Consider the following 72,089-nt stretch of genomic DNA (forward strand, 5'->3'; position numbering starts at 1 on the left):
CCTTTAAATGCAACAAACAGAAAATGAATAAAAAATTTACCTTATCACAAATTTGTATCAAGGAAGCTCTCAGAAAAATATTAACTTTTCAGAGACAAAGGGCAAAGGCAAAAAATTACTGTTAATATTCTACTTAAATATACTGTATCACCATATCAAATTCCTTGCAGTAACAATTTTCTTGTTTTACTTTCTTAAAAAGAACAAAATTGTATAATTAACATGCTTATTCAAATCAAGAGACAATGCTACTATAGTAATTCTTATTATGCAAAAACAAATCCTAACCTCAAAAGCCACACACACCTAGAACAACAAACAATTTACATTGCATACAATATATTATGAATTGCAATATTATACATGCAAACATACCTCAGCTATATTATTTATATCCTCTTCATTTGCTAGTTCATGAGAGTCATCTGCCTCGAGACAATCTTCAGGGATCAACAACTGCTTCAAGCCTGAGCCACGGAGTCGTGCAATGGCTACAACGTCACTTCCACCATATCCATAACCTAAACAAGTTATCATATAAGTTATCATATTGTAAAAATATGTAGCCTACTGTAACAATCCTAGAGCTAGGGACAGAAATGTGAACATCACTAAAACATGAACCAAATCTCCCAAATACAAATATTCTTACATACAAGAGTTTTTACATTCTTGTAAAGCCACTAGTACGCGTAGCGTTTCGGGCAATTCTTCCTAAAATTGCACAGAACATAGGGTTTATGGGAAAGAAAAAGTGTAGAGGAAGTGTTGTTGAAGTAGTAAAGTTTGGGTACAGGGGGTACAGTATTGCTGTTTAATCCCTTTTTTTTTTTGTGTATGCATAATTCAGCCCATAGTATTAATCATATGTTTAAAGTTGAGCGAGAGTCAGGGTAAATTAGGCTTCTTATGTCATATTTGTAGCATACCTGTCGATGATTTCGAGGATCGACGTCCTCACAGGCCACCTGGTTGTGGTCTAGTCAACCAGGCTACTCAAAGTGGCTGCTTGCAGCCTGAATTATGAGATCAGGAATCCCTTGAAGGGTCTTTTTAAAAGAGCATTGTGTATATGAAGCCCACAGTGGTTAAATAGTTTAAATAAAATTTATACACAATTCAGTAAAGTTGGATATCAAAATTGTTTCCTTAGGGAGGCTTTTCAAGTTTTTATAATAAATTACTCTCAGACAATTACTACTAGGCAAAAACAGATCATTCCTAAGAAATGCTCAGTTGAACCACAGTTTAATCACAGTACACATCTTTAACAATAGAAGAAAAACTATTCTCGGTAACCTAAATGAAGTAGGTAATGAAATAATCAATGTGAATCTGAAATAAATCAATGTTTAGTGTGCACGTTAACTAAATCCCACTTCCATAAACTGCAACAAAGATTACTTCATCAGACAACAAGGACTAGATTATTGAACATAAGACATCTATCAGATATGGTCACCAAAGTTCAGCATAATATAAGCACACAAGAAACCGATCATCAAATTTAACGAGAAATTTCTTCAATACAGGCGTAATTTTTCCTTGTAACTATAACTACAAAAGGAAAATAATATAAACAACTCTAGTACAGTAACCATAATTGTAAAATTTTCCCTATACAGTACTAAATTTCGTGAGCAACTATGCCGCAATAAAATTTTAACAATGCTTATCCTTCCTCTCAAGTGGCCTGACAAGGTATCATATATAAGCACCTTCCATTGTTACAAGACGGACAGAAGAAAAAACAATGGCCTGATGGCATTATGTGTCAACAGAAAATACATCAAAATGCACTGAAAAATATGCATAGAAAAATGCAAGATTTTGCATGTGGGGCATAACCCATGCCACATTAATAACATTACTGTGCTGTGGGTTGTGGCATCATTTTCTACCAAATTAATAACATTACCATGCAGAAGATTAATGAAGAAAAGAACCATGGAGTCAAAATCCACCATTCACTGAATGTTGCACAAAAGGTAGGAGCACCTGTTTAAAAAAAAATAACTAATCAAACCCTAGGAATAATCAAACATTCCTTTGACTCTTAGGAAAAAAAGGTGGTGATTCAACTATATAAATCTTTGGTGCACCCCACTTGGATTATTGTATCTTAGGATAGAGACCTCATCTTCAGAAGGACGCAACTGCTTCGGAAAAGTACAACACCAGGCAACAAAAATCATTCCAGAACCAAGTCAACTCTTGTACCAGGAACAATTGAGGGCCTCAGGGCTAACATTGCAAACCAGGCATGACAGGGCAGATCTCATCAAAACTCTTAAAACGCAGAGCAATTTGGAGGATGTTGATACAGACGTCATCTTCAAAAGGTCAGATGTAACACAAACAAGGAGCAACAGTTTCAAGCTCAACAAGTCACAATGTAGAACTGAAAACAGGCAAAGCCACAACACTGCTATTATTATCATCATAATCCTGATCAGTAAATCATGAAGAATCATTTTCCACAAGGACACGAGGTTCTGTGTCATGACGTAGGTGCACTAAACCACAGCTATGTGCCATGAGCATTGCAACCAGCATTGGGTTTACTGTTATCTGAACCTTGTATATAATCTTAATTATATAGTTAGAATTTTCTATGGCAATTATCACTAAATAATCACAGTTACGGTACTTTTTATTTTAGCATTATTAAGCGATACTGTTAGCATGAGCTGCTCGTCAGCGCTGCGAGCTGTTGCTGCATGCACTAATCATGATCACACTATCAGTACTGAAGCTCTCACACGATTTTTGAGAGATGCCCAGATGACCTTGATTTTTTCCCCCAAAATGGCGTCTGTTTACTGGAGGTATGAGGAAGCAGATGCGAGCTCCATGTACCTGCAGAAGTTTTAAATCTTATGCGGTACTTAAAAACTTCCCTGACTCGGACACACAGCTTTAAGATAATTAGCAAGAACATCTCTGGTTGTGTTGGGCACTTGAAGGGTCATTCTACAACAACCACGGGTGCCAAGCAGTCCAATATCTCATTACGGTGGATGAGACTGACATTAGAAATGTTTGAATATACTGTCATAGGAAGTGTTATGAAAATGCAATGAAGCTTACCGAACAGTGAGAGATGTTCTAGATGTTTACATTTCCAGGCCAACATGACCAGTGGGTCTGGGGATTCCTGATCTTCATCACGACCTTCAGTGAGCATTCCCCAACCACTGTGATCCAATGAGTCAACTAATGTCAAGTGATGCAGTGTTTCACTATACCAATTGCTCATTAGGCGGAGTGCTGCTACATTTATCTAAAAGTAAAATAGTATACAAGCTTTAAATAATGGCATTGCTCACCACCACTTGGGATTCACCGTAGTCGCAAATATTCACAAACAATACGACATGTATGTATTTGTATATACAGTACTGTACTGTATTTTAACAAACTCAAATGAAAATAATGTATTTTTACTATACACTATTGCTTGAATGTTTTTACAATCTCCAAAAATATTTTGGATTTGGTCCTAAATTTAATAAAAACTAATAGTGAATATCCAATACTTCAAGATGATTAGAGGAAAAAAAAATTGTCCAAATTGCAATTATCCAAAACATATCCTGTTTTTAAGTTTTTAAATGGTACTTGGGACTACTGAATAATTTTTCTTCAGTTAACCTGAACATTGATAATTTGGGTACCAATATAGTTTTGGATAACTGGAACTCCACATAACTGGAAGCATTTTCAATTGTTGTTATGTTACTTACTGATTAAAGTTATTCCTGATTAAAGTTTTTATTGGATGGAAAGAGCAGATTTTTCCAATTAAAAAAGCAATGCAAAATATGAAACAAGAATATTAATTTTTACCTGCTTTTTTTTACCTCGATGGAAATGAAAAACTCCAGAAAGTGCCACAGTAAAACGAATTATAATTATTATTCACTATAGTACTGTAAATATTATTAATAAAGAGCAGTACAGAAGAGAATAATAAACTATACTTACCCATTCACAAAAGAAAGCTCTGAAGTGTGTAAGGGGCATGGAGGGATGTAGTAGACCAGACCCTAACTGTTCCACTCCATCATACGAGTGCATCAAGTTTATCACCAAGGAACACTGAGGACTGCAAATAAAAAAAAAAAAAGATACAAAAAAAATTAAGTAATGTGCACATTATAATAAAATTGGTATACATTATGTCCTTAATTTATATGGGGGATGTATTGTTTAAGAAAAGCTGCATGAAAATCAGAAACTTAAAATAGAACTGTAAAGTAAGTATAACATGTGATTTTATGGCAATTACTTTGTGACGAACCAATGATTTGGATTTTACCACAAACCCCAAAGGAATTTTATAGCAATCAGAATTTCAGAATGAAAATTTGGTGGTTGGATTTGGTCCATTGTTTAGAGGGATCCATTATTTAGGGGTCCAAATGTTGGAGGTGCCACAGAACAAACAAAAACATTCTTTCCCTCATTACAATCTTTTACACCCAGTCTTGTCCCTTACCATATTCCCTTGCATCGTTCAATCTCAGTCACCACTTTATTACGTCTATAATTATTGAAACACCAAAATTATCACACAGACTTTGCACAGACTCATAAAACTTCAGCAAAATTTTTACATTCTGCATAATGATTAGTATAAATTCATTTTTCACATCACCAGCATTATAATGGTAAGTCATAATGGCAAGTCTGCGTGTGGCTCACTTTTTCTCACTAAAATTGTCTAACGACACTTTTTTTTCCCTATGTTGTAATACTTGTCTGAAGCGAGACATCACATTGTCATTAAAAAGGTTAACACAATGACCTGCTACAGCTAGATTTAGGCGAGCCTTTTTCAACAAAAGGTTTAGGTTGAACTTTACCACCGACTTTCTTGGGACCCATGGTATAGTATAATAAGTATAATAAGAACTTTTATGTTAAAAAAAAAAAGCACAAAAGCAGGCAAACAATGAAATCCTTTAAAGAATTCAAGCACGGCCGCGGTCATCATTACTCAGGATAGACTGTAAACAAACAGAGTGCCTTGTCCCGCGCCCTCAGCACCATGTGCTCATTCGACCCATACACGTACGAACAGACGTCACCTTCCAAGTAAACAGTCATACACCAATTCAATTTTTACAATGAATTTGACATATCAAAAAATTCATACTCGAGGGCAGTAGTCAACTGAGATTCCACTGTACAATACAAAATAAATCATAAATTTATCTCACATTAACATGTGACATTACAATACTCACTGTTGTTGTTTGAAGCGATACCACATGTATTCAGTAGTACCACGGTGGGTTTGATCAATTCCATGGACATGGAGAATTAATCGTCTTATTGGAGAGTTGTAGGGCGAGGACAACACACTAAGCAGACGGTCACTCATATAGTCATAATCTAAAGTTAAAACCTGAAGTAAAAAAATATTTAAGCAATGCAGGTCAGCTAATAATAGAAACAAATGTAAATATGAAATTATAATTTGACCCATATTAAAAAAATATATCAATAACTAAATATACACTAGTGTATTATGCATTAACTTAGAATTAGTTTATTTTATTACACAGTACTTTTTGAAAATGTGGAGCGTTCATTTGTGGAAAAATATATACATTGTCATTCTCCGTTTATCACTTTTCTGGGGTGGTGGGGGGAGGGGGAGATCAACTGTATTATCTGTACATTCACTGCATCATTCACACACTATAGCAATGCAATTAACAAAAAGACTAGTTCATTTCAACAGCATTCAGTCATTACAACATGCATACCATTCACAGCAGCATTTCAGTGCTTCACAAGACATGGTATACAATGTTCATCATGAGTGGTTGTATACAGCAAATGTTCCTTCCCATTCTTGTGGACAATAATTCCATTAAAACTCATTACCAATTTAAATTAACACACCTGCAAGTTAGTAAAGGCAGTAAAATTGTCTGGAGTGATGTCAAGCAGAGCATAAGAATTTGGGTCATACTTGACTGAGGCCAAACCAAGGGTCGAGATGGAAGTTGACTGGTGGTGGGCCAGCAATGGAAGAAATATATCTGCTTGATCAGTCAAGTCTTGGATGCAGCCTAGAGTAAGGGTACGCAGATTTCGACTATTGCTGATGATGCTCTGCAATGATTCCTGGGCACTAAAAAGAGAATAATTTGACTAAAAATTATAACTAGTCAATAGAAATTTTAATTTCCTTGTTTAAATGCTCATAATACACAAGTGATACAGAAATGTTTAAATTATTAATGACAATTATAAATCACAATTCCAATGCAAAATCCATACTAAAAGATAGTTTAATCACAGGTGCTCAATAAAGTTATCAATGGTCCTCTATGCCAAACATATCTCGTAGTACAACCATATTTAAGATATATTCTCAACACAATTCTATCTCTTAAAGTTTTAAGAAATATTCTTAAAAAAACAATTACATTATTTATATTATATTTATTATTTATATTTATTACAATTACAATTCATTACCATACACAAGAGGTACGAAATTGTCAACCCATCCTCCTGTTTAGATAGTACCTATTGCGACGTTTAGCAATTGTCATAATTCGTACGTTATCTTATCTTTTAGATAGTAGTATACTGACTAGTATGGCATTCTTTTAAAATAAATGAAGCTAAAACACAAACTTAAATATTCCTAGGCCTAGTATAGCACACACACACGTACTATATTAGGCCTTGGATATTGTGTATTAGGCCAAGGGAGGTTAGGATAGGTTAATTTTATGTCAAAGCAACACAAGCAAAAAATAGTTTTCCAGTTTGTCCAACCAAATTATTCAGATTTCTACATTCTAATTTTGTTGTATGTTGGTACATATACTATGGTCCTCATCATTACTCTAAGTACAGTACTACCAAAACAGGAGGATGGGCTGAGATTTTTAGACATACCACTGAAATTTAAAAGTAGAATATGCAAGTCCTACATGTTTATATAAAACTGATTATATTTAAAAAAGATTAATGCTGCAACAAATATCATTCACTACCTCTCAATGAACTGATACGATGATCTTGAACAAGGTAGACATCGAGTACGAGTTGCAGTGTTCTTATTATTATTGTTGTTGTTGTTGTGACGGAGGTAGTATGGGCGATCATGACCCTTTATGAATGTATGGCAATGGCTTGGTAGTAAAATTAGCTCCTCCACCTGGAAATTAAGACAATACTGTATTAAAAACTAATACTACAGTAATCTGAAATGAATTAAAAAAAAAAAGTCAGTCACTCCTGATCAACACTGTAGACTGTGTATTTGGAGGTTAGATTATGTTACTAAGATTATTTAAAATTCGGAGAGGTGGAACTGGGGCAACTTAACCTGAAAACCATAGCACACCATGAGCCAAAATCAAAATAGTAGTGCTCCATTGAACTGTGACCAACGTATCCACACAACTTGAATATGGTTAGAAATCATTACCAAAAGATTTATGCTATCAAATTTTTCCTGTGACACTACTACTTATTTTTTTTTTCCAAGTTTGGTTTACTTTTGAACTTGTTCAGAACAGCACCATGTTGAATTTGGTTGATTACATGGATACTATGCTAAGCATAGCATCAAATGCTATAATCATTACTTATTTTGATGCAGCATATGTAATTTTCTGTTGCATGAAAGACAAACAATATGGAGGTGGTAAATGTGCCACAAATGCACTCTGCCACATATAACTTAAGCTTAATTACACTTAAACCTAACAATTAATCCTTACCTAGCAAGTAATTATCAAAGAAGGCACCAAAGTCGGGGAAGGCCATGTAGCTAATAACTAAACCTTAAAGAGTGCACCAGCCTCAAAACAAACATTTGCTTGGGACACCATTCAATACACTTGTCTAGTTTTCTAAAGTAGTTTCATTTGCACACCAGTTGAATTTAGTGTGTTTACCTGTGCTTCAAACATTACATACACTGAACAATGAATACAGCCAAACCACTAGGAAATTTAACAAATTCAGTGCTTATGTGTTGCTTTCAAACCCAGACAGTTTAAGTGCAAAATTACAGTTCCACAATGACAAAAAAAAATCCATATACTGAGGAGGAAAATACTTTAATGAATCTGAAAATTTAAGGTCAGAGACTACTCGTCACTGAAATGGCTACAGTACTAACCTGTGGGTTTCTGGTGAGCTTCAGAAGAACATGGTCTGCTTCAACCAGGCAATTGGTGTTGACAGTTTCCAGATGGAGGATACAAGACCGTAGTTTCCTGACGCCCCAAGAGGCCACAAAGCGAGATCTCTCCAGCCCACTCCAATCACAAGATTTAAACACCAACTCTATTCTTCGCCAAAAACTTGGGTGAAAAAGGGCAGAACGCCATGCCTTACAGGTAGAACATGCACTAATTCTATCAGACAGCGGAAGATAAGAAAGAATTTCGATTAAAATTACACTAGGCAGCAGATTCCAGTGCCATTGTGTCTGTGTCGACATGTTTACTAACTATCGCGACGCTGCCACATCTGACAATGACAGATAATGAACTTTTTCAACGCAGTTTTACTTCTGTGTACCATAACAATATTTGTTAGTGTTATAAAGAACACAACTAAATCCTTTTCTCTCTTCAGTGTTTAATTGTGAGCATTTTTAATATTTGTCTGGTTTTACACAAAATAGAACTTAATTTGATCGCGCAGGCCAGATGATGCCTGGGGCGCTGGATCTGTCACTGACTAAATACTGTTGCGCAGTTAAAAATGTTAGAAATCAATCACCGTTTAATACACGCTATAATATGTACCAAGATTGCTTATATTGGAAGTTGCTTTGACATCAAAATATATGACCGATTTAGCTACCATGGCCAGTACTGGCAAGTGGGTGCTCGACCCGCTCCCTTAAAAAAAAATTGCAGACAAAGGATGCCAGGTTGCTTTATATTTAAATATGAATTACTTTTTTTTTGTTTTTAATTTATGTATAAATAAAGCATGAGCAAATCGTCTATATTATGCTGGTTTATACTGAACAGTTACTAATTACCACGACCTGCTATTATTCAGGTATATATATATACCTGAATTTAGGTAACCTTAAGGGTCACAATATCACATTATATGTGGCCTCAACAGGGACAGAATAGTTACTTAAACGCATAGTTAATAAAGCTATTTATACGGTTTGACCAAAAAAAGAATCACGTTTTGTATTACTGAATTAGTCCAAATGATAAGTTTTTATTTAGTTCATTTATTATGCACCCCATACCAATCCTGTGGCAGTAGTGGAAAAAGAGTAGTAGTCTATATTATATATATATATATATATATATATATATATATATATATATATATATATATATATATATATATATATATATATATATATATATATATATATATATATATATATATATATATATATATATATATATATATATATATATATATATATATATATATATATATATATATATATATTATATAAGTTCTCAACCTTTCTCTCAGCGACTCACAGTGGAAACAGGCCTCCCTTCCTGTCAGACTCGGGGGCCTCGGTGCAACACAAATTGTTGTACAAGCGTTCCTGTCCTCTTCACTGGTGTCTGACAACCTGGTGAAGGAAATCCTACTTGAGTACCTAGGTCAACAGGCAGGGGTACATGATCCCAGCTTTACAGACTGCACCACCAAATGGGTATATATATTATATATATATATATATATATATATATATATATATATAAATATAAATAAATATATATATATATAATATATATATATATATATATATATATATATATATATATATATATTTATATTTTATTATATTTTTATATTTATATTATATTTTTATATATATATATATATATATATATATATATATATATATATATATATATATATATATATATATAACGTAACTTATGTAAGTGATTATACAACTAATATACGCTATCTTAGGCCTAACACATATAAATATATAAAACAATTTTCACCAATACCACTGTGAAATATTTTCAAAATGACCGCCATACACACCAGCCAATCAGACGCTCCGCTGGTGCTGATATGTAGTATAACTCCGCCCACACCTGAGACAAACATTCCAGATAAAATGAGGGTAAACTTAGGTGTCGAAAACAAAATATATTACCTTATAATATTTAAATTTAATGAATACACCTTTTCGTTTGACTGATAGTAGCTTATTGCCTATTAAATATACATAATCTCAAAGCAAAAGAAGGTAATCTATTACTAATTAAAAATATATCAGCAATATTGGACTGTGAACGAACATTCTCAAGCATTCTAGCGATACCAGTTCGTTCAGGAACCCGCAACAGTGTGTATAACTTCGTAGGCTCTCACCGGCTAGCTTCAGTTGTAAGCGAGAGAGAGTACGTGCAAGACGAGAGAGGTATAGCCCAAACAGTTGCCCATACGTGTTTCATCTCGACTTGTTGATTCCCACATAGGAAGCAACCATGGGCAAGGATTATTACAAGATCCTTGGGATCTCCAAGGGTGCCTCCGATGAAGATATCAAGAAAGCCTACAGAAAAATGGCACTTAAGTACCACCCGGACAAAAACAAGTCTTCTGATGCAGAGGAGAAATTTAAATCTGTAGCAGAAGCTTATGAGGTTCTGAGTGATAAGAAGAAGCGGGACATATACGATCAGTACGGCGAGGAAGGCCTTAAGGGAGGAATACCTGGCGGTGGTGGTGGTGGTGACGGCACTCACTTCACATACACCTTCTCCGGCGACCCGCGAGCAACCTTCCAACAGTTTTTCGGAACCAATGATCCATTCGCCAATTTCTTCAATATGGGTGTGGATGGTCACGGTCCACATGGTGTCTTTGAAGAAATGGATGTTGAAGACGACCCATTCATCACTATGATGGGTGGTGGCCCCCATCGCATGGGTGGTGGCACACGACGAGCATTTAGCTTTAACCCTCACGATGCAACTAGGCCACAAGGAGGCAAGACTCGTAACCAGGACCCAGCTGTGACCAGGGACCTGTACGTCACGTTAGAGGAAGTTGCGAAGGGCGTTACCAAGAAGATGAAAATTACTCGCAATGTCGCAGCAAGTGACGGACGAACAACCCGGCGAGAAGAGAAGATTTTGACAATCGACGTGAAACCTGGTTGGAAGGAAGGCACGAAGATCACCTTCGAGCGCGAGGGCGACCAGTCACCTGGTAAAATTCCTGCAGATATTATCTTCGTCATCAGAGATAAGCCACATCAGCACTTCAAGCGTGACGGTGCCAACCTTCAGTACACGGCAAAACTGACTCTACGCGACGCTTTGTGTGGTACTCGGGTGGCTGTGCCCACCCTGGACGGTCAGAGGGTCACCTTAAACTTCAGCAGCGAGGTGGTGCGACCACAGACCACAAAACGTCTGCAAGGATATGGCTTACCCTACCCTAAGGACCCGACCCGGAAAGGCGACATTATCGTCCATTTTGACATTCAGTTCCCATCCTCTCTGACGGAAAGTGCCAAGGAAATTCTCTCTGAAGTTCTTCCATTGTAAGTTTATTCTGACAGTAAACATTATGCGTGCAAGGATTATCATATCAGCATGTACTGTGACCTAATATTACCGACAGGACCATAAAACAAAGGATATCAATCTAGCAAACAGCTCCTGAATATGAGGAGCGTGAAGGAAATGGAGATTTATTATTTGATATACCTCTATTTTTTTGTGTTTCACAAGGTGAAGTTTCTCGTGAGAATCGCCTAGCTTGCCTTGTGCCTTTTACACAGAACACTGATTTACATTCTAAATACTAGACGTTCTTGTAACTCGATTGTATTTCTTTATAAAAGTGGAAATCGTCAAGCGAGGTGATGTGTAAGCCATGTTAGCCAGCTGGGGCGGGCGGCGATACCTGTGAGATGATGTCACCTGCTGGAGATAGCAGGCGCCTTCAGCTGGTGGACGTGATGTCATGTGCAAGAGGCGCACAACCAAGCGCCCCCCATCCCACCTCCCAAGTTTATTTGGTTCCATTTATTTATTGTATATAGTTTAGATTTACACGTTGTGCTTCAACGTCATTAGTTGTTGCATTGCTATAGCTCTTGTACCAAGAGTGATCAAACAGGCATAAATCTGAGTAGTAGTGTTTGCTTTGCTAGTTTTCATTTAGTTTCATCCATTCATGTTGCAGAAATCTTTTGTTCCATTTGTAAATAATCGTTGTATAAGAATGAATCGAACTTGTTTTGTACAAAAGGAAATTACTTAACATATGACACCAAAGAATCGCTTATATCACTTGTTGGTGTAAGTAAAATAAAGCTATATTTTATATTTATGATTTTTGTATCAATCCTTCATTCAATAGTAATGATCGTCAAATAGTTTATCTAAAAATGTGTTTTTAATTTGTATAGCTCTAAATTGGGGAAACAATCATACTGATACAAGACTACGGAGGAAACTAATGTTTATCATGACTAACCCATTGGAAAATAGTGTATATTGAATGTGTATAGGCTATCTTGGACATTGGTTTAATGTCTCTTAGTAAAAAGTTCGAAATTGATTAAAAAGCTACACATTTCAAATCTTTAATAAATATGCAGTTAGGATGTGGCTTCACCAACTTAAAAGGTAAATAGAGGACAGGCCGTCCACATTCCACATGAATAGGTCACTGGTGTCTTGCCAAGTGTAGGTTGTAGTGCTCTGGCAACTATATTGAAAGTATGTTGATATACCACTGCAAAACACCTTGGAAACACCAATATGAATTGATTTGCAGAAAAAGGACAGTCGTTTGGATAAAACACTTAAACGGAAGCCTTGTAGATTGCTAGCTACGTGGGTGAACCCCACCCTCTGCCTCACCATATATGGCAACACTTCTGTTGCCAACTATTGGATTCGTCGTAAATGCCAGACGGTAATAAAAGGTTAATTGCTTAACTTGGATATAAATGTTTTGACAAATTGAAACTTCTTGAAAAGCAATGCTTTTAAATGCGAAAGTTGAATAATAGTCTGAATTATTATGCTAGCGTGTTTTTGCTAGACTATTTCTATTCTAGCCTACGAATTGGGGATTATACCTAAATGTCCAAACATCATCATTCTGCAACTCTTTGGGCACAATTTCTAAGTGACGTTTAGTTCGGCGACGATCATAGATATCTGCTAATTCAACGTTGACGTTAGTTCGGCGTTGAACCAACGCCATTCTTGTATACGGTGCCCCATGCAGAGTTCCAACTTATTCAGAATGATTGGCTAGAAGCAATTCTGACAGTTGGATTGATTGCAATAAACATTTGAACTTGTCATTCTTTAGCGTAATGTATTGTGATTTACAGCGCGCACATAAACTCCCTCCGAAATCTCAGGAAGCACATAAAGAAAGGAAAGGTGCAACGGCATGCTGCCATTGCACCTTTAACAGTTTCTTTGTGCTTCTGGAACTAAAAAAACAAGATTTACGAGGAGAGACTAGAGGCGTTAACATGCCAAAACTAGAATATAGAAGAAAAAGGGGTGATATGATCACCACTTACAAAATGCTAACGGGGATCGGCCAAATAGACAGAAGAATTCCTGAAACATTTAACATAAATAATACGAAGAGGACACAGGTTTAAACTAAGGAAACAAAGGTGCCGAAAAAATATTAGAAAGTTTTCTTTTGCAGAGTAGTAGATGGCTGGAAGAAGCTAAGTGAGAAGGTGGTGGAAGCCAAAATTGTCAGTAGTTTCAAAACGTTATACAATACACAGTACTCGGAAGACTGGACACCACGAGCGTAGCTCTCATCCTTTAACTTCACTTGGATAATTACACACAACTGCCTCCCCTGAAGCCCACATCAAAATATCAGCAGCGGCATATCCGTGGCTGACAAACATAAGAACTGCTTTTAGAAACGTATAAGGAATCATTCAAAACTTTGTATACTTCATATGTCAAACCAATCCTTGAGTACTGAGACTCCAGCGTAGAGTCCATATTAAGTTGGGAGGTAAAAGCTACGAGGAAATAATACTGGAATTAAACCTCACGACACTGGGAGATAAGAATTGGGGAAGACACGATTACCACCAATAAAATGATTTGAGGAATTGACAGGGTAGATAGACAAACTATTTAGCACATAAACAAGAGGACACGGGGGAACACTTTGTACCCAAATGAGCCACAGGGACACTAGAAAGATTTGTTTGTTTTCAGTGTCAGTAGTTAACAAATTGGATGCACACTACCGCCCGCAAAATGGGTATGGGGTGCATAATAAATGAACTAAACCAACTTTGAAGTGATGTGGTGGAGGCAGACTTCATACTCAGTTTCAAATGTAAATATGATAGGCTCAGGAACGCACACCAGTTGAGGAGCGGGACCAAAAAGCTGAAGCTCAACCCTCCCCCCCCGTAAGCACAACTAGGTGAGTACACACACACATATATGTATATGATTAACTTTGCCGCTCAATAGAGCTTATAGTCCTTGACCATGCAGTGTTTCATTCAACAGCTCGTCGGCAGTTCTTGCCGTTCTCACGAACGTTCCCAACGTCAAGAAACTGTCGCAAAAAAAGTGCCCTAACCTAACCAGTTATAGAACCTACGAACACAAAACGGGACATGTCACTTTCGTGGGTCGCAAACATTTTCTTGTACATAATTTTGTGGCACGTCAAAATGCGACGGGCAAAAAAGCGAACGGGTTATATTCTACAAATATATACACGTAATCTTCATATAAATTTCATAATCTTCAGGAAATCTTGTACGAAGTTCATTATTACTCAAGATATTGCATGTCTTACGTAATCTCCTATTTTAAACAGCATGGCATACAGTACGAAGAATACTTTGGTACATCTTGTTTAAATCAGAGTTCAGCACTTACGACACAACTAATATTTTTTGTTATTCTCATGCGCCAAAGGGGAAATCGGGTGGCGTGAGCTGTGCTTGCAGAGGTTGGGTATCACCTCTTGAGATTTTTCATATCTACCCTTGAAGCTGTTGATGGAATCTGCATCTTTGTTGAGGAGAGACGCCCAAGATGACCGCTTACACTTATAAGCGGTCATCTCACGGTGTGACTTTCTCAAGTTTCACTCGTCCCTGACCCCATGAGGCTAGACAATACTTGCAAGTGATCGTGTTGGCTCATCCCGGCCAGCTTTGGTGATGATTCTTCCACCACAATCATATTTCCGGTCTCTTGCTGTACTGAGTGCAGACGCAGCAAACATTATATATATTTCATTACCATCAAAGTCTATCAAATTGCGTCCATTTTTTGGTCATACGGGCACAAGAGCGAAAAGCCACGTAATTTTAAGAGGACGGGTTGCAAAATCTTACATTCAAAAGCAAAATCTGAAAATAAAAAGCAAACCAATAATATTGGCTTATTGTACATAAATTATTTAATTACTGTATTATCATGTTCTGTCTCTTTTTCTATTTTAACAAGACGAACCGTCATGAGAGCTATTTTCTCAGGCAAAAATATTCTCCTTTATACAAATATGAAGATAATTTGTTTAGTTTTCGAAACAAAAATAATTTGAATGTATTGACTATGTCAACACACGTTTTAATGCCGGTTTCTTTACATCATGATGGTTTGGCCTTTATATATTTTAGCATGATGCTCAAGTTCCTGACATCAGCATTAATGATATATGTACTTGATTAATCTAATAATATACCGTGTGTCTGACACCAGAGTACAGCACAACTGCGTCTCGTTTACGGTAGTGGAGATTTCTTGGCTTTGTCTCCAAGATATTATTAACCATGATGGAAGTAGCAAATACCGTAAACATGATGACGCGAGCAAGCACCCCAACAGTGTATCTGCTCTATACGGTAGTCAGCTCAATCGGGTCACAACCGAAAGGTCTCGAGTTCGATTCCAGGACAGGACGGAATGTTTGGTTATGTATCCTTACACCCGACGTCTCTGTTCGCCTTGCAGGCGATACTTACACAGAAGTATCTGTGAGTTAGGTGACTGTTGTGGATTGCATTCTGGGATGTTTGTTGTTAGCCTTGGGGGAAGGGAGGGCCAGTCCTGCTCCAAGATTTTCTCAAGCATAATAAGCTTTTTGTCCCCAATAACGTGAAACCAAGTTGTTATAATGGCTGATTATTTGGAGTATAGTTTATGACTGATTATTTGGAGTATAGTTTATGACTGATTATTTGGAGTATAGTTTATGACTGATTATTTGGAGTATAGTTTATGACTGATTATTTGGAGTATAGTTTATGACTGATTATTTGGAGTATAGTTTATGACTGATTATTTGGAGTATAGTTTATATCCAGGAACTCTTCTGTTATCGGATTTCCTATTTTTACATCCTATGTTGAAGTCCACAACACTGTACACATTAATTACTGTTTTCACCCAGGTTTCCACAACGTTGATTATTAATTTTTTTATTACCTTTAGTCACATCTGTTTAATTTAACCTAACCGAACCATGGATAGAGAGTAGATAATAACACTAATTATATAGTCATTCTGAATCCATTACCCTGAGCGGATTTCCTACCTGAGAACAGGTTGAGTTCCTGTGCGGTCGAGTTTGTGTTCTCTGCCGTATGAATAACTGAATTAGACACAGTGATGGCCCATGCTGTGATTTCTGCTTAAATCTTCTTCGAGCTTGTCACTGACTCAAGCCGAAATCGACAAGCTGATGACTGAAGCTCGTCGACTGACGGGATGCAGGTTCTATTACACAAAATATTGGGGTGTGTGAAATAAGATTGATGAACTTGGAGCGCTGTGTGTGTGTACGGAGTAGGGTGACTTTTAAGAAACCTTTTAGCTGAATATAATATTAGGGGCTACAAACTTTTCCACGTAGAACCTAAAAGTGGTGGAGTAATAACGATATTTGTGAGGGAGGACCTGAAATGTAGCATTAAGCTGGATATAAAGACCGAGGACCACATTGAAACAATTTAAGGTTTCTTGGGTTTAGAAATAGCCTAAGCTATTCTATCCCTTTGAGATGTATTTTTTTCTTGTCTCAATAAACATACTTGAACTCGAATTTAAGGTTACTTTAGGTTAAGGTTTGGTTAGGTTTCATTGTAAGCTTTAACATGCTGATATGCCTCCTTCTCGGGCTGCATTTGTGTGTCAGGGAAGACCAGGTGTTGACGTTGAATCACAAGTGTAGATGACAGGTGCATCCTGTGAACACCTGCACAGTCCCAACCACCTCACCAGTGTACAGTATCTGTGTATCTGTATAGTATCTCTACAGTATCTGTGTATCTACAGTATCTGTATAGTACCTGTACAGTATCTGTACAGTATCTGTATAGTACCTGTACAGTATCTGTACAGTATCTGTGTAGTATCTGTATAGTATCTGTACAGTATCTGTACAGTATCTGTGTAGTATCTGTATAGTATCTGTACAGTATCTGTGTCTGTACAGTATCTGTGTATCTGTGTATCTACAGTATCTGTATCTGTACAGTATATGTTTCTTTCTTATATATAATATATATCTAGTACCTTTTGAGCCTTCAACATGAGAGATGCCGGTGGCCTTAATATTATGTATAAGTGCCTACAGGGCTCTCGACATGGCTTCAATTCGCGGAGAACCAGAAATTGGCAACTACAACTCAAGGCGCTTTGCCAGTTATTTATATTCTCATATTTGCTGTTCCATTCTCAATACCATCAATCCATAATGGTTCAGATTTGGAGCACGTCTTTTCAACAAATTGTTAACTGACCATATAAAGTCATATGTATGCTATGCGTATTAGTGACTTTGCAAGAATGTATCACCAACTTATGTACTCTCACAATCCATTGTACCTTCTTGAATACAAATAATTACTGTTTGAAGAACGTCGTTATATGATGCATTTCGGTGAAGCTCTGAACATCTCCGGAGGTAGAAGGGAAGTGAACACAAATGAAATAAACAAATGCTACAGTAGGTGAGGTCTGAGCTGGGTACTGTTACTATCTGGGTCGTGGTGATGGTCGGTTGTACCTATGTACTGTAATGTATGTGTAACCTGGTTGTTGACAGTCAGATGAGAATGTTTGATATGTAGCGCTTCGTCTAATATTCTGCTGCCGCTGTATCTGTCGATTATTTCAGTGTTGTTAGTCAGGATGTCTCTAGTGATGGTCGGGTTGTGTGTAGAAATGTGATCATTGATCTATCAAACATCATATCGTTTGTACAAGAAAAGGGAAGAAGAAGAAACATTTAAATGAAGGGAAAAAGAGCACGTACATATCTCGACACGCCCTGATCTACAAGAAAAGAGAGATTGAAAGGAAGAATTGCAAGGAGTTGAAGAAAAAGCAGATTAAGGATCGAAGACGAAAATAAAAATAGAGCAAAAATAATAATATAGTAAAAAATAAGGAGAGGGGTATCTTATCGACACGCGTATAAACCAAGTCCACAACTAAGACACTGACCTCAATATGTAACAGTTTAAGATTTATTAATGGAGATTCAGCCAACACGCACTTATGGCACTCCACCGACACTTGATCTGCCTCCACTCCACCACCACCTTGGCCTGCCTCCACTCCACCACCACCTTGGCCTGTCTCCACTCCACCACCACCTTGGCCTGTCTCCACTCCACCACCACCTTGGCCTGCCTCCATTCCACCACTTTGTGTGTGTGTTCTAGTGTGTTATTATGAGCAAGTGAGAGCGTGTGACGGCGTTTCAAGAACACTCGCTCCTTAGACGGAGAATCGAGCCGTGGTGCTTTACCTTTAAATTTCACAAGTAGAGAGTTTAGCGTCCTTGCACGACCACTTTGCGTCAGTGTCAAGCGCCCAGCAAATAATCCTACAAAATCACTACAAAGCAAAATATTTTCGTGCCTAAAATTGTTTTAAAATAAAAAAGAATTAAGCGACAACATGCCTTAAATTAGTTGTTGCCTGTATAGGAAGTTATTAAGACTGGATGAAGTGATGTGCAAGCGACGAGGAACTAGAGGCAGGTGGTAGGGAAGGGTCAACACAGCCTTGTATGGAGGACGGCCCTCAGGTCCACTGACTGGTATCTGACTCATGCTGCCTAAGTCTTCCTTACTTCTCGCTACCCCCCCTCCCCACTTACTCCTGAACCTGCAAGGGACCTTCCCCTTTCACTACCTTGTAAAGAAGCGTCATTCACTCGCTCTCCTAGCGGGGATCATCTTCATCAGGCACAAAGCGACCCGTTCGCTCTCTATACGAGAACATTAGTATATATTGGTAGCAATCTTTCCTTTCCTCACTAAACACTGTCCTCATCACTGTAACCATCTTCATTACCGGGTATCCCATTATATAGAAAATATTATGTTAGATGAATCTTAGTAAGGATTGAGTATTGTATTTTGCGAGTTTGGAAAGTGATATGAGGATAAGCACTTTCGATAGGACATAGGAAAAAAAACGGTTCCCAAAGACATGGATAATCGGAGATTGAACGCCGACCTGCATAAAGCGAGGCGTTCTACAAACTTGTAAGGCAAGTTTGTCTTACAACGTTTATCTAAACTACACATATATGGCAGGAGAGTTTGAGAAAGTTGTCAGGGTGGGCAGGTAGCCTAGCCTACCAGTTACCTAATATGGTCAGTAACCACAAGGTAACACTATAATAATTCTTGCAGGGGTTTTCTCAAGTATTTATGTATCGTTTTATGAGCTAGAGCATTGAATACTTTATTGTTCATTAAACGCTAAGTGATCCTAGGTAACAACAAGAATTATGAGGGAATTTATGATAGTTAAATGCATCGTCATGGTGCTGTGGCCTTCTGCGTGTTTTGCTGTGTAGGAACCCATGGCGCTGTCTTCCTGTTCCCTCACACACACACACAGTAACCCAGATTTCCCTTTAACTCAAGTAATCACAAGTACCTTCACACACGACATTTATACACAGGAGGGTAGAAATAACCTAAGCTACTCTATCCCTTTCAGATCTGTATTTTATTGTCTCAATAAACGTAATTGAACTTGAATTATACACGGATATCGATCACTAGACCATGGTTGTATAGTGGCTTCGTGCTCGGCTCATAATCTGGGATCCCGAGTTCGATTCCCGGGCGGGACAGTAAATAGGCACCCGGGAACTAGGTCTCTGTTGTGGGTTTACATCTTGTGAGGGTCAGTAGTTCGACCTTGGGGGACTTTGACATAAGCCTAAAGTATATAAATATACAGGCATCCTGTCCCCGACAAAACAAATTATTAGATTAAATTATTTATGGGAGGGCTGGGAGAGGATGGAGGCCCGGGGTGATAGTGATCTAGGCTGAGAATCGATTTTAATTACAGCTCAAGTAACTTGAAACAAATATTTAATTATCGGCGAATTTAATTAATAAAACTAATAAATACTGATGAATATGTTTATTGAAAAGAAGTAATTTCGTAATAAACTTTAAAAAAATAAATGAAAAGTCTCCTTACGATTTTCATAATTAGACAAAGGGTTAGGTTTGGAGAGCAGCAAACAATAACTGATCACTATTCATAAATATTTGTATAATTGTGCGTGTGTTCTTTCCTTCCAACCGTCGGTAACCTATTGCACTGCGATGACTCCCATTTGTTTTTGCAATATCTGCTTTAAAACTACGGATGGAGAAAGCTCTTTCCCCTTCAAATTCGTTTCACTTGTTAACTGCCCTTATACTGAAGTGTTTCTTTATCCCTGTTTGGCTCAACAACGTGTAAAGCTTTCATTCATGCTCTCTCGTTAGCATGAGTATGTTTACTATGTTACTAATGTTTACTAAGAATCAGTTTACTATGGGTCATACTCAAATTGTGGGCTTAACCTATCTATTTCGCCCATATTCCTGAGTACTGTAAATATCTAGATCATATTCCTCTTTCTTCCAGTGTCTTAGGTTCAGCTCCCGCAGTCTATCCTCCCTTAAAATATGTATTGTTCATTTGGCCTTTTAACTTTTATTGCCATTCCCATGACCTTTACTGTGTCTAGGTTAAAGTTCAATAACTATTTGTCCGGCCATGATACCGTTTGCAGATTCCTTTCGCTCCGATTCACATTAACAACCGTATTAACCTAGTTGTGCTTGCGGGGGATAAGCTCTGGCTCTTTGGGCCCGCCTGTCAATCAACTGATTTTTCACACACACCCACACACAGAAGGCAGCCCGTAGCAGCTGTCTAACTCCCAGGTACCTATTTCCTGCTAGATGAACAGGACTCCACTCCTGGGGGTGGAGGCCTGGTCGAGGACCGGGCCGCGGGGACACTAAAACGCCCCGAAATCATCTCAAGATAACAACCTCAAGATAGTGCCATAAAAATTATTGTCTGTTTAAATGTGACACTAATAACTTTTGTTTATCCTAAATGACCCATGTTAGTTCTTAAGACTTACTTTACCGCACGAAGATAATTCATTAACCTTTAATTCTTTACTAATGATTTCATTCTAGAAAGTACGGCTGGTGGTGTAAGGGGGGGGGGGGGAGAGGATAGAAGGGGGAGCTCACACTGGCGCAATAGATTGATCTAGACAGCCTGTTGCCATGTCGTCAGCGGCCCTTCCTCCCTCCTCCAGCCATGCTTTCTCGAATAACAGTAGTAAAAAAACTCAATCCTAATGAAAAATTCCCTTCGTATGGTAGAGAGTATGCTGCTAACAAAGAACACGGGTCATACAGAACGACCAATTTTCTTTACTCTTTTCTACTATAACGGATAATGATATTGTTAGCAACTGAATACCATATCTTATTTTGTCAATACCTCTAAGAATACAGTATATCGTAGTCATGTCAAGGGAAAGAGTGCCTATGACGACGCGGCAACAGGGAGTCTAGATCAATCCGACGGTAAACATCAGGCCTCTCACCCTCCCCCCCCCCCCCCCCCGGCTTGGTCCAGACGGTGTCGTGTGGCCGGCAACACAGTAATTAATTACCTAAGTGTAGTTACAGGATGAGAGCTACGCTCGTGGTGTCCCGTCTTCCCAGCACTCTTTGTCATATAACGCTTAGAAACTACTGACGGTCTTGGCCTCCACCACCTCCAACACAGTGTTCCAGGCCCTGTGTTGCGTCACACTCACCTTGACCTCACACTTCTGTGGTCTTCTTTATATGTAATTACCTATTTCTGATGTTACACTTATCAACCTTGGTGTTGTAGGCCTAGCGTTCATCATTGCATGTTTATTGTACATACTATAAACAATTTTTAGTCTTTATTTGTGAGGGAAGATCGATCCAACTGAGGTAAATCAATATAGGTACCACCAGGATCACAAAACAAAGTTAGGTTTACCATTAGAGCAGTAAGACCGTTATTGGCGCAATTTATATCAAAAAATTATGATTAGAAGAAAATTAGAAGTAGAACTAATATAAACTAATCATACCATAAAGTTAAAGAAATATGCACACTCAGCATTGTATATCAACAGATTTTGGGGCTATCCCGGACAAAATTAGCGCCAGACAGACAGCTCATACAACATAGCTCTGACTTCAATAGGATTTAAAACGTCGGTCAGTATTTCATCTTTGTGACTAATCTCTTCATAATTCCAAATAATCAGATGGGGGTCTCCCTGCTTTCTCGTTGCTTTATTCTTGATTATATACATCACTCATTCTTAAGCTGTATTTCCTAACAATAAAGCTTGTATCTGACATTAATAAACAGTCAGGATCTTAACAATAAATAGTACAGCAATAAAATAATACTGCACTCGTGTACAATAATATTTAACCTGTAAATTGTAAACGTTTAACAGAAACAAAACAAGCAGGAGTGAACAGTAGGCGGGCGCGCCGGCACCATTCATCACTGTCAACAAAAATTCCCCGCCTCAACAAAATTTATCTGCTCAAGTAAAACTCTTACTGCTTAAATAATAACCATCACTTGAATATCCAACAAAGCAAAACTTTTAAAACGCTTCATTGTTTTATTATTAAATCACGGTAAACCTTATTAATCTCATTTATTTTGCTTAATTATTAAAAACAAATAAGTTGTACTTTTTTCCCGCCAGCCTATGCCAAATGCTCGAGGGTTGGGAATCAATGGTCTAGAATTCTAGATTATTTTAAAGCGCCAGTTGCGTTATTCAGCCGGATCTTACATGTTTACTTGATGGGAAGTCCTCAATGACCTTCCCACGGGTGACGGAAGAGCGCAAGGACCTTCCTATAGAGGATAGGAAGTCCTTAGTTACTTTCCCACAATCCCCTTCAAAATTAACTATCGGTGGTGGCAAAAAAACAATGGCCAAGCAAAATAAATGCATGTATTGTATTCAACCTGGGTAAAAGGGTGGGGTTTCAGGAAGCATAAAACAGATGCCAAGGTTTAAGTTACTGCTTTAGACCGGTTTACCGCAGTATACAAGCTTAGAAAGCGGCAATTGGGGAGGGGGGGGGGGGGTAGAAGTAGCCTAAGCTGCTCTATCCCTTGAGATGTATTTTTTTGTCTCAATAAACATACTTGAACTTGAATTGAACTTGAAAGCGGCAAGCCGCTATTTCCGCCAGCAGTAACTATGAACAATAGTATTTACTGGGAGGTTGCAATAGACGTCTTGTCTGATGAGATGCTGAGGAATGCAACAACTCTTGCACACGTTTTAATTCATAAAATTCGAGATATTTTATTGTTGCCACCGGAGGTGGCTAGTTTATTGTGCACCCCATACTCATCCTGTAAACGGTAGCCCAAAGGAGGATTACAGAGGGCGCAAAAAGTCTTTATCAGACCTCAACGGAGATTATTACATTAATAATTTCATCTATCCTTCACACACACCTAATTATAAAGTCAGCTAGTTACAGAGATGTTCCATTTTCAATAGCTATGTATTTACATTAACGGTAGATCTCGTCGCTAATACATAATTGTTTGAGCTATGGAGATATTACAGGGTCATAGGGGAGCTGCTATTTATTATTAGTCTTCACAATACACTATTTGCTTCTTAATCTCATATGTCATTCATCTACTAAAAGCGAAATTATGGATAATGCAAGGATTTCAGATATTTTATCCATAGTATGGATGGTTTGGTCTGATGAGATGCTTTGCTATTTCATACAACGTGAATTTAGATTTATCTCTAAATGGCTCAATTTATTACACTCCCAGATATAATGCTCATGAAGAAAAGTGCAAAGTGTGTGGACAAAGACAGGGAAAACATACTTTAGAAATTCGAGAAGAGTACAGGCAAGAGTTGTGAATGTAGCGCCGTTTTTAAGTAGATAAATCACTTCCGTCGCACTATTGACAAATTAACTTAACTACTATAACAAGAAAATTGCATCTTGAAAAACATAGATTAATAGGTCCATAAAATGTTTTTATAAATCTCCGATCGTGTATAATAAATTGTCATTCTCTTCTAGCATATTTCAAGTAGCTGATAGGGAAAAGGACTGCGTCAGTCCTTGCCTTTGATACTGTGCTTCAAGAAAGATATTAGAAAAACAGACGCGCATGGTACTATGTACATTATCTTGAATTGGATTAGAGCATAATTATTTATAAGGAAACAGAAGTTTAGCATAAATGAAATTAAGTCAAGTAGCTTTTCTCAAAGTGAGAAACTGTTGCAAGTGGAGTGCCTCTCGACCTCTGTTGTTTACACCTATTGATGCGAGTTTTTACTGATGCGAGTTTTTACACCCTACTGATGCGAGTTTTTACAATCTCCAAAGATGTCTTTATTGAGCTCATGTTTGTCTTTTCTGCCGAAAGATTAACCACGTCTTCCCACATACATTCTTGACACACACACACACACACACACTTCTTCCCCCGAGTGTTCGTGGACACCAACTTTAATATAAATGAGTCAATACAAACTCTGCGGTCAGGCCACGAGTTACGTGCCACGTTCCCAACAACGTGGTTATAATTAAAAATATACAAGATGTTGCGACAAGCAATGTCACACAACATTCACTGGGGTTTGATTTAGACAATTTATGCCCTTTAATCCTTCTGCACTACCGCTCATGGGATGAATATGAGGCGCACAATAACCTAGCCGCCGATGGCGGCAACAATCACTGGTCAAGCACAATAAATGCATGTATTGTATTCAACCTGGATAAGAGTGAGGTTTTCAGGAAGCATAACACAGATGTCAAGGTTTAAGCTACTGCTTTGGACCGGTTAAACACAGTATTCAAGCTTAGAAAGCAGCATGCCAAGCCCTTTAATTCTCTTGCATCACAGTATTGCCATTCTTGCCTTGAAGAGCGCTTGTGTAAAAAACATTAAATCTTTTATGATTTACTCAAAATGTGTATGAGTTATATAGCGAGCATAGTGAGACTTTACTTTTAAACTGTCCACTAAATAAAATCTATACCGGATTCATGCCCTGTTAATTTGTCCGTTCCATTGTTCCTTAGTCACAGATTGATTGATAAAGATTAAGCCACCCAAGTTGACCAGACCACACACTAGAAGGTGAAGGGACGACGACGTTTCGGTCCGTCCTGGACCATTCTCAAGTCGATTACTTTAGCCACGTTATTGTGACTCATCGCCTGCATAAGCCACCCAAGAGGTGGCACGGGCATGAATAGCCCCGTAAGTGGTACAATTTTTTGTTCAGTAAATCTTTTCAGTGTCCTCCTTATTTACAACTCACAACTCACACAGACTGCTTTATAGTCTTGAGGCGACCGTCAGGTACACATTTAAAAGGAGAGACCCCCTCTCGTTTGCTCTTATTCTTCAATTCCATAAATAGGCCTTAATCTCCGGGTGTCTCTAATGCAGCTTGTGTTCACCGCCTTGACGTAGCCGACAACTACTCTCCTTACACTGCTTTCCATATTTACAGAATCATAAGGCTAACTATAAGAAGGGATCGTAACTATACACAGGCCTATACAAAATTATATGCAATTTCTTATGATAGTTAAATTATCAGCTTTATTTGGATATTTGTATAAAATGAAGGGCATCAGTTTCTGCCTCAGCAGGTTCGGATGAGAAATTATAATGACGTCACCTCGCAGTCACATGCAAAAATACTTCTGTTGTCCCGATGCTAGTTTGGCACCGGCTTTAACCTACTTATATTTATATATTTAAAACAAGGGTTTCTTGACCTATTTATGATTACATACCCCCCCCTCCCTTCTTGGATTGCTTCACACAACTAATGAGATTTTTGCTGTTGCCTTTGTGTAACCAAAAAATGGAACCAATGTGCAATTACTAACGGTAATAATTATTCCTAATCTAGTAACTATTTTTGTAATTGTCAGAGATCAAGTCTCATACCCCCCATTATTTGGTTTCCATATCCCCAAGGGCATGGATACCCCACGATTAAGGATCCCTGATTGAAAGTCGTGTAGAATATGCAGGCGATGAGTCACAATAACGTGGCTGAAGTATGTTGACCAGACCACACACTAGAAGGTGAAGGGACGACGACGTTTCGTGTAGAATATTTTGAGTAAATATATTTTCCTTTTGTGGTGAATATCTAAATTGTATGTTTTGGTTACAACAGATGCTGCGTGCTAGAAGCAGTTTAAGTATTAGTAGCACGAGTAGTAAATAAGATTCTTTACAAGTCATTGTAGTAATAGTCAGCTACTACTAGCGATTACTACTACTTTTCTAACACTGCTGCCCGTATTGTGCTACTACAGCTATTATAAAGAAGATATCTAAAGAAGTAGCAGCTATTTTTAGCAGATTCACGAAAGCACTTACGCAAGTACTTACGAACGTGTACATCTTTCCTCAATCTTTGACGGCTTTGGTTACATTTATTAAACAGTTTACAAGCATGAAAACATCCCATTCAACTGTTATTATTGTTATAAACAGCCTCCTGGTGCTTAGGAGCTCATTAACTGTTTAATAATTGTAAACAAAGCCGCCAAGATTGCGAAAAGATGTACAGGTTCGTAAGTGTTTGCGTAAGTGCTTTGCAAGAATGTAAAAATAGAAATCGTATGTAATCTCACAACACATTGTACACCTTGTGGAAAAAAAAACAAAAACAAGTGAGAGCGGCCGCCTCACACCACACCTACTGCCCCGACCGACATCGACCGAGCAACATTTATAACCTGGCCTCATCCTACATGGTGCATATAATGCCAAAACTACTACTTGTATTTACTTCTTCCTCTCTAGCTGTTAGAGAGAGCTTCAACGAAACGTGCCAAACAGCTACCTTACCTTGAGGTTACCTTGAGGTGCTTCCGGGGCTTAGCGTCCCCGCGGCCCGGTCGTCGACCAGGCCTCCCGGTTGCTGGACTGATCAACCAGGACGCGGCTGCTCGCAGCCTGACGTACGAGTCACAGCCTGGTTGATCAGCTATACCCGTCATTCCTATTAAAATTTTGAAATTGTAATTGTCAGGAATATATATTTGTTAACTTCCTTTTAAGTGAAAAAGAGAGTAGACGAAAATATAGTGAAGATTCGCACTAGAATCATTGATATAACCCTTCCAGGGTTGGATCAAACCTAATAAGTGTAGACAACTGGGACATCAGTACACATTATTTGTGCCAATAGCATCTGAGACCCTTGGCCCCCTAGAGCAAGTGTGTCTTGAGCTTTCTTAACGAATTAGGTTCTAAGGTCACCGACACTACTAGAGAACCAATGGCTGCCCTGCAGTTTCCTATTTCAGCGTCACAGTATGGCGGTCCGGAGGGAACGATCCAAAGGCCTCTGAGGAGCTCGAAGTTATTCAAAACCTTTAAATATCCATTGCAATCACCAACTTGTATCTTAAAAACATTAAGTTAAGAAAGAACGAAGGTGGATGGTGGGAGGGTAATAGGACAAAACATTAATTTGCAATAGTGGGAGAACTACAAAATCCACTTCGATGCTTTTTCTATACAACTAGAGGTTGTAAACACACACACACAAACATACACACACAGTATATTTCCAGTATACTTAGCTGGAAAAGGTTCAAAGGTTTGCCACCAGACTAGTACCCGAACTGAGCGGTATGAGCTACGAGGAGAGACTACGGGAATTAAACCTCACGTCATTGGAGACAGAAGAGTTAGATGGGCCATGATCACCACATAAAAGATTCTCAGAGGAATTGATAGGGTAGATAAAGATAGACTATTTAACACAAGGGGGCACACGAACAAGGGGAAACAGGTGGAAACTTAGTACCCAGATGAGCCACAGTGACGTTAGAAAGAATTTTTTCAGTATCAGAGTAGTAGACACATGGAATGCATTAGGAAGTGATGTGGTAGAGGCTGATTCCATACACAGTTTCAAGTGTATATGTGATAGAGCCCAATAGCCTCAGGAACTTGTACATTAGTCGATTGACAGTTGAGAGGCGAGACCAAAGAGCCAGAGCTCAACCCCCGCAAGCACAACTAGGTAAGTACACACACACACACACACACACACACAATGATCTCCCAGAGGGAATAGACTCGTTCCTCTCATTGTTTGCTGATGATGCAAAAATTATAAGGATTAAGACAGAGGAAGATAGTATGAGGATACAAGATGACCTAGACAAACTGAATGAATGGTCCAACAAATGGCTACTAAAGTTCAACCCAAGTAAATGTATGGTAATGAAACTAGGCGGTGGGAACAGGAGGCCAGACACAGGATACCGAATGGGAGATGAAGTCCTTCATGAAACAGACAGAAAGATCTAGGAGTTGATATAACCCCAAACCTGTCTCATGAAGCCCACATCAAAAGAATAACACCAGCGGCTCATGCAAGGCTGGCTAACAGCAGGACTGCCTTCATGAACTTATGTAAGGAATCTTGCAGAACCTTGTATACCACATATGTATAAGACCAATCTTGGAATATACGGCCCCAGCATGGAGCCCGTACCTTGTCAAGCACCAGACTAGTCTCAGAACTAAGAGGCATGAGTTACGAGGAAAGGCTACGTGAAATGCACCTCACGTCGCTGAAAAACAGGAGAGCTCGGGGAGACATCATCACTACTTCCAAACTGTAACTCTGTGACAAACCTTTAATACATTCACTAGAAACACTATAGTGTTGAATGTGAAGCCGTAAAAGATTTTAAGATCTCCACCAACTGTGTAACTATTGCATTGAATCTGGTCTACTGGACATCCTAACAATTTATCCAAAATTTGCTTGTACATTTTAATTAGAGAATGAAGGGCAATTTTATTTATATTATTTTTAAGCTGCAGCTCTTACGAACCCATCCCTGCCCTTGTGTGGCAGTGCACAATAGAGAGTTGTATTTACATATTCATACGTTGAAACATTTATTGTAACCATGATATATATGTGCTTCAGCCTACAGTTTAGACCTATTGTCTTGTGAATGACCCTCTGTCCTGTGACAGTGAATACCAGCATTATCTTCACTTTAATAAGACCTAATTGAATTCCTCAGATTAGGCAAAAATTGTAATTAATTTTTTATCAAATATAGATGTTAATAAAATAAAAGGCCTCTTTACCTAAATTTACTTGAAGGCAACCATATCTTTAGTGGCCTCGGCGTGGACAGGAAGCCGCCGGCTAGTCAAAGGTCTTCCTATTTTACATGAGGACTTTCTAACTGAATTTTAAACTGAAATTAGGATACTGTCCCTTCTGTCTAGTGTGAATAATGATTTAAAGTTCTCCATTCAGTGTTGGCTACCTTTTATCGTCAATTATAATTACTTGATTGGTCTAATGTTTAAGGGTCCTGCAGAGTTGTTAATCATTTTTCTAGTAGAATTCATGTTAATTTCCAGTAAAATAACCTTCCACGATGATCCAAGCTTTGCGGTAACAAGAGGAATGGCAAGTCTAGCGTTGCAAAGTGAAGTCACAGCCCCGCTCCTGTGCCAAGTCCACTACGGGCTCACCATAAGCCCGTGCTACTTGGAACTTTTGTTCTGATTAGCTGAATCTAAACCAACAACAACAGCAAAGTGAAGTGTGGTAATGGGGCGCGCTTGGAGGTGGACAAGACCAGTAACGGCGCGCGCACTTTCTAGTCCAAGCTTCATCCGCCAATCAAAACATGGGAGAAGAGGAATATTTGCGGTATTTAACGATGAGGTGTGACTATGATTATAGATATGAATAAAGTTTAGGAACATGAGGGGTAAATACAGTCTTAACCACAAATAGGAATGATTAATGTTCCAAATATAGTGTTGGACTCCCCGGGGACTGAGCTGGCATGAGGCCAAACCTGTCTCGCCTCCATTAACTAAAAAAAAAAAAAAATCCACTAACCCTTGAATGGTATCAATGCAAAGCATTGAATTAACCATCATTATGATGTGGTTAAATATCACACCACGCAATCGTATGCAGTTTATAATTAATGCGCTTTAAAGTCGGAGTTCATGCAAACTTGAATGGTTGAGCGTAAAATACACTACATTGCCATCCTGTGAAGATTTTTTCACTAGCATTCAATCATTTTCACCTAACAGTGTCCGGAACGTTTGTTCGCTTAAAATGTCGTTCAGGGTTGTAAAATATCAATAAATACACATGAGATCACCCAGCACGCATACCTATTCACCTATCTGTATCTGCATGGTCGAGCTACAGGTCCTGCAACCTGTTATTAATAGAAAAACAAAAAAAATTGAGAGGCTCAATTGGTACAGGCCTATACTTGGCGGGTCATCTAATGCAATAAACCCCGATCTACATTTATGTCACAACATTTATGTTGCGCATAGCTGTCTTCCACTACTACCTTCTTGTCTAGCTCATTCCATACATACTACGCTAGTTTATTTTATATATTTTGGAGGGAAGTGTGTGTATGTGTGTATGCGCAATTACCTAAGTGTAGTTACAGGATGAGAGCTACGCTCGTGGTGTCCCGTCTTCCCAGCACTCTTGTCATATAAGGCTTTGAAATTACTGACGGTTTTGGCCTCCACCACCTTCTCACCTAACTTGTTCCAACCGTCTACCACTCTGTTTACAAAAGTGAATTTTCTTATATTTCTCCGGCAGCTTTGTTACATGACGACAGAAAAAGCTCTATTTTCACTCGAGAAATTACCGGTGGTTCAACTGTTTTTCACCCTGACTTCAACACTGCATGATTTATTTCGCAATGTCACATTGTCACACACACAGTGAGTGAGTGAGTGAGTGAGTGTGTGTGTGTGTGTGTGTGTGTGTGTGTGTGTGTGTGTGTGTGTGTGTGTGTGTGTGTGTGTGTGTGTGTGTGAGTGAGTGAGTGAGTGAGTGAGTGAGTGAGTGAGTGAGTGAGTGAGTGAGTGAGTGTGTGAGAGTGAGTGTGTGAGAGTGAGTGTGTGAGAGTGAGTGTGTGAGAGTGAGTGTGTGAGTGAGTGTGTGAGAGTGAGTGTGTGAGAGTGAGTGTGTGAGAGTGAGTGTGTGAGAGTGTGTGAGAGTGTGTGAGAGTGAGTGTGTGAGTGTGTGAGTGAGTGTGTGAGTGAGTGTGTGAGTGAGTGTGAGTGAGTGTGAGAGTGAGTGTGAGAGTGAGTGTGAGAGTGAGTGTGAGAGTGAGTGTGTGAGAGTGAGTGTGAGAGTGAGTGTGAGAGTGAGTGTGTGAGTGTGTGAGTGTGTGTGTGTGTGTGAGTGTGTGTGTGAGAGTGAGTGTGTGAGAGTGAGTGTGTGAGAGTGAGTGTGTGTGAGTGAGTGAGTGTGTGTGTGTGTGTGTGTGTGTGTGTGTGTGTGTACTCACCTAGTTGAGTTGCGGGGGTTCTATATATCAATCCATTAATGTAACATCACTTGTATGTATATACCTTACCTGAATAAACATCTGAATCTGAATCTGAATCTGAGGTCTGCTCTTGCGGCCCGCCTCTCAACTGTCAATCAACTGTTACTAATATTTTTAAGAGGATGTTACCCATCCTTTTAAAATGAAAGTTCTTATAGTGAATATATAGTCGCTCATACAAATATGCTCATAATGGACCAATAGAAAGTAAACTTCTGTATTACAGAATTTGGACAAGCAGAAAAATTTTCTATTTATGTTGCTAATGAAACCTAACCATCTTAGGCCTAATACACACTTTCCGAGGCCTAATATAGTACATGTACTGTATGTGCTATACTAGGCCTAGGAATATTTAAGTTTGGTTTGAGATTTATATTTTCCGGACTACATAAACTAGAAAATTCTACTTACAATTTGTCCATCATGTCGATATTTGTACGATCGTCCAAAAAGCTACAAAAATCTTATCAGGATCTTATCAGCAGGATGAGTTGTTTAGATCATGGTGTCCTATTTGTGATTTTTTGTGTGTAATATAGTATTGTTATCTTGCAAAGAGGTTTCTTCAATTCACTAAAGTGAAACACAACAATACAAAATACTTTTTATCTATATAACAAATAGCACCACCAATGTGTAGTGATCAATCTAAGCTTGACACAACCCATTTACTGGATATAATATGGAAGTGGCTAAACGTGATCCACTTATCAAATATCTTTTACAGAACTTTTGATATTGCCTTCTACAAGTAACATAATACAACCCATATGAAGAATAACACTGAATTCCCTACTTACTTTCTGACATCCACAACCATACCTTGAGATGGTTGGTTGGTTCGAGATGCTTTCGGGGCTTAGCGTTCCCGCGGCCCGGTCCTCGAACAGGCCTCTTCATATCAATTACCATCACCATCATATTACATTGAAAATGCAATACAGTACACCAATTATGAGTTAAAATGTACACTCTTTCAAGGTTGTAAAAGAAGAATGCAACTTAGACTTACCAATACACCATAAATTGCATTTTTTATTAGCGTGTAAAACAGAATCGCAAAATCACCCTAGATCATGAATTCTGAATAAATCTATGGATATGCAGAAAATTTACATCCCTGAAGTTGACAATCACATAAACAAGAATTTGTTCACGTAACCTTAAACAATCATGTAAGTTTAAACAATCTTGGTACATATAGTACATGTACATATACAATAAGTATACAGTACATGCCAATGAAGTGTTCACCATGACAAATTTTAAGAGATATTGTTGACAATGGAACCAAGAGAACTTAAACCCGTTCTGGTAAAGCACATTATAATGACTATTTGCTTATAAATATCATTCCATTTCATCACCTCAATGAAGTGTCCTTTACAATACAAAAATAAAAAGTGAGTTCTATACAGAACTTGCAGAACTGATGGCCATCTCTATATCCAAAAGGCATATAGAGAAGACCTGCTGAGAGAGAGGGTGAGGCAGCTGAACTTCCCTGTTTGGTAATTCAGTCATCAATTATATTATAAGCCAAAGCCATACTGTTTATAAAATGTGCCAGGCAGTGTATAAATACAATAGAAAATGGAACTTTTAATCATAATTAATATTTTGCAGGCAACATGTCAACTACAACAAAAATGCTAACTATCTATATTGACAGACAATCATCAACCAGGCCTACTGTTCTCTGTGTAGTACAGGGGTACGCATATTCAGTACATGTTTAAAAGCTGCAGTTTCAGGCATTTTGCCATGCTTTGTCACTATTGACTTGAGTTGTGGTTCTCTGATATCACCTCTCATGTCATCACACATATCCAGCAAGCGGTTACCTTCCAAATGTAAGACTCAAAAGAAGGCACCAAGCCAGGAAGACTATGTAGCATGAAGTGTTTCAAAATAACATAAGCCCACTGCATGGTGTCACAGTTTCAAAAGATGAAAATTGTCACTTTACTGAATTTCACTGTCTTAAGTGGCATGGGGACGAGACAGGAAAAATGCAAAGCGGCTCAAGTCAAGAAACCCCATGTTGGTGTCAATGCTGCTACCTAATAGTAATTGGGAGTAGTGACTAAGCAGGCAAATTGGCAGTTAGTGAGCACTACTTTATGGATGCAGTGAAGCCAAGCAGGTCTGAAGAGCTTGGATAATGAATGAAACTTCCAATGGGCATTCTGGGCTGGACTGAGTATTTCTCTACCTAATAGCACCAGTATGACCCAGCAAGAATACAGTATCTGAAATGATTTCAGCTGTGACTGAAGAATGTTGACCTACCCTCAAAATCCATCATCTGTTCCCAAATGAAACATAATGAAATTTGTCAAAATTCATTTTCATGCAAATTAAAATGTTAATCCTAATCACCAATTTATCACGAGAAATTACATTTAGACTGAACTCGTAGGACTTTTGAGTCTTATTTACTAAAAATATTAAACAAAAATTATAATAATAATAGTGCTGAGTGTAGTCCCTTAGCATACAGAACGATCCATCCCTAGGACATTATGATGACAGTAGGCATTGGAAGACTTCTGTATCCGCTTGGGACAAGTACTTTTCAAATTCTGTCATGTCTCCTCAATGAAGTGGGAAGATTAAGATAACACATGAATCATATAAATCAAAGCAAATCACATTCAATAACATTAAGAGGCATCACAAATCACTCAAGCCTCCCCTGAAAGATATTTGGCAATGACGGCCACCAAACAACCTATTAAAACCACAACAAACACTTATCTGACAACCACCAGATGGCAACCCCTACTAACCAAAGGGTCAGGGAAAGGGATTCATTCCAAACTCACCGAAAGGTATCTAATATGGTACAGTTCAGTGTGGGGGTAAAATTTACGTAGAAAATCTGACCATCTCAGAACAAACTTTTCAGCACTGACCCAGATGTGCAGATTTATTATGGACCATGATTAATGGACATACTGTACAGTGTTGTGAATCTAGTCAATAGATACAGGCAACAATTTAATGAGAGACTTGATCTACAAGAAATAGAATTTTGTTTAAGATGCTTATTCCAGCATTGTTGTGTTAATACATTTCAAGACTGTAATTAAAATGTTCTGGGTGATATGAAGCACTGTTGGAGAGTGCATTGCTTGGGGAAAATTCTGTTTGATAGTAAGGTGAAATGGGTGAAGATATATCAATAAATTCATAGAGAAAGGCACTTATTACAAAATGGACATATAAACATTTGCAAGTTGTACATCACAGGCAGCTTTGTGTATAACTTGAACTGTAATCCTAAAATTGAGAGCAATTTTAAAAACCTGCAATATTGACCTGTATAGCAGCAAAAAATGTTGCTATGAAGGTCAATATTTAAAAAAAAAACTGTAAATTTAAAATGAAGCAAAATACAATTTAAATTTATATGCAACCTCAATCAAGAATAGAACACAACATAAATATATATATATACTTAAAAATATATACTTCTACAACATAACATGGATTACTTACCATATAACACTGGCAGCTTACTGAAATGTGTGAATAACAACATTTTATTAAATTCATTTAATAAACACTAGCGTAGACATGTGCTAATAATATCACAGCATAAGACACTAGTTGTCAGTCAGCAACACTTCTTCCTCGTCGTCTTGTTATGCAGGGTGATAACTGAATCTTGTAATGTGGCAATAACATCTTCATTTCTAAGTGCAAAGTCTTCAACAACACAGTTGAACAACTCTTCAACATTTTTTCCCGTCTTGCTTGATGTTTCAAATACTTTTGCACCAACCTATTATGCAAAAAATGAATAATTTACCTCAAATAACCAGCATTGAATGTAATGAAACGCCATTTTCTGGGTGAGACCCGGAGGCTCCCCAGAACTATCTGGGCTGATACGGAATATTAGCTTTGGACATCAGTCAATGTACTGTACATGGAGTTCTAGGCCTACCAAGGACCACGAGCCTGAACCTGGTCCCCCTCAGAGAGGCACGGGGAGCAATGACCTATAGAGACACCTTATATAGAATTTAGAAGTACTCTATGTCTGCCATCGACCGGGTCGGGCACCCAGAAAGACAGGCACCCCAAAACACCCCCCATTCTGGTTAAGAATTGCTACCACAGCCAAAACAAGGGGGATAGAACTCCCCCATGAAGGGGGGCATGAGTTTAGTTTTCTAAAAAGTTGTTCAATGTCAACCAATATTTTTTGACTAGTTGTATATGAAAAGGGCTGCAATTGTTCCAAGTTTCAGTACTGCAACCTAAATAGAAAGGGAGATTTGTTTTTTCAACGAATATTACACATTTTCAAGCGAGTTCAAACCTTTCACCTTTTCAGATATAATCATTCTATGACACTTTTCTGACACATGAGCATATAATAAAGGATCTGTTAGAGGGAAGTTTCCAAAACATCTTTTCATAGGGAGTTCTATCCCCTTATTTTGGCTGTGGTAGCAATTCTTAACCAGAATGAGGGGTGTTTTGGGGCACCTATCTTTCTGGGTGCCTGACCCAGTCAATAGCAGTCATACCATATAAGGTGTCTCTATAGGCCATTGCTCCTCGTGCCTCTCTGGGACTGGCGAGGTTCTGGCTCATGATCCCCGGTAGGCTTAGAACTCTATGTACATTGACTGATACCCAAAGCTAATTCTCCGTATCAGTCCAGATAGCTCCGGGGAGCCGAAGGGGCTTCCTTCCAGCAGAAACTTTACTGTACAATAAGAAAAAATTCTGAACAAATATTACTTTTGAGTAAATATGAAAAATACATTTTTGAGTAGCATCATTCAGTTGCTCTCTAAGATAAAGATCAGGCGAGTCATATGACCAAGATCTTCATTAACAGTCAGGCAGGATGACTTTCTAAAGTAATACAATTACAAGTGAATACCAACAGAGGGCTATCATAACGGCTTGTTTGATGCCTGAGCTTCATATACAGTACTGACTACTACCAGACAGCCTCACAATGTACACCTCAGTTTTCCAAGAATCAGACTGCTGTACATACACACAAAACTCTTACAATCTGCTCATAGCAGAGCCAAAAATTTACAAGAAGGATTGGGAGCAGCTAAACAATTCTGCTCAGAAAGGTAATTTTCATATTCACTAAAAGTTATATTTCAGACCAATCACATTTAGTTGCTCCTAAAGGTAAGAATATTAAGCTGAAGAAAATAACAAAGGGATAGAACTCGGCTGTATTGCAGAATAATGCATGATGAAAGTTGAAGGGAACATAGTAAATGTCCACCAGAAATAGACATACCAGGGAATAAGGAACCAGCAATGCTTGCCAACGGCAAGGAATTCAGCAATATGGCCTACCCAATGCCACACACTGGGGATGCAAAGGTAAATCTTGGGCAGCTTGTGCTCCACTAAGGAGCGGCTGGTCCCCGAGGAAAACCAAGTAATGATGTGGTGATTTCTGCATCGCATATAATGAGTATTCAAATTCTGTGATCAAAGACACATTCTTATTAAACTGGCTTAGAAATGGCCTGTGAGGTATCACTCAAATGCCCCACTACCAGCATTGATAATATCAGCCTATTTGATAAACAAGAAATAACAGAAAATCTATCCTCAATTAGTCTGAATGTAGAGAAAGGATTCAGGGGGTATTTTGGGACTCTTAGGTGCCTTTATGGCCATGTACAGGGGGGGCCAGATTGTGCAAGAGTAGTGTCACTTTTGTTACCAGAAGAAGAGGCAAATACAAACTACTTAATTCTGAGTGTTCATGAAAAAAAAGAAAAGAAAACCATTTGAAATAAAGTAGGGAACTGCATTCCCAAAGGAGAATTCATACTTGTGTTGACAATGCCAAGTGGTGGATGCCTCTAAATATCTGAGCCAAAGATTATAATGTTCATCCAAGTCACACCAATTCCAGTTAAATTACAGCAATCCTAAAGTCCCCAGCTGCCTGAATCAACAGTTGTGGTTCCCTTCTTAGACTCTTTGTTGGAGAAGACTGTCATACCATTACTACATGGTACAAGTCATTGCAGAATTGAGTGTGCATCAGTAGTAATCACTAGCCAGCTGTGTGAGGGTGCACACCACCACAGGTTGTACTGCCTACCAAAGCTGACCCATCTCCAGTCTCCCTTCAATATACAATCTTATTTTACCTCGGTGACAAGCACCAGTATGTTTCTGTGAATTCTACTTCTCCCAGAGCGCCAATTAATACTTCCATTCCACTGGACAGTATACGTGGCCCACACCTCTTTCTCATATACAGTACATCAATGACCTACCAAATGCAACACAACACCTTAAGCTAATACAGTATCATTTACTGATGGTACTATAAATACTGTATGGTACAAATATGACTAATGGTGATCAGTCATAAAATAAGTCTTCCACATCAAATGCCACACAACTAACTTCTGAAGTGTGCACTTTTAAATGCACACCTCAGTACAGTTGTTAGTTTGTACCTCTGTCAGTCATTCTGGGCTAGATGGAGTTTTTCTTATAGTGGCCCTGCAGTGCCCATTTGAAAAGCTTGCTCTAGTGCCTGTTCCAGAATGTCATTCTGCCCAGCTGTTCATGATTCTGGTTATGACACAGCATATCCTACCATAAGAGAGCATACAAATTTGATAGCTAAGAAAAGTACATTTAGCAATGCACAAAATCTTGAAAGGCTAACAACTTATATAAATCCCTGACAATAATAGTTTAAATGAATGCATGATAGCTATGAATCACTGTGAATCAAAGTATAATGATAACCTCACTTTGAGGGCTAAAAAATCTTTACTTTGATGATATACATATATTTTTTTTATGATTCTCATAAAGAACTCTATATTCTCTTAATATAGAACTTGATATTCTTTTAATATAGAAAATGTTTCTTACAAATATTTTCCCCAAATGTTTATTTGAGGATATCTGCAATAATTACATGTCACTGTGGTAAATAGGTAGATGTTATAGTGATTTTTGTTTTGTTTTGTTTCACTGAACAATGGTGTCCAATGAACGGCTACAATCTGAGTACAAGCGACTTTATTCAACATTAAAGTGATACAATATGACCTAAGTGCCAAGTGCCAATTTGACCTAAGTATATTGGCAAATAACAGTAAAATATATAGTCAAAATGCAAGGATGTGTAAGTAAAAAATGACAACTATGCAGTGTAGTTGCATAGGCAGTGACAAATATTCACAGATAATGTACAGTAATATGACAATGTCACTCAAATTAATAAAACAAGAAGCCTTACCTCCTCAGCATAATCAGAGAGATCATGGTAGTCAACTTGCCGTAACTGAGACTTATCACTCACTAAATCAACTTTTGTGCCACAGAGAAATATTCTACAATCTTCTTCGTGTTTCTGCACTTCTCCCACCCAAAATTTGGCACGATCAGCGCTGGTTAGGGCATAATAAAAATAAAAAGATTGTAATGAAAAATAAATGTGAACATAATAGTAAATTATATATTTCAGTAAAGGGAAAAATGCAACCAAATATCAGATCATGAAGCCACAATACAGTATCAACTGAATGCACACTATATATACAGAAGAACCTTGGTACAGTACTTGAATGGTTCCCAACTTGACCACTTTGGCACTCGAATGTTGTGTTCATGATTGGCAATCGATTGTTTGTTTGGCACTCAAACTTAAACATGCATAATAGATGAGTCAGTTTCTCAGTACTGTAGCTGTTGTTCAGTGAACTAAACACAAGAAACTTCTCTAAATTTCTTGTGTTTTCTTTGATACTCTTTTATATTCCTAGTGTAAGTAAGTCACTATGACACCTAAGAATTAGTGATGAGTCAAATGCAAGAAAATTACAGTACAGTACTATAGTCAGAACCATGAAAGAGATGAAAAATCTGACGTGCCTCACCTGAATCGAGCAGCCAGTGTGCTGCCGATTCAAAAAGAATGAATTCATAGCAATTCAGAATTCTGATTGGCTCTCAGTTTGCAGAGCCATGGTGAAACTCTTAATTTTTTGTTTGCAGAATCTGGTTCTCACTGCTTTGAAAGACAGCATCCTCAAGTCAACAATCAAGGTGCACGCAACTACTGTCTCTAGGCCAGAGACAAAATTGTGAACCAAGCCATCTAATGCCATCTTAACATAGATGCTAATGTAATTGCAGTCACTGACTACAGTGAATCAGTAGTCATACTTCTCAACATCATTGAGAATAAACCAGAGTTGAGTGTAATGAAACATCTCTTTCTGATTGGACCTCAATGGCTCCCAGTTTTTCTAGCCACACTGAGATAGTGCCACATCTATAAGTCACATCATAGCTTGTGAGTCCTTAAAAGCCTGCCAGAGATCAAAGGCCAAAGCCAGTTCCTCTCAGAGTGGAGCAGGGGATTCATGATCACCCTCACCAATGAATCAAACCCCCAAAAAGAAAGTGAAGCAAAACAGAGAACTGCAAGGTTAACAGAAAGTAAACAATGTAGCAAACAACTCAGCAAACAATCCACCAAGAAGTTAGATCACACAGCCTCCACTAACAACTGAACCAATACCATGGGACTGCACCAATGTCAACACTCCTGTCTGGAGCCTAAGAAAAGGCAACTAATGCCATCATAAGAACATAAGAATTTTAAGGAAGATGCAGAATGCCTATTGGCCTATGTGATTACTTGCTTTATCACTGTCAGTTATATATCAGTTGCATCATCAGGACATCAAGCAGATATCAACATCTACAGCCCAGAAAAGTAAATCTTTACTGGTTCAGGAACAATCTTCCAAGTATAACATTGTGCCTGTGAAATTGTGTTCTATAGTACTGACCAATCACCTTATGACATGAAATTAGGAATGCATCCCTGTTGTAAGTTGGGGACCCCCAGTATATACTGTATAATTGACTAACCTCTCTGCATTTGTTACATCATAACAAATGACTGCTGCCTTTGCATCCCTGTAATATATACGCTCATTGCTTCATATCGTTCACTTCCTGCCCGTGTCCCACAGGCCAACACAATATCTGCTTTCCTTGTACATCTTACACAACGAGCACCAAATGCTGCACCTTTAAAAAGAAAAAAATAAGAAGTTTTATAATGAGCTTGTAAAAAAGCTATTTTCTTGGGCTACATTCATTCTGTTGCTACCATAGGAATATCTTCTTCACTGCCCATAAGTCAAGCAGGCAAGAAATACAGACATTGACATCACAGGCACTTGACAACAAGATTGTCAGTAAATCCAGTCAAAATGAATAGAGGTTCTTGAGTAGGTTCACAGGCTAAGTATTACTGATTTCCAGTGACATGATAGGACTGCCAATGTTAACCTAGAAACTCAATAATCAATTGCAACACATTACTAGTCAAATCTCATCAGGTACAAACTCTGTTGCCTGAAGTTAATGGTAGTAGAAGCAAATGCTTAAGCAAAGTCATATAAGGACAATGGCACTTTGAAAGGTTCTATGCAGATAAAATCCAATGCAGTATCTATACTGTACAACAATTAGATTTTGAGTAGGGCATAAGAATGTCAACAAAAATTGGATCTGTGTACTACTTTAAAGTATTAAGAGTTGTAAGCTGATCAGCAAAGGCATACTGTACTTCAAATATTGTATGGAAATTAAGAAAAATAAAAAGAATAATAAGGTACCCTTACCAGGGATACATAATAAGTACCTATGGTAGTCTGGTAGTTTGTGTTAAAGCGATTATATATAAAACGCTCAACAAGACTTGTCTTGCCACAAGATGCTTGCCCAAGCATAACAACCTTCATGTCAACCTTTCCAGTCATCTTGCTCACTGAAAAAAAATTACTTATTTAGTTCAGTTTAACATAATTTCAAGTACAGGACTGTAAATTAAGTACATTAGTTGGGTAAAGTCCCCTGTCTCTGGACGCTTGAGAAAATTTTGTACATTCTTGGCGGATTAAAATACTGTATCTCATATTTTTTGCAACATTTGTGGCTTTGTAGTAAATAAAAAAGTAGAGACAATGCTTAATAAAACAAGCATTGAATGTAATGAAGTACTGTACTTATTTCTAATGCAGCATTTCTCAACCTTTTTACCCTTCTGGAAGCCTTTAAATAATGAACAAATCCACAAGGGCCATGACGAGGGTTCGAACCTACGTCCGAGAGCATAATTTCTCGAGCAAAAATTACATAATAATTTCCTTTAAATAATTGTTATGTCTCAAGTCACATCATACAAGGAACCCCCTGTATAAAAATTTTTATATAATATATTATATACACAGAATTTACTAACTTCAAAAACATATACAGTATTTATTAATCATAAAAATTCATCTATATTTGTAAACACAAAAAATAAACAATTGACAATGTTGAAAAAGCAAAATATAAACTGAGGAAATATGAACAAATATGAGGGTGAAGATAATGTTATTTTTACAGCCAATTTAGATAATGAATTTATTTCTCTAAATGTGAGACCTCTGCCTTGGGGTCAAACTTTAAATAAACACACAAATTATATTTTCAAATGAAGATGATTTCTGTCTTTCCTCTTAATAATGATTGAGAAAAAGGTTGTTCACACGTGTAAAAAGTTGAAAACTGCAGCAATATGTGTATTGTTTTCCTATGAATTACAGGATAATCATCTTTCACACAAATCCAGAACTTATCCAGAGATAGGTCAGTGAATCTCATCTTAAGTGTACAATCAAAGTGCAGCTCACAAAGGTCTCCCTCTTCTTTTTCAAGTCAAGTTCCCAGGATCAGCAGAAGATTTAGAGCATGGCGCCCTCACCCAATCGTACAACACTTGTGTTGAAAGGGAGGGGAAAATAACGTACGAGTTTGGTCGACAGTTCTTTGCATATAAATGTGATAAATAGGCATTAGCCTATTTATCACATTTATATGCATTTATATGTCTTATTTATCACATTTGAATGTGATAAATAGGCATTAGCCTATTTATCACATTCTCTTGCTAGCATTTGCTCTTGCTTTCCAATTTATCGCTTTCTCTTGCAAGTTGCGCTTGCTTTCTCCAACCCTAGTGGGTTGGGTTATCTTGAGATGATTTCGGGGCTTTAGTATCCCCGCGGCCCGGTCCTCGACCAGGCCTCCACTCCCAGGAAGCAGCCCATGACAGCTGACTAACACCCAGGTACCTATTTTACTGCTAGGTAACAGGGGCATAGGGTGAAAGAAACTCTGCCCATTGTTTCTAGCCGGCTCCTGGGATCGAACCTGGGACCACAGGATCACAAGTCCAGCGTGCTCTCCGCTCGGCCGACCGGCTCCCTGGGTGACTAAATTTCAGCCACGTTATTTTTGCTTTTTTGTCTATGTACCAATTTTGTGAGTAAAATGAAAGTTTAATTCAATTTAGATTTGATAGGTAAGCAAAGGTCCAAAACATGTCGGCATTAAAATTATGACACCTCGTGCACACCATATATAAAACACAATTATATCTCTCCATTTTGTTAGTTTAAAATGGGTTGAGTTAAGTTTGTTTAAAGAGCAGCTATGTCACATACAGGCCAAAGTTTGCTCAGGTCTTACACCCTATTTGACTAGGCTGGGCTTAAGTTTATCTTGCCTTGAATGTACTGTATATATACAGTATATTATATATATGTATATATGTATATAATTATATAAATTTGCACATGAGAAAATGTGATGGGCTGACCACAATTTTAACTCTTAACAATCATTTAATATCCAAATATAAATCACATTACTGTGTAGTCTAAAGTTAACTATGTCTTTTGTTATGCCCAAATTACAGATCCTTTTTTTTTTTAAATACTGTAGGAGTAAATGACCTTTACATAACATCCTAAATACAGCAATGCACATCCTGTTTGTATAAAGCTTGCACTATCAGCAAGTTTCTTATCTTATTACCATGTACCACAACACTGCTTACAGTATTGTAATTACATTGATTTAGATTATTACCCTTGTAATTTTATTACAAATTTGGGGCAAAATGAAACTTAATAAGACTAGTTCATATATGTAAATTGCCAGTGTAATTCAGCCCACTGTGTGACTAATCTTTCCGCCATATTCCACAATAAAGTTATAAGGGTGATAATAAACTAATTATTTATAATCTAATAAAGGAGCACCTTCTATATAGATACTTTACCAAGCCTGGGAGGGAGACACGAGTGCCCTGCTGGACGCCAGTGGACCCCAGACCCAGACTGGAGGTAAACAAGGCCACGCGGGCCCCAGCAACCACCACGCTCCCACCAGTCACCACCCTGGGGCCCCCTCCAGCCACACCCCGGGGCTCCCTCCAGCCACCACCCTGGGGCCCCCACCAGCCACACCCTCGGGGTCCTGACACCCACCCTCACCCCTGGAGCAAGACCAGCCACACCCCTGGGGTCCTGACCAGCCACACCCCCGGGGTCCTGACACCCACCCTCACCCCCGGAGCCCTGACCACCCACACCCCGGAGTTAGACCAGCCACACCTCCGGGGCCCTGAACCCCCCCATCACCCCCAGTTAGTTCAGCCACACCCCCGGGGCCCCGTCCAGCCACACCCCCAGGAGTCCCGACTAAACAGTTTTTTGTTATCGTTTTATTTATATATACAAAGAGTTCTTACATTCTTGTACAGCCACTAGCACGCATAGCGTTTCGGGCAAGTCCTTGATCCTATGTTCCCCGGAATACGACCCGCCAAATCGTTTAGTACCCATTTTAATGTTGGGTAAACAGAGGCTACAGTTAAGGATTGACGCCCAGTCAATCCTCGCAGTTGCAATTTTCTTACAACTTCAGTTGCAACTTTCCAGCAACCGCGAAGCTGCAGTAATTTCCAGCAGCTTCAATTGCACTTTACTAGCAATTGCAGTTGCACAACATTCCATGCAACTTGCAGCTGCAAATATTTTATGAATTTAAATTAATAAAAAGTTACACCGTCTATGATTTTGTTTTCACCCGACGCATGAAAAAAGCATGACTCGCGACAGTAGAGCTAGGATTGATTTTTTTTTTGTCATCTTGTTGCAATTGTCGAGGCATCCACAATGCTGGTTCCTCTCTATGTCCCATGAAGCCCCGCGTGAGAAATTCCAAGCAGGCACCCATAAGCAGAGTAAACGAAGATGCGAAAGAAGGCAAGATCGTACTGCAGGAAACAGGAAGAAACAATGGACAGACATCGAAAGTCTCTATGACCAACTTTTGGGAGAAGGGCACTGCGCCGATTACGCACAGCCTAATGGCAGTAGGATTGATTGATAAAGATTAAGCCACCCTAGAGGTGGCACGGGCATGAATAGCCCGTAAGGCAGTAAAAAACGAAGCCGAAAAAGTGAATCCTCGTGGTGTTGAGGTGTAGGGCAGCGTTTTGGATTCTGCGGTCGATATACAGATCTTGGAATACCTAAAAAAAAAAAAACGTTGGACAAGAGGATTGAAGCTCTAGAAAGATTAGCCATGGCAAACAAATAGCGTGTAGTGGAGATTGAAGTGGGGAATGAAAAGGAGAGGGAAGAAAGTAAGGAAGAGGATGGAAGAGTCTCAGGAAAATGAACTATCCACTAATGATGGCAGTGTGGTGGAAAATTTTGACGGAGAGGCTCAGGAAAAATGGTATACAAAAAAATGAATTTAAAGAAGCTATGGACAGTTAAGAGTCTGAGAACATAGAGGGAAAAATTACTGCATCTACGTTGTATTCCTCCCGTGTGTTAAATGTTTCTTTGGCAATGAAATACATTCTTGAAGGACATCATGCTTTGTAACATTAAAACATAAGGATCTTATTATGCCTTCACATGCATTATTCATTTCTTCCCACCTTTTGAAGTGAGAGGATTAATTCATATGCTCCCTCGCTTCTCATCAATTTAATCGCTGAAGCTTCATTTATCTCTGAAATTCTGAGTATCCTCAATGCTTTTTTAAATTCAATCATATCATCATTATCTCAGTAATAGTCTTCTTTTAGGCCATGAGAATAATCTTGGAATTATTCTCATGGTTTCTTTTTGTACTTTCTTCAACTTGTTTAGTCTGCCTTTACCAACACAAGAAATGACAGGGGGAGCATAATCAATAAGAGATCTCACAGTATGCTATGTTTACCATTGGAATGTGAAATGTAAAATATGATTAATAATTGTGTACTGTATGGGTTTGTGAGCCCCTTGAGGGACCGTCTTATGTAGACGAGGGTAGAAATAGCCTATCCTTTTGAGATGTACTTCCTGTTCTCAATAAACTTACTTGAACTGTGCTGAATTTTAAAATCCAGCTTCAAAAAATTATTTTGATAAATGTAGGGACATGTGACAAGCCGCCGGCTTCCTGTCCCAATCATGGCCATTAGTGTATTAGTAGCCCACAGGTAAATTCAGGCAAATTTTCCATCTGTCCATGGAGGGTCGTGGAGGCGACAAATCTGACCCATCACACCTAGTATGCCCTCTGCATGAACATCTGAATTTACCTGAATTTACATGTGTTTACCTATCATTGACTATTGAAAGTGAGATCTAGCTCTTTATGACCCGCCGCTTAGCCGTTTACACCTGACACACTAATTAGTTTAATCAATATTTATGCTTTTGTCATATTTTTTCTTAAAGATTTGCATAGAATTGATTTCAACAACCTCTTCCTTCAATGCACTATACTTGGCGACCACTAGTACAGGGAAAGAAAACATACTTACATTGTTTCCACTCGATTGCACGTCCAGTTTTCACTTGTATTGCCTTGTTCTACTGCCTTTTAATTTAAATAGGCTTTTTTCGCCTAGTCCCTGCAGCATATTGTATGTAGTTATCCACTCTGTTTCTTCTTTCCTCTAAGTTTGTGAGGATGAATTCTCTCAACCTGCCCTCGTAGCTGAGGCCTCTCAATTCTGGTACTAATCTAGATGCAAACCTCTGAACTTTCTCAAGTTTTTGTTTATTCTTCACAAGATGTAAGTTCCATGCTGGTGCTGCATACTCGAGTATAGTGGTCTCACATAAGAAAGTTTGAATGAACTTGAAAGACTTCTTGTTTAGATTCTTAAATGATGCTCTTATGTTTGCAAACGTCTATAGGTGGGGTGGGCGGAAGCTGGGGATGGCTAGGTCGCCAGTGCACATGCGTACAAAAAATTCCATGAATGAAATTTTGTCTTTCAGGGTTCAGGCAATAGCTCTACATAGGTCATAAGATTGTCACAGATGCCTGGTTTAATTTTACTTGGGATACAAGCTTATAAGCATTGGGAAGGAGCCCCCAGAAAGGGGCATTTCATATTCAACACTTTTTGTCTTCACCTTAGAATAAACACATGTGCCTCTTAATTTCATTAGCGTGTTCTTCATATCATAATTACAATAAAGTGTATAAAAATAGAATATGTAAAGAAAAGTACTGTATAATTATGACACAATGTTTGTGAAATAATGAAACAAAGTTATCCAGAACAAAATTTATTCTATAGCATTACAGTATTCACATATAGTTTGAAATTTAACACAAGGACAGAAAGGTAGTTTAATTTTGAGACAATAAAAAACTATATACGATAAACTCTATAATGTCCTTATTTTAATATTAATTTTTTTTAGAATAGTATATAAAGAACCAAACATATCCTACAATGATAGCACAAATAATTAACAACTCTGTATATAAAGCAAAAATAGAAATTTATCCAAAATTGTTGATCCCTCCTCATGTGTGAGCTGGTATATAACAAATGTGAAGGAAATTATCTGGATGACTGAGGTGCTCGCTGAGCCACTGTATAGGTGTATCCCGTGGTGCCTCGATGCCTTGAATTACTACCCGGTCTCCTGAAATAAATTTCATGCTAAACTGTACTATTACAGAATATTATCTCACTTTTAAATCTTTAACTATTTAACCACAAATTTATATTTTCAGTTATTGATTATGTTTAAGTAGTTCATTTGTCTTCTTGTTAACCAAGTTATCCTTCTAATAGCAATTAAGTCATTATGTCACAAAGAAGCAATTAATGAATCAGCTCAGAAAAAGAGCATTTCACACACACTGCTACATATTTAATGTTTTACGATTAATTTCCTTCTTTTTTCCAGAGAGGATGGACCCTGTCAGAAGTTCCATGCCCCTTATCCTGCAACTAAATGAATAGGGAAGCAGGCTGGCTAGCAATCCGGGTGACCTGGGCTGCCATCTGGTGGCAATCAGGCATATCATGATTAGGATGTTTACACAACAGCCACAATCTTTTGCCTCATTTTCCCCGAGTACCTAATATTCTTCAAGCTGTTTGTTTTCTAGCACTTATGCTTATTAGTGGGGATGTTCTCAGTTTTGGGTTAGATCAGTGATCCCAAGCTACCCTTGCCTCATAGTCAATTCCTTCTCCCGATAGGCAAAGGTGGGTCTCGAGAGGCCTGGTCTCCCTGAAACATGGCTGAAGCACCACTTAGCTTGAAGTGGGGAAAGAGGCCCTCCCAGAAAAAATTACATCAGTAGGAAAAGATACCCTTTCTACTATAATTTTCCATTATTACTTCCATGTAAGGTCATGGTTTACCACATTATATCATTCTTTTTCACCCAATAATGATTTAAATATCAAAGGGAAAAGTAATAAATCAATTTTACCTTCTTGTATGGGATTTGGCAAAAATTCATGAAGCAGATCTCCTAATGTTATCTTTCGACCATCGTCTGCTTGAGGCTTAATGAGTCTCTGCAGCGGTGGTTGGTAAACAGAGTGTAAACGAAAGGGAATATGCTTGAACCCCTCTTCTGGTATACACTCCATTAGCTTACGATTTATGGCCCAAAACTGGTCAAATTTATCTGAAACAAAAATGTTAACATTAATACAGTAGAAACTAAATATTGCTCACTCACATGAAGGCAATCGATTAAGGTATCCCTAGTCCCTTATTATAGGGATCTCACAATGCAAACAATATTATGATATAGTGCATAAATACAAATAAGTACTCTTCTTTTTTCTTTGTAAGCGAGACTAAAAGGGAATGATTCATACCCAGACTCTAGGTAAAAACCTAATGGAGGCATGAATGGTAAGAATAAAACCCCATGTGGAATGCAGTACACATGAAACAAAAAGCCCTGAAAGGACCAAGAATGAAAAACAAGGACCACAAACTTTCAAGGCACCAGACCATGGAGAACGAGGAAATCAAGGGAGAATCATAGACCCAACCAGTCATATAAGCTGAAGGGACCACCTTGGCATGCCGGCTAGGACATGTAAACCACACTTCCCTCCTACCAGCAATAAACACTCCTTATCCGAGGAAAAATAGACTGTCAAAGACAACTGGCTTATCTGAAGGATGAGGGCCTACCCCAAGTAAGGAGACCTCCCATCCTCAGGGAGTGTATTCCAAACACCCCAGAAAAAGTTAGCGAAAAGAAAAAATTAAGAGAGGAGCTTCTAGGCTATGCCAGAGGGTTTAAATCCCCCAGAAACTGAGAGAAAAAACCAGTGACAAAAACACTAGAAACAGAAATAGACGATTGGATAGATTATGTTGAAAATGCCCCAACCTTTCAAAACATGACTGATGATCAAATTATTGATTTATTTAGAAAAAATGTCAGGGGAGCAAATCAGGATGAGGATGATGACAAGGAAGTGTTAAGGGAAAAAGGTAATATTGAAAAAGTTCATTAATGTTTTGAAGGCATTCTTGACTTTATGGAAACAAGCAACAGTGTGTTTGGTATTTGGAAGACAAGTATGTACAATATGTAAATGCAATTTTTGCAAACAAGAACAAAGCAAATGAAGCAAATTTAAATTAAAGACTTTTGCAAAGGCTTCCAAGAAACCTTACATTGAACCACCTGCTCCTGGCTCATCACATGATGACACAAACACTTCAGCGGCTGAGTTATTTCATCACCATTAATCTCAACTTCAGTCAACTCAACACCTTTAACATCCACCACCAATTCTTCCATGTAAATAACAATGCACCATCATGAATAATCTTTAAGTTAACAAGTGGATCAGAACTTCTCATATTGGTATGTTCAAACAAAATACTGAATAATTTTTGCCATAAAATTCTGAAAAATTTCCACAAGATTTTCAAGATGATAAACAACTTATCCTGAAACAACAAGTTATTTGTTTAACCTCTGTTCTGATGTGTCCTTGAAAGCATGTGGTCATCTGTGTATGAAGTAAACATGTGCAAAATATGTCAAGAGCCAAGTCGGCATCCTTACCATTGCACAGGCCCATCCACAACTGTTTATGGTCTTTGCCCTGCATATTGGTGATGATTTGTCCTCTGTGTTTTAGACCATCAGCTTCCTTCAGAGTGGACATGAAGTGAGATTCCACCACCTCTCTGAAAAAAGTGCACCATTATCTGTAGCTCTTTTTGTTATGAACTCACTAATAGTAAAAAACCAGCGTTGAATATAATGAAACGCCATTTTCTGGGTAAGCCTCATAGGCTCCCTGGCTCCAGGGAGCCACGGGACTCCCCACAGAAATTAAGAAAAATACTAAAAACATTGCATTGTGTCACTGATAACTGAAAGATGAAGTAAGTACTAAATACAAAATGCAGTGCTATGATTGGATGGATAGTAACATACCACAAGTTAAAAAAATCTCTGAACTCAGATTTCTGGGAAGCAAGTTCATTCAGGTACTGGAAGCCTAAATGAGCCAGTGGTCGAAATAACCCAAGACCTGGATTAGATGCCTTAATGCCAAACTTTGAGAAGCACCATCATGGTAAGTTTGTTGAAGGACCAAAGAGGAAAATTTAATTTGAAGGAAAGATCCCTAAAGAGGAAACGTGTGACTTACACAAAACCACAAAAAGTTCCTGGACTCCATATGTATGAGAACGTGCTAATAGGCATCCTGGAGACAGATGATGAGCCATGTGCTCAGAGATAACAACTGTTGAACCAAAGACAGTGGTCATCCAAAAAGTCAAACAAGGAATAAGGACACCAAACTTCAAGTTGAGGATCATTCTCTTGATGGAGCCCTTCTTCACCACCGAGAAAGAACATGGTTGTGCCTGAATATATGCCCAACATAATAAAATTTGGTTTCTATTTAATCACCCGAGGTGATTAAATATTAATTGTTGTGGTGGGAGGAGCAAACACCCCAGGGTACTAACACAGAGTTAAGAGAGTATACTTTCCTGAATTTAAAGGTAGGAGGAGAGAAAGGTCAAGATGATGGAGACATGGTAAGAGAGGAAATGGAGATTTGGGAGTGAACTGTGCACAAGAAAAAGGAAGGAATAAGGCTACTGTACATGAAATCAGTTTTGATGATGACAATATTGATGATCCTAATTAAACAAAGTCTTATTTCAAATATACTTTTCTCTTTAAATTTTGGCACCCAAACATTTATTAAATTGCAACACTGTATGGCAGCCTGTGTAATAAACAAAATACAACTTGAAAACTGCATTTTTAAAAACAGACAGACCTTGTTGGGCATCTGATGAGGTCATGATCAGGAAAGTGTGAGAAGTGAGCAGTGAGACACCATGGTAGTGATGAACCTCCACACTGAAGGTCAAACAGCACACCAACTGGATAGTGCCTGAGGAAAACAGTTTACATAACTAACATTGTAATTTCAAACTAGAATGTAATACCAGCTCCAAATCTGACTACACTTGTCCATATACTGGCTAAGTTTTGATATGCCATATATTTTCAGAACTAGCCTAATTTAATCTAATAATAACCTACCCAGTGCATACATGTTTATTATTATTATTATTATTATTCCTGCATTTTTATTGTATTTCTTCTTATTTTCATGCAAGTAGTTGTGAAATTTTTATAGTTGATTTAATATTTGAAGAGCTAAATACATGAGTACTGTATAATATATGAAAGCTGAGAAAGGTAGTTGTACTGGGTCTGCTATATCTCCCAGCAGGCTCCCTAAAGCTATCTTGCTAAGATAGCTGTCACTAATATGCACTCCATACTACATTCTGTGAACAATAAAACAAATAGTTTTTGCTGTTATTACACTGTAGTTACTCATTATATATAAATATCTACATTTTAGGCATCATAACAAAAAATAAGCAATTCTAGTGGGTGTGGTAATCTTATCTTCAAAGTACAGCATAGCACCACACACTGGTTTCCAATATACTATGCATTGCTAACATTAGCCACAACACTACTATTTTTATCATTAAATTCTAAATACAAATAATATTCCACAAGCTCATTTTCTAAAGAAACATGCAGTCCAATTTCATGTGCATACACACCAAAGCACATCTGTGTGCTATGGATGTCTGCTGCATGATATCAACATTGTAACCAGCATTGGGTTCACTTATATTTGAACCTTGTACATAATTTGTATCAGTCAGAACCTTGTATGGCACTATTATCATTAAATAATCAGTTACTTATATGCTTTATCATTATTAAATGATGTGGTCAGCATAAGCTGCATGGTAGTGCTGTGAGCTGCTGCTGCATGCATTACTCATAGTTGCTCTCTCAATACTGCAGCCCCTAACACCCAGGAGGGATGCCTATGATTTTTTTCCAAGATGGCATCAGTTTACTGGAGACCTGAGGAAGCAGATGCGAGCTCCGTGCACCTGCGGGAGTTTTAAATCTTACGCAGTATTTTAAAACATCCTTCATTGTTCCGCGCAGTGAAATCATGAGTAGTGAGAACATCTCTGATTGTCACATGCATTTGAAGGGTTAAGCAATGTTAATCACAAACTGGATAGCCCAAAAATCACCATAATCTTTTCGAACTAAAAATAATAAGACAAGGTACTGTAACAAGGTTCGAAAAATATAAAAAATACAAATTTCTTACTCGAGAGAGAGGCAGGGAAAGAGGGAGGCTCACCATTTTAGAGGTGTTCCATCACTTTCCAGCCACATTTCAGCATCCTGAAGCTCATGTGTTGTAAACCTTAAGAAATGCTTACGAACCTGAAAAATTACAAAGTCACATCAAGTTCAAAATAAAGAAAACTTGTATTTACTCTAAATTAGATCATCACATTCACCATGACAAAAAAAAATACATACAGTATCAACAACTAAGAAGTGCAATCTATTGAAAATTGGTTTGAGTTTGTAAGACTAGTATCAGATAAGACTAATATTGTGCACAGTAAGTCAAAGTAACTAAAGAGCTAAGAATAAATAGAGCTTTGAGTGTAATGAAAACACCCCTTTCTGGACTCCACCTCGGCAGCTGTCCCTCAGATTATGCATAGGCTGCAACTGGCAAGATCTACCAACACCATGTATCTGTGAGCCATTCATTCCCTACTGAACTGAAATGCCTTGAACGTTCCCTTGGTCCCTATGAGGAAGGAAAACGTATGGATATCATATCGAATCTGATATGTCCCAAAATATAAGAAAAGGAGGGCATAAGGCATCGACTTTCCTTGAGAAATGTTTTTTGAGAGTACAGCACTACCAAAAGAATCAATGAAAACTATAAACAACAATTCCAACAACTTTTCCCTCCACCACCAGGTGGCAGACAGGGTTGTACCAGGAGTAAGTGACAAAACCACCTCATTTCCGTGTCTGGAACCAGTTTATCAACGTGGTAAAGGTGTCTACAAAGAACAGTTTTCTGTCCATCTTGTATACACTTACAAGATGAAGCATAATTATGATACTATGATCACCAGCCCTAGAAACAACTTTAGCTCAATAATTAATCCTTACTTGCCAATTCAGTACAAGGAATAGTCAAGATATATTGTAATGTACACGAGGTTTTATTGGAAGAACTTGGTGTCGGGAAAGATGCTACGCCTGGTAGTGGCAAGTTATGGCAAGAGGGGATTGTCACTAGCGGCTCTAATAAATCAAGTGCGTTTAGCTAGGGCAAGCCACTTAAAATTACAGTCTACAGTACTATATACATGATCCCACCTGTCACTTACCTGTTTGCTATTTACATTTCTCATTTGTAGCATACATCTTTGCCCCATCAAACAGCTCATGTGTTTTGAAAGATTTTGCACCATTGTATCCTTAATTTTTTCAAGAAAAGTTGCCAAAAATGGAATGAATATGTTCTCCATCAAGTACTATATAGGTACAATATATTCTGTCAAGTAAATACTGTGCGAACAACAGAAATGCACTGGAATTAGAAAGTTTGGCTAAATTAGTTGGCATGAGTACAAGGACACGCCAACAAGAGCAGCAACAACAAGACGGACACGCCAACAAGAGCAACAACAACAAGAAGGACACGCCAACAAGAGCAACAACAAGAAGGACACGCCAACAAGAGCAGCAACAACAAGAAGGACACGCCAACAAGAGCAACAACAACAAGAAGGACACGCCAACAAGAGCAGCAACAACAAGACGGACACGCCAACAAGAGCAGCAACAACAAGAAGGACACGCCAACAAGAGCAACAACAACAAGAAGGACACGCCAACAAGAGCAGCAACAACAAGAAGGACACGCCAACAAGAGCAGCAACAACAAGACGGACACGCCAACAAGAGCAGCAACAACAAGAAGGACACGCCAACAAGAGCATCAACAACAAGAAGGACACGCCAACAAGAGCAACAACAACAAGACGGGCACGCCAACAAGAGCAGCAACAACAAGAAGGACACGCCAACAAGAGCAACAACAAGAAGGACACGCCAACAAGAGCAACAACAAGAAGGACACGCCAACAAGAGCAACAACAAGAAGGACACGCCAACAAGAGCTTCAACAACAAGAAGGACACGCCAACAAGAGCAACAACAACAAGACGGACACGCCAACAAGAGCAGCAACAACAAGACGGACACGCCAACAAGAGCAACAACAAGAAGGACACGCCAACAAGAGCAACAACAACAAGAAGGACACGCCAACAAGAGCAACAACAAGAAGGACACGCCAACAAGAGCAACAACAAGAAGGACACGCCAACAAGAGCAACAACAACAAGAAGGACACGCCAACAAGAGCAACAACAACAAGAAGGACACGCCAACAAGAGCAACAACAACAAGAAGGACACGCCAACAAGAGCAGCAGCAACAAGAAGGACACGCCAACAAGAGCAACAACAACAAGAAGGACACGCCAACAAGAGCAACAACAAGAAGGACACGCCAACAAGAGCAACAACAAGAAGGACACGCCAACAAGAGCAGCAACAACAAGAAGGACACGCCAACAAGAGCAGCAACAACAAGAAGGACACGCCAACAAGAGCAGCAACAACAAGACGGACATGCCAACAAGAGCAACAACAACAAGACGGACACGCCAACAAGAGCAACAACAACAAGAAGGACACGCCAACAAGAGCAGCAACAACAAGAAGGACACGCCAACAAGAGCAGCAACAACAAGAAGGACACGCCAACAAGAGCAGCAACAACAAGACGGACACGCCAACAAGAGCAGCAACAACAAGAAGGACACGCCAACAAGAGCAGCAACAACAAGAAGGACACGCCAACAAGAGCAACAACAACAAGACGGACACGCCTGTCGTGACGCTGAACCCCGGTTCATTCCGAACACAGCGATTACACAACACATAACACCTTGCCTCAGCACCCGTTACTACCACCGTGTACTCCTACACACACCAGACCCTTGAGGCGTACCACTAGGTTTGTACTGGAACACAATGAATGAACATACGGAAGGTATTTAAAGGCCGTCGGATTTTGTCATTTAATTACAAAGAATAGACTCTGACAAATAATACTATATTAATTAACATACTCTTTTAGGTCAATACACTTCCAATACCCATAGACCACTTGACCTCCGCGATCACCACCCACACTCGTAACTTCCGCCTAAGTCCCTAATACGGAATGATTACTACAACGCTCCACACCCGGTTAGTCTTACATTCAATACTCACATACTGCAGACTTAACTTGGTCACTAAGATCACAACAGGCTCTCGCATAGCTGTCTGCTACACTTCGCTGCTGCCACAACCGGGGATCCAAAAGGACTTGCTCGTTCAACTTCCACAATCAGACTGACTCCAGTCAGCCATCTCCCTCAACCATTTCACCCCACCTCTCAAGGAAGGTATAATCCGATTAACCTTATCCCTAGAGAGGTAATCTTGTTCCTGGAAGCCTGACGAAGAATAATTCCTCTTTCCAGGAATTAATCATTTGGCTAAACAGCTTCGGTCTTAATCCATTGACCTTTCTTAGATATGTGATCCATAGTCTGTCTACTTACATGTACTTTCAATCATCATTCGTTAAGTGTTGTAGTAATGATCCTCTAGCTAATAATTCCTACTAACTTGTGGATTACAACACCACTCCCCTCCTTAAACACGCATATGTCCCCATATGCATCATTGCAATGGTTCCATTAGTGCAAGGACCTGGAGGATGCACCCACCATATGTGTACAACTAAAAAATCATCCAATAAGTTCATCATACACACAATGAAATAAATTAAAATTTTCCCCGACATGACTCACAACACTTCTCCAACATATACATTATATTCACATCATAGCACAGGTAAAATAGTCTGTAATAATTTTTCCCATCTCCAACAATGCACATATACCTAAACTGCTGACATATAATTACATACAAACATAACCATAAAATTACATGGACCAGAATGCTGGCACTTAAACAGAAATTACACTAGTCATTAATATATACACAACACATATATATCTAAGGTTCTTCATCCTTAGTAACAAGTTAATAATTTAACATCTTGCCCTGTACTGTTGACATAAGGGCTTACAATGATCACACAATGTTTCACTGGCCTCCTCCACAATTGGCAGCATCACCTCTCTTGTCTTCGTGTCCCATGGTTGCTAGGTCATAGATCCTCCATGACCCAGACAAAACCCAGGCTGTCCAGCCTGGTAAATGTTGTCAATGTCCCATCGTTGCTCTGAGCTAACGTGATCCTGGCCTCCAGAGCAACGGAGATTCCTACCCCAGGGTCATGTTCCCTCGGGTCTGTGCTGACGTCTCGTTCCAGGGCACCAATCCCAGAACGCTGTAGATACCTCACAGCTCTCTGGTCTAGGCCCATCCGCCCAGAGTGTGTCCACCTGTATTCACACCTTCCCGACCGCTGTACCTGCAAAATATTCCCTCGGAGCCCCCTGGCTCGATCCCATTATTACATAACCCCCTCGGCTCCTTACTCTCTCCCCGTATATAGCCTGAGCGCAGCTGCAAAACCATTGCAGCTGGCCCTTATCCCTGCTTTGATGTCAGGGGGCGAATTTCGCCTATAACGTCACGTTGGCTTCACTTCCACCCCCCTTTTTTTTCTAGAATAACTGAGTGTAGCCTCATAGCTTCCCTTCTACTCTACCTGAAGCTCTGTGACATGATCCCGGGGGACCTTCTCAAGCCTAACACTCAGTAATGGTGCCGATGAGGTAATATACAGTATATACATACACATACATTATCACAATAAATACCTCATTAAAATAATTTCACACTTATGTCACTAAAACATCATACTGCCACTGGCTCGCCTCTAGCGAGATTCCTGTAACAACTTAATAAGAAATTAGTATATCTACTTCGCTCGTCCACTGCAACCACCAACACCTGAAATTTTGAAATTCTACATTATAATCTTATCCATAAGACTTACCCACTCCGACTTAATTAATGAAAATTTTAATGAAAATAATGAATTTTTATTAGTCTTTTATGAGTCTTGCTAGAGATATCGACTTGACTCGCCTACTGCAGCCACCAACTCCTGCAATTATCCACATTTCATCTTATCCATAAGACTTACTTACTCCGACACACCATTACCTCTGGTCATCCCAACCACTGATGACCTCAATATAACGCCACACATCCCTACAACCACTTCCTGCGTCCTAACGCACCGACCTTGCTACGCCAATACTCACCTTACCGACCACTACCTGGCGCCCCTGCGCCACCATATACTCCACAACACCACACTCCATACCAGGCGTCCAAACGCCACTACACTACACCACCCAATGGCGTCCCCAACGCCCTCAACACAACACACGGCGTCCCCAACGCCCTCAACACAACACACGGCGTCCCCAACGCCCTCAACACAACACACGGCGTCCCCAACGCCCTCAACACAACACACGGCGTCCCCAACGCCCTCAACACAACACCCGGCGTCACCAACGCCATCAACACACCACCCGGCGTCCCCAACGCCATCAACACAACACCCGGCGTCCCCAACGCCATCAACACACCACCCGGCGTCACCAACGCCATCAACACAACACCCGGCGTCCCCAACGCCATCAACACACCACCCGGCGTCCCCAACGCCATCAACACAACACCCGGCGTCACCAACGCCATCAACACACCACCCGGCGTCCCCAACGCCATCAACACAACACACGGCGTCCCCAACGCCCTCAACACAACACACACGGCGTCCCCAACGCCATTACCACCACAGGCATATGCCTTGCGCCAGAGCGCATCAAAACACCACGAGACGTCACCACCAATAAGTAACCAGACGCCACACACACTCCCTTTTCTCTCGTAATCCGTTAATTACCTGACCAACACTCGTCAGGCATAATTTCTTGTGTAGTGGCTACCCGCCACACTCTACCACCTGCGTTAACATACTTCAACGCTAATGTCTACAATACACCCGGTGTTACAACAACCAGTTATGCTACACATGCTACACCTTGGCGCTACAATGCCAACAATGTCATGCACTATACTACATCCATGATATCCACAGTGAAAACATGCACATTTCACTACAGTAAATACTATGCATTACGCTGGCGTCTAATAAGCCACTACACATGCATTACACTACACACCACATGCATTACACTACACACCCCGGCGTACAAACGCCAATACACAACCATGCACTACACCCGGCGCCACACACCCCCACCAACGGGACACGCTCCCCGTGTCCCACGATAACTCTCCATAATGCTACCTGCACCCACAAAAAAATCTCCATGGCCCTCTCCAGGGTACAGTAGACGGCGAACCCCAGACGTCAAATTACGCGTCGCTCGCTATGCCAAGGCGTCCATAATTCACTGCGCCTATTTTCTGTATCTACACCTGACAACGCCGGAACTCGCACAGTACTTTAGGTAATATTTCATTATCCTTAAAATATTCGATTTACACGTTACATGAAATTTAATTAACTTTAAATTACGTAGTTTACACGATTAATTTCACCTTAGCAACGGTTTCTCACTATTTCCGCCTTACCAACGATATAAAACAAGCTCCAAGGTGAGGCTTGCTTGGCCCACCCATCGCTTGGCCCGCACATGGCCGCACATGGCCTACGCTGGCCCACATTCACCCGCGCTAGTTTACCTCGCCACGCTGTACAATCCGCACTGCGAACACTGTATAATCCACACTACGAACACTGTATAATCCGCACTACGAACACTGCACTTGTTTTGGATCCCGATGCTTCAGTGGTCCAGACTTGCCTCTTAGCCGTCTCTCGTTGCGGGAATCTGGAAAGAAAGAAATAAACCCCACATGTGCCCCACAATGGCCTAGTCCCTTTAATTAACTAACTCCTCTGGCCTGGTCTCACCTGACCCTTCTTTCCTCCGTCTAGTAACCACCATTCTCACCACAACCCGACGTCTACCATTTCCCGAACATTCCCTCACCAACTAAACCAGAACCACACTTCCTTCATCTCGCACAGTGTTCCAAAACCTGTTTGCGCTGCCACCAAATATGTCGTCTACCAATTCCCTAACATTCCCTCACCAACCAAACCAGGAACACTATGAAGGGACATATCGAAGGTCTTTTAAAGGCCGTCGGATTTTGTCATTTAATTACAAAGAATAGACTCTGACAAATAATACTATATTAATTAACATACTCTTTTAGGTCAATACACTTCCAATACCCATAGACCACTTGACCTCCGCGATCACCACCCACACTCGTAACTTCCGCCTAAGTCCCTAATACGGAATGATTACTACAACGCTCCACACCCGGTTAGTCTTACATTCAATACTCACATACTGCAGACTTAACTTGGTCACTAAGATCACAACAGGCTCTCGCATAGCTGTCTGCTACACTTCGCTGCTGCCACAACCGGGGATCCAAAAGGACTTGCTCGTTCAACTTCCACAATCAGACTGACTCCAGTCAGCCATCTCCCTCAACCATTTCACCCCACCTCTCAAGGAAGGTATAATCCGATTAACCTTATCCCTAGAGAGGTAATCTTGTTCCTGGAAGCCTGACGAAGAATAATTCCTCTTTCCAGGAATTAATCATTTGGCTAAACAGCTTCGGTCTTAATCCATTGACCTTTCTTAGATATGTGATCCATAGTCTGTCTACTTACATGTACTTTCAATCATCATTCGTTAAGTGTTGTAGTAATGATCCTCTAGCTAATAATTCCTACTAACTTGTGGATTACAACAACGCCAACAAGAGCATCAACAACAAGAAGGACACGCCAACAAGAGCAGCAACAACAAGAAGGACACGCCAACAAGAGCATCAACAACAAGAAGGACACGCCAACAAGACCAACAACAACAAGACGGACACGCCAACAAGAGCAGCAACAACAAGAAGGACACGCCAACAAGAGCAGCAACAACAAGAAGGACACGCCAACAAGAGCAACAACAACAAGACGGACACGCCAACAAGAGCAGCAACAACAAGAAGGACACGCCAACAAGAGCAGCAACAACAAGAAGGACACGCCAACAAGAGCAACAACAAGAAGGACACGCCAACAAGAGCAACAACAAGAAGGACACGCCAACAAGAGCAACAACAAGAAGGACACGCCAACAAGAGCAACAACAACAAGAAGGACACGCCAACAAGAGCAACAACAAGACGGACACGCCAACAAGAGCAGCAACAACAAGAAGGACACGCCAACAAGAGCAACAACAACAAGAAGGACACGCCAACAAGAGCAGCAACAACAAGACGGACACGCCAACAAGAGCAGCAACAACAAGAAGGACACGCCAACAAGAGCAACAACAACAAGAAGGACACGCCAACAAGAGCAGCAACAACAAGAAGGACACGCCAACAAGAGCAACAACAACAAGAAGGACACGCCAACAAGAGCAGCAACAACAAGAAGGACACGCCAACAAGAGCAGCAACAACAAGACGGACACGCCAACAAGAGCAGCAACAACAAGAAGGACACGCCAACAAGAGCATCAACAACAAGAAGGACACGCCAACAAGAGCAACAACAACAAGACGGGCACGCCAACAAGAGCAGCAACAACAAGAAGGACACGCCAACAAGAGCAACAACAAGAAGGACACGCCAACAAGAGCAACAACAAGAAGGACACGCCAACAAGAGCAACAACAAGAAGGACACGCCAAAAAGAGCTTCAACAACAAGAAGGACACGCCAACAAGAGCAACAACAACAAGACGGACACGCCAACAAGAGCAGCAACAACAAGACGGACACGCCAACAAGAGCAACAACAAGAAGGACACGCCAACAAGAGCAACAACAACAAGAAGGACACGCCAACAAGAGCAACAACAAGAAGGACACGCCAACAAGAGCAACAACAAGAAGGACACGCCAACAAGAGCAGCAACAACAAGACGGACACGCCAACAAGAGCATCAACAACAAGAAGGACACGCCAACAAGAGCAACAACAACAAGAAGGACACGCCAACAAGAGCAGCAACAACAAGACGGACATGCCAACAAGAGCAACAACAACAAGACGGACACGCCAACAAGAGCAACAACAACAAGAAGGACACGCCAACAAGAGCAGCAACAACAAGAAGGACACGCCAACAAGAGCAGCAACAACAAGAAGGACACGCCAACAAGAGCAGCAACAACAAGACGGACACGCCAACAAGAGCAGCAACAACAAGAAGGACACGCCAACAAGAGCAGCAACAACAAGAAGGACACGCCAACAAGAGCAACAACAACAAGACGGACACGCCAACAAGAGCAGCAACAACAAGAAGGACACGCCAACAAGAGCAGCAACAACAAGAAGGACACGCCAACAAGAGCAACAACAAGAAGGACACGCCAACAAGAGCAACAACAAGAAGGACACGCCAACAAGAGCAACAACAAGAAGGACACGCCAACAAGAGCAACAACAAGAAGGACACGCCAACAAGAGCAACAACAACAAGAAGGACACGCCAACAAGAGCAGCAACAACAAGACGGACACGCCAACAAGAGCAACAACAACAAGAAGGACACGCCAACAAGAGCAACAACAAGAAGGACACGCCAACAAGAGCAGCAACAACAAGAAGGACACGCCAACAAGAGCAACAACAACAAGAAGGACACGCCAACAAGAGCAGCAACAACAAGACGGACACGCCAACAAGAGCAGCAACAACAAGAAGGACACGCCAACAAGAGCAACAACAACAAGAAGGACACGCCAACAAGAGCAGCAACAACAAGAAGGACACGCCAACAAGAGCAGCAACAACAAGACGGACACGCCAACAAGAGCAGCAACAACAAGAAGGACACGCCAACAAGAGCATCAACAACAAGAAGGACACGCCAACAAGAGCAACAACAACAAGACGGGCACGCCAACAAGAGCAGCAACAACAAGAAGGACACGCCAACAAGAGCAACAACAAGAAGGACACGCCAACAAGAGCAACAACAAGAAGGACACGCCAACAAGAGCAACAACAAGAAGGACACGCCAACAAGAGCTTCAACAACAAGAAGGACACGCCAACAAGAGCAACAACAACAAGACGGACACGCCAACAAGAGCAGCAACAACAAGACGGACACGCCAACAAGAGCAACAACAAGAAGGACACGCCAACAAGAGCAACAACAACAAGAAGGACACGCCAACAAGAGCAACAACAAGAAGGACACGCCAACAAGAGCAACAACAAGAAGGACACGCCAACAAGAGCAACAACAACAAGAAGGACACGCCAACAAGAGCAACAACAACAAGAAGGACACGCCAACAAGAGCAACAACAACAAGAAGGACACGCCAACAAGAGCAGCAGCAACAAGAAGGACACGCCAACAAGAGCAACAACAACAAGAAGGACACGCCAACAAGAGCAACAACAAGAAGGACACGCCAACAAGAGCAACAACAAGAAGGACACGCCAACAAGAGCAGCAACAACAAGAAGGACACGCCAACAAGAGCAGCAACAACAAGAAGGACACGCCAACAAGAGCAGCAACAACAAGACGGACATGCCAACAAGAGCAACAACAACAAGACGGACACGCCAACAAGAGCAACAACAACAAGAAGGACACGCCAACAAGAGCAGCAACAACAAGAAGGACACGCCAACAAGAGCAGCAACAACAAGAAGGACACGCCAACAAGAGCAGCAACAACAAGACGGACACGCCAACAAGAGCAGCAACAACAAGAAGGACACGCCAACAAGAGCAGCAACAACAAGAAGGACACGCCAACAAGAGCAACAACAACAAGACGGACACGCCAACAAGAGCAGCAACAACAAGAAGGACACGCCAACAAGAGCAGCAACAACAAGAAGGACACGCCAACAAGAGCAACAACAAGGACACGCCAACAAGAGCAACAACAAGAAGGACACGCCAACAAGAGCAACAACAAGAAGGACACGCCAACAAGAGCAACAACAAGAAGGACACGCCAACAAGAGCAACAACAACAAGAAGGACACGCCAACAAGAGCAGCAACAACAAGACGGACACGCCAACAAGAGCAACAACAACAAGAAGGACACGCCAACAAGAGCAACAACAAGAAGGACACGCCAACAAGAGCAGCAACAACAAGAAGGACACGCCAACAAGAGCAACAACAACAAGAAGGACACGCCAACAAGAGCAGCAACAACAAGACGGACACGCCAACAAGAGCAGCAACAACAAGAAGGACACGCCAACAAGAGCAACAACAACAAGAAGGACACGCCAACAAGAGCAGCAACAACAAGAAGGACACGCCAACAAGAGCAGCAACAACAAGACGGACACGCCAACAAGAGCAGCAACAACAAGAAGGACACGCCAACAAGAGCATCAACAACAAGAAGGACACGCCAACAAGAGCAACAACAACAAGACGGGCACGCCAACAAGAGCAGCAACAACAAGAAGGACACGCCAACAAGAGCAACAACAAGAAGGACACGCCAACAAGAGCAACAACAAGAAGGACACGCCAACAAGAGCAACAACAAGAAGGACACGCCAACAAGAGCTTCAACAACAAGAAGGACACGCCAACAAGAGCAACAACAACAAGACGGACACGCCAACAAGAGCAGCAACAACAAGACGGACACGCCAACAAGAGCAACAACAAGAAGGACACGCCAACAAGAGCAACAACAACAAGAAGGACACGCCAACAAGAGCAACAACAAGAAGGACACGCCAACAAGAGCAACAACAAGAAGGACACGCCAACAAGAGCAACAACAACAAGAAGGACACGCCAACAAGAGCAACAACAACAAGAAGGACACGCCAACAAGAGCAGCAGCAACAAGAAGGACACGCCAACAAGAGCAACAACAACAAGAAGGACACGCCAACAAGAGCAACAACAAGAAGGACACGCCAACAAGAGCAACAACAAGAAGGACACGCCAACAAGAGCAACAACAACAAGAAGGACACGCCAACAAGAGCAACAACAACAAGAAGGACACGCCAACAAGAGCAGCAACAACAAGACGGACACGCCAACAAGAGCAACAACAAGACGGACACGCCAACAAGAGCAACAACAACAAGAAGGACACGCCAACAAGAGCAACAACAACAAGACGGACACGCCAACAAGAGCAACAACAAGACGGACACGCCAACAAGAGCAACAACAACAAGACGGACACGCCAACAAGAGCAACAACAAGACGGACACGCCAACAAGAGCAACAACAAGAAGACGGACACGCCAACAAGAGCAGCAACAACAAGACGGACACGCCAACAAGAGCAACAACAAGAAGGATACGCCAACAAGAGCTTCAACAACAAGAAGGACACGCCAACAAGAGCAACAACAACAAGAAGGACACGCCAACAAGAGCAACAACAAGAAGGACACGCCAACAAGAGCAACAACAAGAAGGACACGCCAACAAGAGCAACAACAACAAGAAGGACACGCCAACAAGAGCAACAACAACAAGACGGGCACGCCAACAAGAGCAGCAACAACAAGAAGGACACGCCAACAAGAGCAACAACAAGAAGGACACGCCAACAAGAGCAACAACAAGAAGGACACGCCAACAAGAGCAACAACAAGAAGGACACGCCAACAAGAGCTTCAACAACAAGAAGGACACGCCAACAAGAGCAACAACAACAAGACGGACACGCCAACAAGAGCAGCAACAACAAGACGGACACGCCAACAAGAGCAACAACAAGAAGGACACGCCAACAAGAGCAACAACAACAAGAAGGACACGCCAACAAGAGCAACAACAAGAAGGACACGCCAACAAGAGCAACAACAAGAAGGACACGCCAACAAGAGCAACAACAACAAGAAGGACACGCCAACAAGAGCAACAACAACAAGAAGGACACGCCAACAAGAGCAACAACAACAAGAAGGACACGCCAACAAGAGCAGCAGCAACAAGAAGGACACGCCAACAAGAGCAACAACAACAAGAAGGACACGCCAACAAGAGCAACAACAAGAAGGACACGCCAACAAGAGCAACAACAAGAAGGACACGCCAACAAGAGCAGCAACAACAAGAAGGACACGCCAACAAGAGCAGCAACAACAAGAAGGACACGCCAACAAGAGCAGCAACAACAAGACGGACATGCCAACAAGAGCAACAACAACAAGACGGACACGCCAACAAGAGCAACAACAACAAGAAGGACACGCCAACAAGAGCAGCAACAACAAGAAGGACACGCCAACAAGAGCAGCAACAACAAGAAGGACACGCCAACAAGAGCAGCAACAACAAGACGGACACGCCAACAAGAGCAGCAACAACAAGAAGGACACGCCAACAAGAGCAGCAACAACAAGAAGGACACGCCAACAAGAGCAACAACAACAAGACGGACACGCCAACAAGAGCAGCAACAACAAGAAGGACACGCCAACAAGAGCAGCAACAACAAGAAGGACACGCCAACAAGAGCAACAACAAGGACACGCCAACAAGAGCAACAACAAGAAGGACACGCCAACAAGAGCAACAACAAGAAGGACACGCCAACAAGAGCAACAACAAGAAGGACACGCCAACAAGAGCAACAACAACAAGAAGGACACGCCAACAAGAGCAGCAACAACAAGACGGACACGCCAACAAGAGCAACAACAACAAGAAGGACACGCCAACAAGAGTAACAACAAGAAGGACACGCCAACAAGAGCAGCAACAACAAGAAGGACACGCCAACAAGAGCAACAACAACAAGAAGGACACGCCAACAAGAGCAGCAACAACAAGACGGACACGCCAACAAGAGCAGCAACAACAAGAAGGACACGCCAACAAGAGCAACAACAACAAGAAGGACACGCCAACAAGAGCAGCAACAACAAGAAGGACACGCCAACAAGAGCAGCAACAACAAGACGGACACGCCAACAAGAGCAGCAACAACAAGAAGGACACGCCAACAAGAGCATCAACAACAAGAAGGACACGCCAACAAGAGCAACAACAACAAGACGGGCACGCCAACAAGAGCAGCAACAACAAGAAGGACACGCCAACAAGAGCAACAACAAGAAGGACACGCCAACAAGAGCAACAACAAGAAGGACACGCCAACAAGAGCAGCAGCAACAAGAAGGACACGCCAACAAGAGCAACAACAACAAGAAGGACACGCCAACAAGAGCAACAACAAGAAGGACACGCCAACAAGAGCAACAACAAGAAGGACACGCCAACAAGAGCAGCAACAACAAGAAGGACACGCCAACAAGAGCAGCAACAACAAGAAGGACACGCCAACAAGAGCAGCAACAACAAGACGGACATGCCAACAAGAGCAACAACAACAAGACGGACACGCCAACAAGAGCAACAACAACAAGAAGGACACGCCAACAAGAGCAGCAACAACAAGAAGGACACGCCAACAAGAGCAGCAACAACAAGAAGGACACGCCAACAAGAGCAGCAACAACAAGACGGACACGCCAACAAGAGCAGCAACAACAAGAAGGACACGCCAACAAGAGCAGCAACAACAAGAAGGACACGCCAACAAGAGCAACAACAACAAGACGGACACGCCAACAAGAGCAGCAACAACAAGAAGGACACGCCAACAAGAGCAGCAACAACAAGAAGGACACGCCAACAAGAGCAACAACAAGGACACGCCAACAAGAGCAACAACAAGAAGGACACGCCAACAAGAGCAACAACAAGAAGGACACGCCAACAAGAGCAACAACAAGAAGGACACGCCAACAAGAGCAACAACAACAAGAAGGACACGCCAACAAGAGCAGCAACAACAAGACGGACACGCCAACAAGAGCAACAACAACAAGAAGGACACGCCAACAAGAGCAACAACAAGAAGGACACGCCAACAAGAGCAGCAACAACAAGAAGGACACGCCAACAAGAGCAACAACAACAAGAAGGACACGCCAACAAGAGCAGCAACAACAAGACGGACACGCCAACAAGAGCAGCAACAACAAGAAGGACACGCCAACAAGAGCAACAACAACAAGAAGGACACGCCAACAAGAGCAGCAACAACAAGAAGGACACGCCAACAAGAGCAGCAACAACAAGACGGACACGCCAACAAGAGCAGCAACAACAAGAAGGACACGCCAACAAGAGCATCAACAACAAGAAGGACACGCCAACAAGAGCAACAACAACAAGACGGGCACGCCAACAAGAGCAGCAACAACAAGAAGGACACGCCAACAAGAGCAACAACAAGAAGGACACGCCAACAAGAGCAACAACAAGAAGGACACGCCAACAAGAGCAACAACAAGAAGGACACGCCAACAAGAGCTTCAACAACAAGAAGGACACGCCAACAAGAGCAACAACAACAAGACGGACACGCCAACAAGAGCAGCAACAACAAGACGGACACGCCAACAAGAGCAACAACAAGAAGGACACGCCAACAAGAGCAACAACAACAAGAAGGACACGCCAACAAGAGCAACAACAAGAAGGACACGCCAACAAGAGCAACAACAAGAAGGACACGCCAACAAGAGCAACAACAACAAGAAGGACACGCCAACAAGAGCAACAACAACAAGAAGGACACGCCAACAAGAGCAGCAGCAACAAGAAGGACACGCCAACAAGAGCAACAACAACAAGAAGGACACGCCAACAAGAGCAACAACAAGAAGGACACGCCAACAAGAGCAACAACAAGAAGGACACGCCAACAAGAGCAACAACAACAAGAAGGACACGCCAACAAGAGCAACAACAACAAGAAGGACACGCCAACAAGAGCAGCAACAACAAGACGGACACGCCAACAAGAGCAACAACAAGACGGACACGCCAACAAGAGCAACAACAACAAGAAGGACACGCCAACAAGAGCAACAACAACAAGACGGACACGCCAACAAGAGCAACAACAAGACGGACACGCCAACAAGAGCAACAACAACAAGACGGACACGCCAACAAGAGCAACAACAAGACGGACACGCCAACAAGAGCAACAACAAGAAGACGGACACGCCAACAAGAGCAGCAACAACAAGACGGACACGCCAACAAGAGCAACAACAAGAAGGATACGCCAACAAGAGCTTCAACAACAAGAAGGACACGCCAACAAGAGCAACAACAACAAGAAGGACACGCCAACAAGAGCAACAACAAGAAGGACACGCCAACAAGAGCAACAACAAGAAGGACACGCCAACAAGAGCAACAACAACAAGAAGGACACGCCAACAAGAGCAACAACAACAAGACGGACACGCCAACAAGAGCAACAACAACAAGAAGGACACGCCAACAAGAGCAACAACAAGAAGGACACGCCAACAAGAGCAGCAACAACAAGAAGGACACGCCAACAAGAGCAGCAACAACAAGACGGACACGCCAACAAGAGCAGCAACAACAAGACGGACACGCCAACAAGAGCAGCAACAACAAGACGGACACGCCAACAAGAGCAGCAACAACAAGACGGACACGCCAACAAGAGCAGCAACAACAAGAAGGACACGCCAACAAGAGCAGCAACAACAAGGAGGACACGCCAACAAGAGCAGCAACAACAAGAAGGACACGCCAACAAGAGCAGCAACAACAAGAAGGACACGCCAACAAGAGCAGCAACAACAAGAAGGACACGCCAACAAGAGCAGCAACAACAAGACGGACACGCCAACAAGAGCAGCAACAACAAGAAGGACACGCCAACAAGAGCAGCAGCAACAAGAAGGACACGCCAACAAGAGCAACAACAAGAAGGACACGCCAACAAGAGCAACAACAAGACGGACACGCCAACAAGAGCATCAACAACAAGAAGGACACGCCAACAAGAGCAGCAACAACAAGAAGGACACGCCAACAAGAGCAGCAACAACAAGACGGACACGCCAACAAGAGCAGCAACAACAAGACGGACACGCCAACAAGAGCAGCAACAACAAGACGGACACGCCAACAAGAGCAGCAACAACAAGACGGACACGCCAACAAGAGCAGCAACAACAAGAAGGACACGCCAACAAGAGCAGCAACAACAAGAAGGACACGCCAACAAGAGCAGCAACAACAAGAAGGACACGCCAACAAGAGCAGCAACAACAAGAAGGACACGCCAACAAGAGCAGCAACAACAAGAAGGACACGCCAACAAGAGCAGCAACAACAAGACGGACACGCCAACAAGAGCAGCAACAACAAGAAGGACACGCCAACAAGAGCAGCAGCAACAAGAAGGACACGCCAACAAGAGCAACAACAAGAAGGACACGCCAACAAGAGCAACAACAAGACGGACACGCCAACAAGAGCATCAACAACAAGAAGGACACGCCAACAAGAGCAGCAACAACAAGAAGGACACGCCAACAAGAGCAACAACAAGAAGGACACGCCAACAAGAGCAACAACAAGAAGGACACGCCAACAAGAGCAGCAACAACAAGAAGGACACGCCAACAAGAGCAACAATAACAAGACGGACACGCCAACAAGAGCAGCAACAACAAGACGGACACGCCAACAAGAGCAGCAACAACAAGAAGGACACGCCAACAAGAGCAGCAACAACAAGAAGGACACGCCAACAAGAGCAGCAACAACAAGAAGGACACGCCAACAAGAGCAGCAACAACAAGAAGGACACGCCAACAAGAGCAACAACAACAAGAAGGACACGCCAACAAGAGCAGCAACAACAAGAAGGACACGCCAACAAGAGCAGCAACAACAAGAAGGACACGCCAACAAGAGCAGCAACAACAAGAAGGACACGCCAACAAGAGCAGCAACAACAAGAAGGACACGCCAACAAGAGCAACAACAACAAGAAGGACACGCCAACAAGAGCAGCAACAACAAGAAGGACACGCCAACAAGAGCAGCAACAACAAGAAGGACACGCCAACAAGAGCAGCAACAACAAGAAGGACACGCCAACAAGAGCAGCAACAACAAGAAGGACACGCCAACAAGAGCAGCAACAACAAGAAGGACACGCCAACAAGAGCATCAACAACAAGACGGACACGCCAACAAGAGCAGCAACAACAAGAAGGACACGCCAACAAGAGCATCAACAACAAGACGGACACGCCAACAAGAGCAGCAACAACAAGAAGGACACGCCAACAAGAGCAGCAACAACAAGAAGGACACGCCAACAAGAGCAGCAACAACAAGAAGGACACGTCAACAAGAGCAGCAACAACAAGAAGGACACGCCAACAAGAGCAGCAACAACAAGACGGACACGCCAACAAGAGCAGCAACAAGAGAGCGACGCAGAGCGCCCCCACCACCAGCAGATGATGACACACCGTGGAACAAGTTAGAACAATATAAACATCCACGTTATTTTCCCCCCGCAGCCCGAGTGTGGAGACAGTCGCATCATGTCTGGGAAACCTTCGTCTGTGTATCATCTCTAACCTCCAGCGGCGTAAGGGTCATTCCCAAGCTGTATTAACGAGCCGAGGAAACGCCACTTCATACGCACACAAAAGGAGTGAAAACTAAACAACGTAACCGGTATTATCAAAAGGAGTTGGACTGGAAAGCATCCTCTATGAGCCGTGACTGAAGGAAGGCTATTCATCGGCTAAATAATGACAATTGTGAATAATAATACCCGGCTCTCAGCGACTCTCCTAACTCTGAAGAGGACTTACGGACTCCTCTCCTCTTTTTATCCTCTTTCTAGTGATGACCAGTCTGCTTGTTGAGCCCTCCAGGGGAAACAAAAGCCCCCCTGGTGAATAAACATGGGGCCCTGGAGGGCCCTGTGGGACCTCTGCCTCCTCCACCATTTAAAGAAACACTTCTCGATGTGTTACATCTTTTCAGCTGGACTGATAAGGCCTCCCTGTTTCTTTGTCTTCACTCTCCATCTACCTAGTGGGTTTTTTTTAAATATATACACTAATATATAACTATATATATATATATATATATATATATATATATATATATATGTCGTACCTAATAGCCAGAACGCACTTCTCAGCCTACTATTCAAGGCCCGATTTGCCTAATAAGCCAAGTTTTCATGAATTAATGTTTTTTCGTCTACCTAACCTACCTAACCTAACCTAACCTAGCTTTTTTTGGCTACCTAACCTAACCTTACCTATAAATATAGGTTAGGTTAGGTTAGGTAGGGTTGGTTAGGTTCGGTCATATATCTACGTTAATTTTAACTCCAATAAAAAAAAATTGACCTCATATATAGAGAAAAGGGTTGCTTTATCATTTCATAAGAAAAAAATTATAGTAAATATATTAATTCAGGAAAACTTGGCTTATTAGGCAAATCGGGCCTTGAATAGTAGGCTGAGAAGTGAGTTCTGGCTACTAGGTACGACATATATATATATATATATATATATATATATATATATATATATATATATATATATATATATATATATATATATATAATAAACTATTCAATACAAAGTTACCACCACTGATGCAACTGTGTGGGACTGTATACAAAGATCAATA

The 72,089-nt window shown here is 40.6% G+C and overlaps 3 protein-coding genes and 1 pseudogene across 3 annotated transcripts in view; 1 reads left to right on the plus strand and 3 right to left on the minus strand.

Annotated features, from left to right (window-relative positions):
* The window catches only part of LOC123761312 (F-box only protein 33), a 10,935-nt gene extending 2,360 nt beyond the window's left edge, over window positions 1–8,575 (minus strand). The window contains exons 1-7 of the mRNA XM_045747255.2: window positions 8,162–8,575; window positions 7,026–7,189; window positions 5,917–6,148; window positions 5,253–5,413; window positions 3,988–4,108; window positions 3,091–3,283; window positions 376–521 (exon numbers count right to left, since the gene is read on the minus strand). Of these exons, the coding sequence (XP_045603211.1) occupies window positions 376–521; window positions 3,091–3,283; window positions 3,988–4,108; window positions 5,253–5,413; window positions 5,917–6,148; window positions 7,026–7,189; window positions 8,162–8,485 (1,341 nt within the window). The 5' untranslated portion in view covers window positions 8,486–8,575. The remainder of the gene's footprint in view (window positions 1–375; window positions 522–3,090; window positions 3,284–3,987; window positions 4,109–5,252; window positions 5,414–5,916; window positions 6,149–7,025; window positions 7,190–8,161) is intronic.
* Window positions 8,576–10,320: 1,745 nt separating this feature from the next.
* LOC123761313 (dnaJ protein homolog 1) lies at window positions 10,321–12,338 on the plus strand. The gene is made up of 2 exons (XM_045747256.2): window positions 10,321–11,548; window positions 11,852–12,338. Exons 1-2 carry the CDS (start codon window positions 10,485–10,487, stop codon window positions 11,871–11,873), a joined length of 1,086 nt encoding a protein of 361 aa, XP_045603212.1. The 5' UTR covers window positions 10,321–10,484; the 3' UTR covers window positions 11,874–12,338.
* Window positions 12,339–32,381: 20,043 nt separating this feature from the next.
* LOC138349801 (ras-related protein Rab-24-like) lies at window positions 32,382–44,573 on the minus strand (annotated as a pseudogene).
* Window positions 44,574–47,243: 2,670 nt separating this feature from the next.
* Window positions 47,244–52,848, minus strand: LOC138356380 (autophagy protein 5-like). Its single transcript, XM_069312401.1, has 5 exons — window positions 52,692–52,848; window positions 51,279–51,395; window positions 50,039–50,163; window positions 48,428–48,628; window positions 47,244–47,625 (listed from the first exon to the last, which is right to left on the minus strand). Exons 1-5 carry the CDS (start codon window positions 52,724–52,726, stop codon window positions 47,504–47,506), a joined length of 600 nt encoding a protein of 199 aa, XP_069168502.1. The 5' UTR covers window positions 52,727–52,848; the 3' UTR covers window positions 47,244–47,503.
* Window positions 52,849–72,089: the final 19,241 nt, after the last annotated feature.

This window comes from Procambarus clarkii, chromosome 7 (genome assembly GCF_040958095.1).
Source record: "Procambarus clarkii isolate CNS0578487 chromosome 7, FALCON_Pclarkii_2.0, whole genome shotgun sequence".
NCBI classification, from domain to species: domain Eukaryota; kingdom Metazoa; phylum Arthropoda; class Malacostraca; order Decapoda; family Cambaridae; genus Procambarus; species Procambarus clarkii.

Coding starts and splice junctions, on each gene's coding strand:
- LOC123761313 (XM_045747256.2), top strand. CDS start 10,485: ATGGGCAAGGATTATTACAAGATCCTTGGGATCTCCAAGGGTGCCTCC. Junction 11,549..11,851: donor CTCTCTGAAGTTCTTCCATT/GTAAGTTTATTC, acceptor TCTTTATAAAAG/TGGAAATCGTCAAGCGAGGT.
- LOC138356380 (XM_069312401.1), bottom strand. CDS start 52,726: ATGTGGCTGGAAAGTGATGGAACACCTCTAAAATG. Junction 51,396..52,691: donor GATGGAACACCTCTAAAATG/GTGAGCCTCCCT, acceptor TGTTTTCCTCAG/GCACTATCCAGTTGGTGTGC. Junction 50,164..51,278: donor CTCATCAGATGCCCAACAAG/GTCTGTCTGTTT, acceptor CACTTTTTTCAG/AGAGGTGGTGGAATCTCACT.